This window comes from Ochlerotatus camptorhynchus, unplaced genomic scaffold (assembly GCF_037179485.1).
Source record: "Ochlerotatus camptorhynchus isolate MF236.1 unplaced genomic scaffold, CSIRO-AGI_Acam_v1.1 ptg000062l, whole genome shotgun sequence".
NCBI lineage: Eukaryota > Metazoa > Arthropoda > Insecta > Diptera > Culicidae > Ochlerotatus > Ochlerotatus camptorhynchus.
The window spans coordinates 922,821-994,909 of record NW_027040552.1 but is presented as its reverse complement, the minus strand read 5'-3'; the positions used below and the strand labels follow the sequence as shown (position 1 = coordinate 994,909).

Sequence of the window (72,089 nt, the reverse complement as noted above, 5' to 3'; positions counted from 1 at the left end):
TCTTCAGCCGACCGATCTCCTCCTCAACTTCTTGAAGATCAGGGGCCGGTAAGTTGTCGTCTTCTACGCGTGCTCCAAGGTCTGTTGTCGTGCCACCTTCGTTTTCTGCTGCATCACCGGTGAGGTGCTCGTCATAGTACTGCTTCCACCTCTCAATTACCTCACATTCGTTCGTGAGAAGGTTACCGTCCAGGTCCTTGCACATATCGGCTTGCGGCACGTAGCCTTTGCGCGAATTATGTTGCTTCTCGTGGAACTTCCGTGTGTCGTTTACGCGGTACAGATTTTACATCACCTCGCGATCTCGGTCTTCCTGCTGACGCTTCTTCCTTCGAAAAATCGAGTTTTGTCTGTATCGCTCCGCATTCAATCTCGTGCGGTGCTGCAGCATTGTAGCAACAATCAATACGAAACTAACGATTTTAAATAAGCTCACTACTTGACTAGCCTATTGGTCCCAAGCAAATAGATTAACGTACCCTATTCTAGTCAAAATTCTAGTACTACACAATGTTTGTTTTGATTCGCTATGAAAGTTTGACAGATAAAATAAGGGGTTATTGGATTTTCCTACGTTTCGAGGGGTGAATCGATTAGCTTGGAACCGAAGAGAGTACCAGAGCTGAGCCAAAAAGTTGAGCAAGTTATTTCGGGACCTTCTAGTCTTAGAGTTACCACTATGATTGTAGGCCGTGCTGCACTCTTCTCCTCTTCTAACAGTTTGCATTTGCCGTCAAACTAGTCAGTTCTTCGGTCCGGGATCGCAGTACCTAGTGCCGCTGCAGCAGTACCTATGGCGGAACGGATGTCCCTCCAGCCATCTTCAAGAGAAGCTGCGCCAAGCTGCTCTTCCGTGGGTAGTGCAACTTCCAGCTGTTGCTCAATGTTGGGTCGCAGCGTTCGACTTCGACGGGTGTTCGAGAGTTTTGAGCGTATGCATACTGCAACAAGGAGAATTTCCCGTCGATTAGAACGTGATCGATTTGGTTTTCTGTGTGTTGGTCAGGTGATCTCTAGATGGCTTTGTGGATATCCTTGCGATGGAAAAAGGTACTTCGGACTACCATACCCCGGGCTACCATGCGTGGTTGAAGTTCGTCATAGAATAACCTATCGAAACCCGGGAAGACAAGCGATTTGCAGGTCAATGTTTCGAGTTTCCAATCGTAGTCATTATTTCGTCTGTGCCGATTTAAAATCTCCTAAATAAAAGAAGAAAACAAAAAAGTCTGTGCCAATTGTTCCGGTCCTTATTTCTTTCTTCGGTATTTGCAACTTAATATTTTTTTCCAGGGCGGCTTGTTGGGCCTGCCCCAACCCCCTGTATCGCCAGGGGACCATTATGCACAGTTCTGTTTAGAGTCCCACGCTGGCACTAGGACCATAGAGGTAACTCTAAGACTAGAAGGTCCCGAAATAACGTGCTCAACTTTTTGGCTCAGTTCTGGTACTCTCTTCGGTCCCAAGCTAATCGATTCACCCCTCGAAACATAGGAAAATCCACTAACCCCTAATTTTATCTGTCAAACTTTCATAGTGTCAAACATTGTGTAGTACTAGAATTTCGACTAGAATGGGGTACGTTAATCGATTTGCTTGGGACCAATAGGCTAGTCAAGTAGTGAGCCAATTTAAAATCGTTAATTTCGTATTGATTGTTGCTAGGACGGTGATCATCCGCTCCTAACATGGAAAACAGGCACCGTTTTAAGCCACAAGGAGAACAGACGCTCGGGTTTGGTGAAGCATTTCCTCTATCACCGTACTATGGTTACCGCGCCAGTGTTCGCGTCGTACCTCTTCACTTTGTTATTGCCGGACTGGCAACATTGCCCAGGCTACGCCACCCAGCTATGTACATGTTTTAGCTGGTAGTCTTTTGTTATTATATGACTCAGGGAGGCGTGAGGTAGAAACTTGTGAGGACCAGAGCTAACTATTCCGCCCCTCCCAGGTTGTCAACTCACCATTTTGTAGCCAATGTAGCTTCATGAACAACAATGCTGAAAACAGCAACTTTGTATATAGCAAAGATCATGAGATGTCGAACCTGCATTTACACGAAATTCATAAGAACACTTGTGCTGCCTAGTGACAGAATTCGGAATTAATCTGTTCTTAATTCAAAAAGTCCTAACCTCATAAAATTGCAGAAAATAGCACCTTTCTAGATGTCGATCCTGCATGTACATGCAATTTATAAGGACACTAGTGCCACTTAGCGAGAGAATTCCGAACTAATTGTTTAGCATTTTTAAGAAATCCATAGAACAATATTGTTTAACTTTTGAGTTCTAGTTTCTCGACAGTAATAGAAAAAAAAAAAAAAAACATCAATAAATAGATCACTGGGCGTTAATGGGTTAAACTTCTGCAAAGATTTTTTCTTGCTACATTAAGAATTAGATTCCATTGTAATTAGAATCCATATTTCGTTGTAGTTCTCCTCCGAATTTTTTTAATTGCTTGATCAACATTTAAGAGATTTTCATCCGTGGGTGATCGTTTGGTGTAGTTTCAGGATTGTAGTCATATCATCATTAAGTTTGCCTCATGGTTAATTCAATTTGAATGCCCTTCCGAATCGCCTTGGAATGCTGCTTGAAATTCCTTCCGATTTGCTTTTGAGTTTGCTTGAATACTACTCATAATCTCCATAAAATTATCTTCAGACCTATCTTAGAAATCACCCTTACAATTTTTTATGAAATACTTCTCAAAATTACCTAAAGTTTTTATTCAAATTTCTCCTTCAAATTCCTAAAAAATCTTTTGACATTTTCATAATAATTCTCTATCTAATGCTGCGGAGTGCCTAAAGTGTTGTCCAACTCCTAAACGCATTTTTTAAATCGGAGATTTTTTTAAATTTATCATTTTTGAAGTCAGAAATCTCGCAAGGATCAAGAATGTAAAAATCTAACCTAGCCTAAAAATATTGAAAATTTTCTTATGTAATCTTCAAATCTAGTGCGAGAATTTCAATCTTATACCGTGGATCTTGTAAGCAACGGGTTACTCTTAATCCTGGGTCGGCTTCCCACGTACTTCAGGCAGACTCTTGGGGAACAAAGCGGACAACCAACCAAACCAATCACGACTAGAAGAGGACTCGCATGCAAACCTAAGGCTCTAGTATTCAAGAATAAACGTCACAAATTTATTTTAACATTTTATTTAGGACATGAGAGGTGAGGGAAGGAGGGAATTTTAAGGAGAGGGTATCGGTGCGGCCGTTCAGCTGCTGGTGGGGCCCTTCACATGCTTGAAGTGCGAGAGAGAGTGTGTTTCTGCTGACATACCTGATCCGGCTTGCTTGTTGGAGGGGTGCTTACGAAAGGGGGGGGGGGACACATCGGTTCCAAGCACTGGCAAGCGGGGGCGGACCCGTCGGTCCTCACCAGGCTGGTAACCTCCTTGGAGTCCGTTCCTGTGCTCCACGACCGTGTGTAGTCACCGAAATGGCGAAGGGGACTCGGCTGACTACCTGCACCTGGGGTTGAATCCGAACGGATGCCAGAACGGATCTATTCCCGGAAAAGGAGGCTTGCTTGACCTTAACCAAGGTCCTGTAGCCCGTCCGTCGATGGTGCGGCTCTTCGATGTTGGAGTTCCCACGTGGTCCACTCAATGGAACGTCAACGGTCCGACCAAGGGCAACCTTGATCTCGACTTCTCCGGTCGATCTGCTTTCCGTCTGGTAGATACGGTTTCGCCCGTTGGAGATGTCAACTGGGCTTTGCGTTTGCGCACGGTGGGTTGATTAGTAGTGTTTTTTTGGTTTAAAATTTAGTGCGGACTTTGCCGTCTTTTGTTTTTATTTACAGGGAGCACAAAGGACAAATGACGCAAGCGCGGTTTATGCTTGTCCAATGGCTTTATTTTTGTACTCAATGCTTATGACTACATGCAAAGACTTACAAATAATTATATACATTTGCTGGTCAACTAATTAACTGGGTTTAAATATTTATGTTAAACATAAATTAACAAACAAAAACAAGATAAACTGGCAAAAGGAATATAATACTAAACACAGAAACTTTACTAACCGATGAGCCTACCTTAAAGTTTTGAATTTATAACTAAACTAGCTACCTACAGTTAAATATCATATTCGCAAAAACTGTACATCGCCAATCGACTTCAAAGCCATTGTTGGCGGTGATTGACCGGTAACAATCTCATTTTTTTGTAAAACAATATGCTCAATTTATCAATACGGTCTAGTGTCGCTCGAATAATTTACATGTAATTCAGACAAACTCTGAGACATTTCAAATTTTCAGACTTTATAAAATCATCTAAATTATGCTAATTATGGAACCTATATAATTTTTGAAATTCGGGTAATTTAGTTTGTTTCTCAATAAAGAGTTTCTACGGTTTTCTACATTTAAAGGGTGATACGGTCAAAATTTGGTCAATATCAACTTGACGTATTTCTTTCAATTTTGCATTTAAAAAACCTGAACACCCCTCATTTTGAAGGTGTGTGTGTGTAGAATGTTGCTCCTATTTTGATTTTGGAATTCACTCTTCAGTTGTCAAAATGCCGTCCAAGCAAGAAGAGCAGCGTATCAAAATTTTGCTCGCGCATCGCGAAAATCCGAGCTACTCGCACGCAAAGTTGGCAAAATCGCTAAAAGTTGCCAAATCAACCGTTACAAATGTAATTAAAGTGTTTGGGGAACGTTTGTCGACAGCCAGGAAGTCTGGATCGGGGGGAAATCGAAAACCGGAAGCCGCTGAGACGACAAAGAGAGTTGCCGGTAGTTTCAAGCGAAACCCTAACCTCTCTCTCCGAGATGCCGCAAATAAGCTGGGTGTATCGTCTACAACCGTGCATCGAGCCAAAAAACGAGCCGGACTATCGACTTACAAGAAGGTAGTGACTCCAAATCGCGACAAAAATCCAAAATACGACGGCCAAAGCGCGATCCCGGAGGCTGTACACGACGATGCTGACCAAGTTTGACTGCGTGGTAATGGACGACGAAACCTACGTCAAAGCCGACTACAAGCAGCTTCCGGGACAGGAGTTTTATACGGCAAAAGGAAGGGGAAAGGTAGCAGATGTTTTTAAGCACATGAAACTGTCAAAGTTCGCAAAGAAATATCTGGTTTGGCAAGCCATCTGTACCTGTGGCTTGAAAAGCAGCATTTTCATAGCTTCCGGGACTGTCAACCAAGAAATTTACGTGAAAGAGTGTTTGCATAAACGTCTGCTGCCTTTCCTGAAGAAACACGGTTGTTCCGTACTGTTTTGGCCGGATTTGGCATCTTGCCATTACGGTAAAAAGGATATGGAGTGGTACGCCGCCAACAACGTGCAGGTGGTTCCCAAGGACAAGAACCCTCCCAACACGCCAGAGCTCCGCCCAATTGAGAAATACTGGGCTATTGTCAAGCGGAACCTAAAGAAGACCAAAAAACTGCTAAGGGCGAGCAGCAGTTCAAGGCAAACTGGCTTTCTGCGGCGAAGAAGGTGGACAAGGTGGCTGTACAAAATCTGATGGCAGGGGTCAAGCGTAAGGCCCGGCAATTCGGATTTGGAAAAGCGGAAGCCTAACTGAATATTTTTTGTGAATTTTATACTAATTGAACTTGAAAAAGAAATTTAATTTGATTTTTTAAATAAACGATTTCACCGATTTACACGCGTTTTCCCTTGACCAAATTTTGACCGTATCACCCTTTAAAATAAAATGCCGCTAATTTATTTTTTCAGTGACATAAATGGTGAAAATCATAATTGCATAATTCCGGTTTTCTACCACATTTAGCTGTTTATATGAAACCGGGAAAAATATGTTGGGTAACTGAGAATTTAATTTTCTAAATTCAGTGGCCACACTGAGTACATGCTTTTGTAAACAAACAGATCAATCGCCGATTTCTCGCAGATAAAAGCTCAATCTCATTTACGACGGATGGGATACGCCATAATTTTTTTGTAAAGGGTGTATTCTCTAAAAATGGGACACACAAATTTACTCACAAAAATGAAACCGATTTTCGGATTTTCTTAAATTTTTCAGGGAATGAAAAACTACTAATGAGTTATGATTTACAAAATTTGTTTTACTTAATTTCGTCTCCCATCTCGAATGGCCGCACCTTCCTTTTCACTCCACCTATCAAATTCTGTACAACCGATGTTCCCAGTGTTTTTGTTGATTTTACCCAAATTTTCTTCAACTCCAGCTCTGCTTCAATAGTTTTGGGCTGTTTGCGAAGTTTCGTCTTCAGAATTGCCCAGAATTTTTCAATTAGGCGAAATTCCGGTGAATTTGGTAGGTTCATATCTTTTGACACAACATTGACTCCGTTGGCTCGGTACCACTCCAACACGTTTAGAGTGTAGTGACAGGATGCTAGATCAGGCCAAAATAGAGTTGAACCTTTGTGTTTCCTTATGAATGGCAAGAGACGCTTCTTAAGGCACTCTCCGTGTAAATCACACCGTTGATTGTTCCGGAAGTGATGAACCCAAGTAACAATTCTGATTTTATGAGGGTTCTGTACACCATGATTTAGACTTGTAGAATGCTATAAAACCTCTATAAAACTTGCAATGTTACTTGGGAAGGGAGTACTTATTTCACCACAACCGCAAATCACCTACCAGATCAGGAACTTCTTTGCTAATTTCGATAATTTCGTCTTTCGAACATTCTCTGGAACATTGAACTTAGACTTGGCAACGAAATATTCTTGCCCAAGAAGTTGATGAAAGTCGGCCTTGACGTAAGTTTCGTCATCCATCACGATGCAACACGATTTGGTAAGCAACTTCGTGTAAAGTTTCCGGGCGTGGGTTTTCGCAGTGATATTTTGCTTTTCATTCCGGTTTGGGGCTTTTTGCACCATGTAAACATGTAACTCAGCACGCTTCATGGTTTTCTGGACAAAACCGACTGACACCTTGGACTTTTAAGCGGTATCTCGAAGTGACATGTTTGGACGGTTCTTGAACTGTTGCGCCAGTTTACTGTACATTGGACCATTTTTACGACCACTCCCTTCCTTCCTTCGGGCACTCAGACGCTCCTTGAAGGTTCTTATCATACGAGACACAGTTGTATTTGCTATTCCAAGCTTTTTCGCGATCCAGCGGTGGGACGCCTTTGGGGAACAATTTCTTGTTTCGACTTCATGACTGGAGCTACTGTATAAATAACTATGAAACTTGACAGATGTAAAAAAATACGCTATGTACAAGCTCAACAACTTAAATTTTCAGGTTTTTTACTCATACTGTTCAAAAGTTACAGAAGATTTTCGGTGTGCCATTTTTATCGAATACACCCTTTATGATGCGATTCGTCGTATCTGGGAATAAAGGTGAATATCACACAGTAATCGGTATAGAAACAGCAGTATTTTGTACGTTTTGAAGAACTATTTTAATTTATTGGAAATTTTGTGTCACTTAACGGTGCTACAGTCTAACGGTTGTACAACTTGTGTGTTACATAATCCATCCAATCGAGTTGCACCCGTGTGAATCTTACGTCGCAGAAATGCCTCCAATCGCTCCAATCAGCACCACATTTGGGAATAATCTATGCACAAACACATGAAACCTAAACGACAAACAGATCTAATCGGAGTGCTAGGTATCGTTTGTTGTACGTGGTTGTTAATTTTTATTATTCAAGCATTCTTCAGCGGTCTCTTCAGTTCGCGTAATCTCTAGAGAACTAGAGTTAACACAGTAGTAAAAAAAAAGAAAACTATAAACTGTATGTCTTTGAGAGAAATGGGGTTCATCGAACTCAAAATTCTTCAGTTTTTCAGCACCCGGTTCCGCACTCCGTTGTTGATCGACGACTGCACTATTTACATGTGGTTCTTGTCGAACAGGAACTCTCCCAGCTTGGGTGCGCTCTTCTTCATCTTGCTGAGGGTCGCAATCTTCTCTGCCAGTTCGCGCTGGCCCTTGTGCTGCTCGTCCAGGTACTCGCCGGTCAGGTAGTCGGCCAACTGTTTATTTTTAGGAACAAAAAGAAATTGAATGTTAATTGAGGTTTAATGAGGTTGATTGTCAAGGTTGGACTTACGTGGAAGTCGTTGGTGCCCTCTTCGCAGGCCTTGATGACTCCACGGATGCTGTGGGTGACTTCTTCCTCCTTCTTCAGAGCGAAACGCAGAGCAGTTTCGCCATCGGTTCCGGGTGGCACTTGGAAGCTCTGTAATCAAGGAAAAGGGCTCAGGTGAATTTATCTGCCAGACGTCTTAAGGCTTCTTGGGTAATTTACGTAGTCTAGGTTGAAGCTGGACTTGTCAACGGGCCCTTGTCCACGCATCAGGGCGTACTCGATCAGCTTGATGCCATGCTCGCGCTCCTCACCGGCGGCATTGAAGAAGAACTTTTCAAACCCGGGTAGGTTTATCTTTTCCTGGGCAAAGTGGGCGGCAATCTTCAGATAGACGATCGAGGCATCGAATTCTTTGTTGATCTGTTTGTGTAGTGCCGTGAGGCACTGATCGTCAATGTTGTTCCATTTGTATTCAGCGGTTCCTGGCAATTAAAGTCAGAGTTAACTCAGTTATCAACGAAATATGAACATCAACATCCGGAATCGTTTAATATTTAACTTATTGTACGTATCCTCAGAATTATACTCGACCCCAATCATATGGGCATTATTCAAAATTGGATAACAATGAATTAATTCCGCAGTTCACCGCACTGCTTTGACAGGCACTTTGTTTACGCACAATGCATGCTTTCGCTATCCGCAGAATACGCAGCAGGGGGCGTCTGGAGCAATTGCGATGCCGATTTTAGGTGCAAACCTTTCAATTAGCATCTACACCCCATTCGGTAACTCACGAGAAGGCTACAGAGACAAAGAGCTCTTTGTCACTACCCTGAATCTGTTCTATAGGGCAACATGGTGTAAGTGAGTGAGTGACTCAGTGCGAAGAAATCTCACTCGGCTCGATCGATTATGGTGACAAGCGATGAGGAAAAGGAAAAACAAACTATGCCAATGCAATGGTGGAAATGTACGTCGTAATTGCGGATTTTTCATTACATCGGCGATGATAATGGGTCAATTCTAGCGGAGATGAAGAGTATTTTAGCTCACCTGTCTGCTCCTCAGCTTGTGCCGTTTCCTGGTAGATGGACAGGAAGGCTACAGCGATGGCTACAACTCCAAAGAAGATCGACTTCATCATAGCTTGTTACGCACTGCGAATTTGTGTTCCTTACAAAGTTTATCTGCAAAAGATTTACACTATTTAGCCACGGAACACTTCCGAACGGAAATAGCCAACGACACTCACTAGACAGAACTAGAATATCCTAAACAGCTTCACTAGCTTTTGAACTATGTCAACCTTTATACACACTGGCACAGAAGGTGACTTGATGGCTGCGATGGAATAAAAGGATCTAAAACTCACGTTCGTGTTGCTTCCACCTCTTTCGGTGTCCGGTACTTGTCTGATTCGGGCTCGTCACTGTAGACGGGTCATATATCGACAGCACGGGCAACACTCACGGCAGAACTGCGCCTGTGTCGGTGCAGTGAGTTCAAGATAACCCACACGGCCATTCTCCTATAGATTGGTACACGCGGATACACGCGAATGGTTGAACCTCGCTCCTGGAAAAAAAAATATGGTTTTGCACACGAACCCACAACCATTTATCGCCCGGCACTACGACCAACCATGTTCTGGATGGTTGCGACAAAGCGATAATTGATGAGTAACCCCAATCGATCATTCTCCAACCATTTGGCGAACGACGGAAAATAATGGTTGACGCGTACTCACCCATACACGGCCGTAGGGACCGTTCTTTACGGGACGGCGTATATTTGTGACCACAAAAGCGTACGCGGCTGCAACGAGTACCCTCATAACCGATCAGATAGTCAAGTAAGTGAGACGTAGATTTCATCAGATCCGTCGGAAACGGATTGAAACCGAAAATATCGAGTGATATAAGCGCGTAGCTTTGCCTATTTCTATAAAAGTTTCAGCTCATCTGCTGATTTTGTCGAATTAAGAAGATTCACAAAATCGTAGGTAAGAGGAAAACGTCGTACGGAAGATTTTGTGCGATTAGAGCTAACAGTGTCACCCCATTGTCCACCTGATCTTGTAGTACCGAGTCAAAATGAAGTTCAACCTGGTTGCTGCCGTTCTCGTAGCCGGGCTCTGCATAGTCCGTGCTGTTGACTACAACTGTAAGTTTTTTTAATAATAATAATATCATAGTAAAACATCTATTCAGAGTTGCTGTCCTTGCAAATGCTTAGTCTAAGTGTAGTGCTAGGAAGTAAAACTGCGTCACTCATTTAGGGTAAAGGTACCACGATCACCATTGACTGTTGTTTACTCCCTCACACTAGCCTCCGACGTCAATCAGTTCACCGCCCAGTTTTCCTCCATCAACCACGTTCAGGATGATCTACAAACGTTCACCAATCAGCAGTTGGACAAATCGTATGACTTCCTGCTGCTGGCCTTCACGTTCGACAAGTACGATCTGGACCGTCCCGGATTCGAGAAGCTCTACCGTAAGATTTCCGACAAGGCCTGGGAAGATACGATTGCACTAGTCAAGTACCAGAGCAAACGTGGTTTGATTGTCAGTCTGGATGGAGTCCAATCGGGAGTCGGTAAGGCCTTAGCTAATTTGGCATACTTCAAACTCTTAGCATAAATGTTCAAATTTCCTTACCCAAACAGTTAACCAGTTGAACGAGGGCAAGGTCGGTAAAACCAGTCTGCTCGATAGCAACGAACTATCATCGCTGAAGGTCGCCCTGGGATACGAGAAGATCTTGGCCGACGAGAGTCACCGCATCCACAAGAAGATTTCCCATGCCCACGACAAGGGAGCCGCCTACGATCCAGACGTAGCTCACTACTTGGACGAGGAGATCATCGAGTACCAGAGCGGAACGATTCGCAAGCTGACCGGCTACATCCACAATCTGCACAGCATCATCGAGGAGTCCAACACCAAGGACATGGGTATTCATATGTTCGATGAGTACTTGAGTTCGGTGGAATAAGTACAGGAGGACATTCAACTCGTTTTAGTTGTGTAGAATACAGAAACATTCTTTCCACAGTTTTCCCCCCATCAGTTATTAGAATACAGTACAAGTTTTTCTAATCCTATTGTCTGATTGTATGAATAAAAGTCTGGCATAAGCGGAAACATACGTTCGTTGCTGTTAATTAATTCTGTGTTCGATTCGATGACTCATCCAGGTGGACTTTACTCTCATGCTTTGTAACGACCAGTGTGTTACAATTTCTCTTTCTCAGCGCAGTGGTTGTGAAATGGGAATTCTATCCTCTGTTTGTGGAAAAAGAAACAAAGTTGTCTAGCAACAGGACGCTTATCGGCTCTAGGATCTGGTCGGGGAGTAGTCGGTAATTGACACTCAAATTGAACGTGCGATAATGGTTTCACGTCTCGATGTTATCAATCGTACGTGCATATTTTGTTTATCAAAACCATATTTTGTTTGACAGATAATTCCATCGGCGGATGCTTATGGCTGTGTGAGAATGAAGGAGATTGCCGCCCGCTGTGTGCACGGAGCCGAACACGAATCTAATTGTTTACCGATGTGCTTGAACATCGTCGGTAAGTTTTATGTTTTGAACTCGAAACGCAGTTCTGGACGGTGGGAGGAATATCATTCACTTACTTTGAATGAGTTCGTCGTCTTCCTGTCTTGGACGCTGTTACACGAGCTTTGTGCCTGCTTTCAACCTTTTTGAAGCACTTTCACCTCTCTGTGCCAAGCAATGCATGATCGTGTGGCAAATGATACCCAGGGAAGTCGTAACCTGAAAGATTTTATAGACGGACCGGGAATCAAATCCGCCTCCTCCGGATAGGTAATATCGTGCTAGACTATCCTAATATACAAATACCATACACGAACTGTATCCCGGATGGGTAAACTATCCCACAAATGGTTTGGATGATACCCCGATCGAAGCTCTCTTTTACTATTATTTTTATTAAGGTATGCATTTAACCTAAATTAGCACACAGTTTTTGTGTTTCCATCATGTATCTTTTTTTTCGGTATAATCATGGGATTCTCACGAGGATCCACGGAACTGATCCTAAAGCTTCACTTTTTTTTAAATCATTTGAAACTGGAGGTTTTGACGTAGGAATACGTCTGTGATTTCTATATGGGGGTACACTTTGTGAAAACCAAAAATGGAAAATGTAACAAAATTAGGAAAGATTTTGAACGTTGATAACTCAGCTGCCCCTGGACCAATTTCAATAATTTTATCATCAATCGATCAAAAATATTTCTACGCATATGCTAAATCTAAGACTTTATAATTTTTCAAAATCTCACTCTTGAAAAATGCACGAACGTGCAACTGTTGATGTGATAGTTAAAACTGATTTCAAAGTTGAATTCCATCCGGTCTCACCAAACGGTGTATGTTCAATAACCGCGTGGTGAGTGGTGGTGTTCTCCAGTACACAACCAAAGGCTCCCCGCAAGCAGCTAGCTTTCAAAGCTGCCCTCGACTGCTGATCGGATTCAGCATCAATAGAAGGAAGAAGAAGCCGCACCGCTATTGATTGGAATCAGTAGCTCTTCTTGAGTCGCTGTGGGCCATCTATGCCAAGCGCGTCACCCTCATTCCAGCATTACTCAACCATCACGACAAAACGGTCATTTTCAGAACCAGCATAAATTTGTAATAGAGTTTTTTTTGACATTTGTCAAGGTCATCAATCGGATGTCGGTTCCCATATCAAGATAGAGCTGGAATTAGAGCGTAACAGCTTTTGTAAACAATGACTGCTTTCAATGATGTCTTGAAAGTCAAGGCTCGCCCACGCAAATCAACATCACCATCAGGTAGGGTAAGACTTCCCCTACCCGACGGTAATATTGGTTTGCGTGGGTGTGCCTTGAATTCCTAAAAATCATCGAGAGAAGTCATTGTTTACAAAAGTTGTTACACCTAATTCCAGCTCTATCTAGATAAGTTTAAATCTAACATACCATGTAATTTAAGGCAACATTTGGGGTGCAATTTCAAAAACCAATCGGTCGTAGCATGAAAGTGATCTGATGTTGATCCAAAGATGATGGATTTTAATACTTAATACGTCAATCGATAGGCTCCTGCTGCAGTTAACAAATAAGATTTATTATATAAGACCACGTAGTCCTACAACACCATTGCGTACAACCCCATAGGGCTGTCCCTTGTAGTTTTTTTTAAATCATCGGACAGGTTTGGGCCGAACATTCTCAGAATGTCATGAAATTTTGCCTACAGGTTTATTAAAACAAAATAATATACATAAAATGTGGGGTGGCTAATTTTTCAGGAAAACTGTAATTGAAGTTTCCGGATTATCTCGGGTGATGTACTTTGAAAATTCATAACTCATAAAACAAGCATCGTAGAACAAATGTTTAATAATGAAATGATTCAGTCCGGGAAAATCGGAAAAGATAAAATACAATATTCTGGGCTGTTGGTTTTTTGTTCATAGCTTAAAAATTGTAAGAGACGCCACTTTGAAATTTTCACCAGGAATAGATATTTTTGGTACCCCATGTCTGGCTTTTTCATTAGCATTTCGCTTAGTTCGAGATCAAGAGCACATTGCTCTCTAAACCTGCCATCCATTTGTTACAATTTGTTATCCCTAACCTCACGATAGCCGCGAGTAATCGGCCCCCGCTTTACTAACGTTAGTTTTTAAGTAATTTTGTGATCTAAACAATGGATATCGGCTCCGCAAAGCTACGGCAGATGAGCCTGGAAAAATAAACGCATTATGTAAAAAATAGCTATTCTTGTTCAAAATATTGTCATCATTCCATTTTATAATTTTTTTTTCCATCGAGGAAACATTTTTCAGCTTATATTTATATGGATTGCTGTCGTTATTTTCCTTATAACTTTACCATACACATTTTTGTTCTACTATGATTGGTTCATAAGTTAATAATTTTCAAGATACGTGAAAATCCAGTAGTTTCTAATGTTTTTGAAAAACTGCGGAGCTCTACACACCAAATTTAAATCGCTGGAACTCAGCAGAATTTTGCTGATTTTAGACTTGATGAAAGATCAGCAAACTTTCCAGCAATATATTGCTGCTGAATTTCCAGCAATTCCAACTTCTGTCAAAAGGACACAATTTTACTGATAATCAGCAAACATTTCAGCAATATTTCTTCACTGATTTTTCAGCAAAAAACAATTCTGACTTCTGACAGCATTTTGCTGAATAAACTCAGTAAATCGAATTTATTTTCACTTGGGGCTGGCAGCTTCTGTTAAAGATTGTTGATACAAATACACAAATAATAAAGACAAAATCACCAGGTTCCATGCATAATTTATTAAAATTTAATGTAACCAGTGTTCTTACCAACATAGTTTTATATATTTGTAGTTTTGTTTGCCTCCTCCTCCTCGGTGGTGTGTACGAATGCAAATACTTGCGACTGTGACGCTAAAAGTTTGACAGCTCTTCACTGGGTGTCCAGCAAACCGTTTATGTTAGCTGAATTTTTCGGTAAAAATATTGTTTGCTGTATTTCATTAAAACTTCTGTGTTGCTGATCATGATCCAGCAAACCGTTTTACTGATACATAATGAAAACTAAAATTTGGTGTGTAGCATCAGATTCACGGCTAGACCACTTTTATTGATGTTCCGGATCTTCCGGAGAACGGTCCCATAACCATTCGAGTCCATGTTTATGTCATGGTCCCAAATTCTTTCTTTCATGGATGGACAACTTTTACGGTTGTTCCTGATTTTTCAGTGGACGGCTTAGGCCATCTAGGTCCATGTTTATGTTACGACCCCAAAATCTTTCTTAAATCACGATTCCAAGTATTTAGGAAAGAACCACGCAGCTTTAGGACCAGTTTAAGGGATTTAACACTTTTACGGATGTTCCGGATCTTGCAGAGGATGGTTCCATGCCTATCCAAGTCCATTTTATGTCACGACCCCAAATTATTTTTTATATCGCAGTTCCTAATGTTTTCGAAAAAAAAAACCGTAAAGTTCTACGATGAGTTTAATGGATTGACCACTTTTATAGATGTTCCGGATCATCCGGAAGACGGCCCCGTGGCCATCCAGGTCCATGTTTATGTAACGACTTCAAATTCATTCTTATATCACAGTTTCTAATGTTTTTGAAAAAAGAAAAAAACTAACTGTGGAGCTCTAGGATTGACCATTTTTACGGATGTTCCGGATCTTCCAGTGAATGGTTCCATGACCATCTACGTCCATGTTTATATCAGGACCCCAATTTTTTTTATTATATCACAGTTACAAAGTGTTTTCGAAAAAAACCGTGGAGCTCTAGGATCAGTTTCATGGATTGACCATGTTTGGGGATGTTCTAGGTCCTCCGGAGGACGGTCCAATAGTTATCCAGGTTCATGTTTATGTCACGACCTCAAATTAATTCTTATATCACAGCCCCTAATGTTTTTGAAGATACTGCGTAGCTCTGTGATCAGTTTAATTGATTTATGGATCTTTCGGATCTTCCGGAGGACAGTCCCATGGTCCGGGACCATGTTTATATCACGACCCCAAATTCTATCTTTTATCACAGTTCCAAGTGTTTCGGAAGAAACCATGGAGCTCTAGGATCAGTTTAATGGATTTACCACTTTTTCTGATGTTTCGGATCTCCAAGAGGACGGTTACTTGACCATCAAGGTCCATGTTTATGTCATGACCACCAATTCATTGTTATAGCACTGTTGTAGGTGTTTTCGAAAAACTCTCCAGGATCAGTTTCGTGGATTGACCAATTTTACGGATGTACCAATTTTACGGATGTACCAACCGGTGGAAACTAACGATTTTAAATTGGTTCACTGCTTGACTAGCCTATTGGTCCCAAGCAAATCGATTAACGTATCCCATTCTAGTGGAAATTCTAGTACTACGCTATGTTTGTTTTGATTCGCTATGAAAGTTTGACAGATAAAACGAGAGGTTCGTGGATTTTCGTATGTTTCGAGGGGTGCATCGATTAGCTTGGGAACGAAGAGAGTACCAGAGTTGAGCCAAAAAGTTGAGCACGTTTCTTCGGGACCTTCTAGTCTTAGAGTTACCTCTATGGATGTACCGGATCTTCCGGAGGACCGTTCCGTTGCCATATATAGGAACCATGACTGTATTCTGACTAATTATGAACATTTATGCTGATTAATAAAAAAAATATAAATCTTATGTCACTTGCAAAACCCATAAGCACACGTTTTTAAAAAAGTGTAACGACTCTTTCCGCTTTTTGAAAAAAAAAATAGACTGCCCTATTTTTAATATTTTTGCAATCAAATAATCCACAGACCCTAGGAATTCTAGTGCTACCTACCACATTTTTTTTAAAATCATCAAGAAATGGCTAAGATTTGTCACGTTTTTCGGAGGCTTCGTTGTCGGCGTAAAGTTTTTTAACCCACCGAGTTCGGAGTGTTAATAGTATCCTGAGAATGCAATTCCGTTGAAAACATTTTCAAAATTTTAATAAAAGTTCTCCTTAGGAATTTATGAGAAACTAGACCTGAAAACGCTCCTCAGGAATCCTCCTGAGTCTTATTGTTTTGAAATTATACTCAAACACCCTCTAAATTCATTATATAAATCTCTTTGAATTCTCGCTTTTCGGAGGATTCCTGCATGCGGTATTTCGTTACAAATTTTTGGTAAGGTTCCTTGCAAAATTGTGATCAAAAAATAACTACAACATGTGTTTTCAAAGCATCGCTGATATACTTCTGGACAAACAATTACAATGAGTGCTTGAAATTCTATCATACGTGGGAGTATTTTCTAAACAATGATATCTATTGTAGTAAACATGTTATCGCTTTTATACCAATTTCACTTTTAGTGAACGTAATTGCGAAAGACTTACAGATTTCAAAAAATCTCAAATAACAATTGAGGAAAGAGTTGAGGGCAGCCACAGAATTCCAGTTGACTCGTAGCCAAGAAGAATTGTTAAAATATAATCCCTTAATTTTCAAATATTTCTTGCAACGAATCCAACCTCCTTATGCCTCAATCTTTCCCGCAGCTTTACCCTATCACTCACACTAACCCCAGGACCGCTGACCGTCCCTTTTCACCCCCCTTAACCTGAGTGAGCGCCTTCCGTGAACTCACCCACTTTACCAATACCAATCGCTCCTACCACTCAAATCTCTCGCTTGCACATTACCACTAACTCACCCACGACGACGGCGATAACCACTTTTCTACGACACTCTCTATCACCACCATACATACTCAACCAACCAGTTTTCTCGGCTGTGCATTCGGGTTCGGTTTGCACGTGTGTTGGTGGGATTTCTCAGCTGTTGTTTTGTTGTGTTATCAACCAGCTTGTTTTCTCGCTTTCGCTGCCCTACACACACACACACATTGCATGAATGCTCTTCGGGGAAGCACAACACTGAGCACAGAGTGGTTTTGTGTATGTTTTGCAGCCGTGCCCAACCATGAAACTTGCCTCTGCTTTGTCACTCAAAACCATCTCTTCGGATGGTTGGGAAATTTCCATGACGCGTTTGATGGCGCCGTCGTAGCTGCCGCCCAGACAAACCATGTTTTCTTCCCTTCACTCGAGTCGATTGGATTGAGTGGAAAAATATGGTTGGGGACAACAAGCGAACGTTTGAGTGGTTTGTTATTTCGGGAACCACTTTGTGGTTGGCTGTGGCGTAGAACGTAGTTGTGCTGAGGCACGATGACTTGGCTGTTTCGCTGAGGGTGGTGGCGTGATAGCGTCGAAGGGATTCAATCGATATTCATGGTTTTTCATGGTTGTTACAGAGGGATGATGAAATATTAGGTTATGGATCGAAATGGTTTTGATGATGCATAATTGAAGCTCTGTGTCAGCTATTTATATTATTTGTGACATTTACCATGCGTCCCCATAGGTAGACACAAATTTACTTTAAATTGCTCCTTTTTTAAAACATGTAAATGGTGTAAAAAGCACCAGCGGGGCATATATTATAATACGACTAACGGCAATTTTTCATAGACTTAACAAAGAAAATTTAGTGGTTTTTCATCCAGAACTGCTTGGTGATCTTTCATTTGGTAAAATATTCATATCAAGTGCTGCTTTAAAAGTGCAGTGCGAAATCATTATTTCCTGGTGGTTTTCCGTCCGTATTATTTTTCAGGATACTTGGACACCGTTAGTTCGCTGAAAAGGATACCATATCCGGTTAGCATTCGACCTGTCGAAGCTCAAGGATCTAGGAGTCCGGATAAAGGAATACGGTGCTTGAAAAAAGATCAATCATTATGGTCATATTACCCCATTGGTATATCTGAAAAAAAGAATGTTATAGAAATTAGTGAATTTATGTATATATCTGTACATTTAAAGCGATTTGTTTAAAGATCGAATGATATAAAAAGAAGTGAAATAATAAAATACAATGATATCACTATCCCACATTTCCATGTTCCTCGAAATAATGCATAGCATGTAAGTAAAACATTTTAAACATTGTATGTAGTCTACTTTGCTTGACGAAATAAATAAATAAATAAACAAGCACAGCTTATGACACTGGGTATTAAGATCCGATTATCATTGCTGTTCCTTCTTTTCATCTCTGGTCGTTCTTTCTTATAATCTTATAATCAATGGAATGATTGAATTCTACCTTTTGTTCATTCGACCTTTTGTTCTCTTTTGAACCATTCGACCATTTGTCTAGTTGACCTTTTTTCCCCCTTCGCATCATTCGACCTTTTGTATCCCTTCTCCAGGGTGTTGACTACCTGTTAAAACCTGGAAAATCAGGGAATCTCAGAGAATTCATTTTTTTGACCTGGAATCTCAGACAACTTTCATTAAATCCAGGGAAATATTTCTCAATCCTTATTCATAAATGCATTATAAACTATAATGATATCACCAATCATGTAGGAAAGTGAAATAATGATTTCTTTTAAGAAGGCTTAAATTTGAACAATTTAAATCCAGAAAAAAGTTCCTTGGGCTAAACACATTTTTAAGAGATCCAATACATGAATCATTTCTGCAAGGTTCTGGGACGTATTGAAATTTCAAGTTTTCGTTCTTATTTTTCTTATGCGACTGTCTTAACAGACAGCTAAGTCCAGTTTGGTCCATCTCACTTGGTTTCATACTTAGAAAAAATTTGAAGATTACGGACCAAGATTTAAACCATATGATTTTGAATCATTTGAGTTTCGACGAATTCACGATTTATTCATATTAGTAATATTCTAAACCAGAAAGATGTGCAAGGTTTCGTACTAATCATCTTTTTTATAATTTTAAATTTAGTTTTGCTTAAGACCCCAGTCTTATAATAAAAACCAAGGTTGCGGGTCAGTCCGCATCGTGCTCTCTTGCCGTGCGGATCTATTTGCTTTTTGCTTAAGGAAGTGTTACTACTACCTAAAGCTACAACAAATTTAAACAGCACTTTTCAGTGCTCAACCTGTAAAAATTTTCTACCTTGTTCAACTCCTCTTATTCCTCTTCGATCCTTGTTTGGACCCTACCCGAGGTAATCCTTCTTGGAAATCGATTTGGAAAATTCCTCTTCGATCCTTCAGATTCTTATAGTAATCTGCTTGGAAGTCGATTTGGATAAAAAATTTACTGCCGCCATGGCGCCTAAACGCAAAAGAAAGGGGCAAACTCTTGACCCCCCTTCTGAAGAAATTAATTTGAGTAATCAATTTGATTTGCTCACGGATGATGAGAATGATCCATCATCCAAGAAAAATTCTAGTAAACTTTCCCGGCTTAATGCCAAGAAGGAAAAGATTCCCCCTATTGTGATAACCACTACCGATTTCCATGCTCTTCGCATGGAACTTTTGAATTTCGTGAAAGTTAAGTTTTCACTACAAATTGGACGTCGGGGTGAATGCCGTGTATTGGCTGAAACCTTGGACGGATTTAAATGTCTTCTCAAGTATCTTACTGAGAAGAAGCACAAATTTTTTACTTACGACACCAAAACTGAACGTGTGTTCAAGGTTGTCATGAAAGGACTGCCCAGTGGTGAATCCCTGGATCAGATCAAAGATGAACTGGCAAAATTACTTGGAGTTGTGCCACTCCAAGTAATCAAAATGAAAATGAAATCCCGTCCTGGCGATTCGCGCAACGGGATTTCTAATGATTTTTATTTAGTTCACTTCAAGTCTAGTGAACTAAACAACCTTAAGGCCTTAGAAAAAGCTAGCCTAATGCTACATGTCCGAGTGAAGTGGGAACACTTCAGGAAGACTGGAGGAAATTTCCAAAACCTCACTCAGTGCCGTAAGTGCCAGGGATGGGGTCACGGAACTAAAAATTGCTACATGCCAGCTAAATGCATGAATTGTGGTGATTCCTCTCACGCAAAGGACGACTGTCCTGTGAAGGAAGATCCTAAGAAATTTAAATGTTCAAATTGTGGTGAAAACCACAAATCCAATTTTTGGGAATGTAAGACTCGCAAAGCGATCCTACAATCTCGTTCTAACCGCCAGGTAGGAAACGCTCCACGTTTCCGACCAGGTACAAATTCCTCTGCTGTTAACAACGGTCAGCGAGGAACAAATTCTACATTCGTACCCGTAGGTACAAATATCACCCCTGCTTCAAATGTTTCATCTGTACCTACTCCCCTCGCTGCTAACAATGTTCAGCGAGTTAATGGAGCTACCTATGCTGCTATTGCAGCGGGTAGAAATCAAAATACTAACCAACGTTCTAACGGAAATTTTGACAATTTTGACTTAGGAAGCATTACTGCCCCTAAAATGGAATTTTTACAGAATTCATTAATTGACATGATTTCTGATATGCTTAAATCTAACTCCATGTTTGATGCTATTCAAACTGGAGTAAAATTTGCTAATAATATTGTCATGACTTTAAAATTCAGTAATGGATTTTAAAGCATTAAACATTTTAAATTGGAATGCTCGATCTCTTAAAGATAATGAAGACGAGCTATTTAATTTTTTGAGAGTTCATAACGTGCATATTGCCGTTATAACTGAAACGTTCCTTAAACCTGACCATAAGGTTAAGAAGGACGCAAATTACTTGATTTATAGGAATGATCGTCTTGATGGACCCTGTGGTGGCGTTGCCATCATTATTCATAGACAAATCAAGCATAAAATTCTTTCTTCATTTGAAACCAAAGTTTTTGAAACTTTGGGAGTTTCTGTTGAAACAAAATTTGGACAACTTACGTTTATAGCTGCCTATTTGCCATTCCAATGCGTAGGCCAGCAAAAGAATTTTCTCAAGGGTGACCTCCAGAAACTTACCCGTCATAGGTCTAAATTCTTCATTATTGGTGATTTTAATGCAAAACACCGCTCATGGAATAATGCTCAAAGCAATTCCAATGGCAATATTCTGTTTGATGATTGTTCTGCAGGTTATTACACTATTCAATATCCAAACAGCCCAACATGCTTTTCTTCTGCAAGAAATCCCTCAACTATTGATTTGGTCTTAACTGATTCATGTCATCTTTGTAGCCAATTGGTTACCCATGCTGACTTCGGTTCTGATCACCTTCCAGTAACTTTTGAAATATCCCAAGAAATAATTTCTAATCCCAACAGCTTTACTTTCAATTACCATAGGGCTGATTGGGAGCAATATCGAACATTTATGGAATATAACTTCGATCCAAACATTCCTTTGCAAACCAAAGATGAAATTAATTATGCTCTTGAATCTCTGACTACTTCTATAGTTGAAGCAAGAGCTGCCTCAGTACCAAAATGCGAGGTTAAATTCGATTCAATTATAATAGACGATGATCTTCAGCTCTTGATCCGTCTTAAAAATGTCCGTAGGAGACAATTTCAAAGAACACGCGATCCTGCCATGAAAGTTATCTGGCGGGATTTGCAAAAACAAATTAAAAAGCGATTCTCTGCCCTGAGGAACAAAACTTTTGAAAATAATGTTTCTAAATTAGACCCGAGTTCCAAACCCTTTTGGAAACTCACAAAAAATTTGAAAAAACCTCAAAAGCCAATTCCAGCGCTTAAAGAAGGTGGTAAAATTTTGATCACAAACTTGGAAAAAGCTCAGAAACTTGCTAAGCAATTCGAGAGTTCCCATAATTTCAGTTTGGGTCTTACTAGTCCTATTGAGAATCAGGTTGCTCGGGATTTTCGGAATATTTTCTCTCGGGAAAATATTTTTGATGATTCCTGGGGGACTGATTTGGACGAAGTAAGGTCTATAACTAAAAAATTTCAAAATATGAAAGCTCCAGGTGATGATGGAATTTTCTATATCCTCATCAAAAAACTCCCAGAGAGTACCTTGTCTTTCCTGGGAAAATTATTTAACAGATGTTTCCATTTGGCATACTTTCCTGATAAATGGAAAAATGCAAAAGTTGTTCCAATTTTGAAGCCGGATAAAAATCCAGCTGAAGCTTCTAGCTACCGCCCAATAAGTTTGCTTTCTTCAATAAGTAAACTTTTTGAAAAGATAATTTTGAACAGAATGATGCTTCACATCAATACGAACTCAATTTTTGCAGATGAGCAGTTTGGATTTCGCCATGGGCATTCAACTACTCATCAACTCTTAAGAGTTAACAATTTAATTCGTTCAAACAAATCTGAAGGCCACTCAACTGGAGTTGCTCTTCTAGACATAGAAAAAGCATTCGACAGTGTTTGGCATGAAGGTTTGATTGCTAAATTGAAAAAGTTTAATTTTCCACTTTACATTATGAAATTAGTTCAAAATTATTTAACTGACAGAACTCTGCAGGTAAATTATCAAAATTCCAAATCTAATCGACTACCTGTTAGAGCAGGAGTTCCTCAGGGTAGCATTCTTGGGCCTATATTGTATAACATTTTCACTTCGGACCTCCCTGATTTGCCTCAGGGTTGCCACAAATCTTTGTTCGCTGATGACACAGGCATTTCCGCTAAAGGAAGAAGTCTTCGTGTTATTTGCAGCAGACTGCAGAAAAGTTTAGATATTTTCTCTTCTTATTTACAAAAATGGAAGATTTCTCCCAACGCTTCCAAAACTCAACTTATAATATTTCCACATAAGCCTAGAGCTTCGTTTTTGAAACCTAGTAGTAGTCACATAGTCACTATGAACGGAGTTCCAATTTCCTGGTCAAACCAAGTGAAATATCTTGGATTAATACTTGACCAAAAATTAACTTTTAAAGATCACATTGAGGGCATTCAAGCCAAATGTAACAAATATATTAAATGTTTGTATCCTCTTATAAACAGGAAATCCAAACTTTGCCTGACGAATAAACTTCTAATATTTAAACAAGTTTTTAGACCGGCCATGCTTTACGCTGTACCAATATGGTCTAGTTGCTGCACTACCAGGAAAAAAGCACTTCAAAGGATTCAGAACAAAATTCTGAAAATGATTTTGAAGTTGCCTCCCTGGTACAGTACAACCGAAGTACATAGAATTTCGAATGTTGAGACTTTAGCACAAATGTCCAACAAAATAATTAATAATTTCAGGCAAAAATCGTTGCAATCCTCAATTGCAACGATTAATTCCCTTTATACTTAGATAAGATTTAGTTTTAGTTTTTAGTTTTAAAATATCAATTGTTATACTGACATGCAGGTTAAAAAACCTGTTTAAAATACTGAATTGCCAAGACATGAACAATGTAAAAACACTTAGATATATATCATAACAATTAAGGCTGGTACGTTACTGCAGTAACTGGAGCACCTAGGTTAAAATGAAATGTAGTTTATTTTAAATTTGGAACAAATAAAGAGTTAAAAAAAAAAAAAAAAAATCACGCTTCCGAAAGTGGTATTGGTTTGCATGGGCGTATTTTGGTTCGCGTGTAAAGGGCCTTAGAAATTTAGTTTACAAATGCTTTTGTGCCGTTATCAAATGTTATGCCTGATTTGTTCAAAGGCCAGAAAAAACTGGGAATTTCAGTTCTCAAATCCAGTGGCCACCCTGTTAATACAAAGGTAGCGGTGTCGAGACTGGCTGCAAGAAATGTTTTTTTTTTAATTTTTCACCCATAATCGCATTATTTTTAATAATGAACTTATGACAATCTTTAACGAAAAGACAGTTGGTATGTATTTAACCTCCAGTTTCGTATGCATATAGCAAATCAATGCAGCTTATACAACTTATTTGATTCGAATATGACTGTGCATTAGAGTGTTTAAAAATAGGTCAATGGAATTTCAAACGCTACCCCCTGGAATGGTAGTTTGGGGGATCAGAAACACCCTGCCAAAATTTGAAGTCATTTGGTTCACGGGAACACCTCCCTCAAGGGGCTTGAAGTTTGTTTGGGAGAAAGTCGACAATGCCAATGACTAACTTGGTACACGAGCGAATTTCTTCGACTGAAATCCAGAAAGAGAGCCGCTCTTAAGAAATTCACCAAGCCCCGCAAACTATCCATTCAACGAAACGGTGATTTCTTCAGTATCGACGTGGATTGCAGAGAAAGCTTAAGTCATGTCCCAAGCAGTTTTGGAAGTTTGTCAACCAACAACGTCATAAAGCAGGGTCTACCGTTGTCTATGATACATAATGGTAACCTGGCCTCATCTACGTATAAGATATCTGTCAGCTGTTCTCTGACAAATTTGCCAGTGTCGTCACGGACGAGAGACTGAAGGCCGGCGCATAATGGATACGTTTTCAGGTTTTTTGACACCCGAAAACGTATGCATTGTGCGCCGGTCTTGAGTGACGACCATGCCCGACTGGCTTGGCTGCCAGATACGTACCACTCTCTTACCAAACCATGAGCAGAATTGACATCAATCCCGAGATGCTTTCCATGGGTTCCTCGAAATCAATTCGTCGTACAATCTGGGTCCTTACGGAATTCCATCGGCGTTCCTCAAAACGCACTTGGACAGTTTGCTGTCTCTACTGCTGTACGTTTTTCAACGGTCCGTGGACGTCGGCGTTTTCCCATCCTGTTGGAAGCTAGCGCACATGTTTCCAGTACACAAGAAGGGCAACAAACAGGACGTTGGCAACTACCGTGGCATCACTTCGCTTAGCACTGTTGGTAAACTGTTCGAACTTGCTGTTATGGAACCGTTCTCACTGTAAGCCGTATATTACTATCGACCAGCTTTCATGGCTGGTCGCTCCACTGCCTTCATGGCAGTCGGTTTCATGGCTGGTCGCTCCACTGCCACTAATTTGCTTCAACGACGTGAATCTGGTAATTGAGGGACCACGATGGACTTGTGTGTGTGTGTGTGTGTATTCCCGCTAATCCCCACTGGTCGGCAGTGTTATTATGGAAGAACTCTCTTTACAATGTCGCCTTTACGGTCATTAGAGTGATGCAAAATTTGAAATTTTCGCTCCACAATACTTAAATGATTCCAAATCGGATCCTAACTAACCTCTCAAAATTTGAACCCATTTGTTGAGAAACTGAGATGGCACAAACCATTTGAAGTTTGTATGGGAATTACTATGGTAAAACCAAGATTTTTGTTCATGTCTATCTAGTAATTCACCATATCGGTCTGCCTCAAAAACTTTCAACTGTACTTGTAGGAAATTTTCCCAGCTACAACTTTGCTCAAGACCACTTTTCAATTAAATGCAAGGATCGAAAGTTATCAATGGTTCAATTCGCTGATGTCTTATGATCATGCTCAATCAACTGCTCAGCAGGCAACATTGGTGTTTTTGGGGCGTTGAATAGACACAAAATCATGGCTACTATGTCACACTGTAAAATACAGTGTTGCCTACAGAGCAGCTGCTTGACCATGCCATAAGTTTACCAATCTCTTAAATAATTAATAACTTTTTTCTGTCTCGTTTTACATAGGAACGATCTTGAGCAAAGTTGTAGCTGAGAAAATTTTCTATAAGAATGGCTATCGAACTGTTTCGCAGCTCAATATAGAAAAAGACTAGAAGGCAATGAACAAAAAGTTGAGATTTCCCATAGTAATTTACATGTAAACTTCAAATGGCTTGTGCGAAGTCTGTTTCTAACCAAATGAGTTGTAACTTTGGGAGGCTAATCAGGACCCATTTTGAAACCATTTAAGCACTGTGGAACGAAAAAGTAAAATTTTGCATCAGTCTAATGGTCATTGTAGACAGCTTTAGTCCGGGAGTTAGAAGGTGATAGGGTAACCAACTTGAATTGGACCCCTACATATTTTGGACCCTTTTCATATATTTTCCTCGCTTACTGTCTAGTTTCTTCAAATTCATCTGGGTTGATGTTGTAATTACATTCTTTCAATTACTTGCTATGTCTCAAGATCATTAGTTCACCTCAAATTGCTTACAATTGCTCAATTTATGCAGTTTTAGAAAATTTTATCGAAAAAGTTTCATGTTTCGACGTTTGTCAAGAGGAATCGGCGTTAGTGTAATTGTTTTAAATTTGGTCTAAAATATACAATTCAATAATTTTTTTTATCAAATCAGTTTATCTGACTTTGGAAGATGTATTTCACGTGTTTATAAAGATTTCACCTTAAGATTTTACTTAAAAAGTATTAAATAAAAAGTGTCCAAAAAAGATCGTATAAAAATGTTACCAACTTATTTTGGACACTTATCAAATGAGAATCATCAAAAGAGCGACAAAAAAAAATTCCGGTTGGTCGATCGTGCTATTATCTCAGATTTCTGATTAAATTGGTAAGTAAATCAATCAAAATTATATGAATTCATTGTTTTTAAATATATTTCTTGTTTATCAGGCGATTCAAAATGGGAAAAAACGGCAAAACACGTAGAGTGGTCCACTCTGAGTTTTCCTAGTTTTCCACAAAAGTTTTCCTATCTCCCAAACGCATTTAACTAAGGGGCTGTTCATAAACTACGTAGACGCTTTAGGGGGGTCGGAGCGCTTGGCAGATGTCTACGGTCCATACAATTTTTTAAATTTTGTGTTTGAGACTGTCTTCTACGGAAGGGGGGGTTGAAATTTCTCAAAAACCGTCTACGTAGTTTATGAACAGCCCATACAAAAAATAATATGGACTGCAAGCATAGAGTCAGGTCTCCGTATTAAGATTTACTTCTGAATGATTTTTTTTATGGTATGATCAGTTATTTACTTATGTTATATTATATTTCCTCCGTTACTCGCGCCAACTTTTGTAACACGAGTACTTTGTACAACAGTGTGAGTTTTCCATTTCCATTTTGCAGCCGAGCTACCAATCGATCTGAAATCAACGAGTATTCCTCAAAAAACTTGCTTTTAACTAAACAAGCTAAATATTTATTACAGTTAACCCCCAAAATATGCGGATAATAGAGAAAATGTAAATGGAAACCGCGTAAATGGTGTCCATACTACGAGGGTTCTGACTTAATTGGTTACAACATGGAATATCTCGAGGTCCTGACCAGATAGAAAGTTACTGTCTTTGCCAAAGTAGTTCTAGAGATCATAACCTTTTTGATGGTGGACAGTAGTTCAAAATTTACTCACTACATAGCGCTAGTATACATGTGAAGTTCTCGCATGTGTTATATCTCGAAATCCTGACCAGATAGAAAGTTACTGTCTTCGAAAAAGTTGTTCAGGAGTTCAAAGCCTATAGTTCAGAATTTTTTCACTATATGGTGCTGGTATATACGTGAAATTCTCATATAAAGTATCTCGAAATCCTGATCATATAAAAAGTTACTGTCTTCGGCAAAGTTGTTCAGGAAGTCAAGGCCTTTTTGCTGGTGGACTTAAGTTCAGAGTTTTCTCAATTTGCAACGCTAGTATACATGAGGAATTCTCGCATATAAAATATCTCTAGATCCTGACCAGACAGAAAGTTACTGTCTTCGGCAAAGTTGTTCAGGATGTTAGGATCTTTTCGTTGGTGTACAGTAATTCAGAATTTTCCCTTTACGTGGCACTAGTATGCGGGTCATTCAGAGATATTTTATATGCAAGGATTTCACATGTCTTTCAACGTCACCTAGTGAGAAAATTATGTACTTTCCGCCAACGATAGGGTTTGATCTCCTGGACAACTTTGCCGATTGCAGTACATTTTTAGCAGGTCTTGAGATGTATCATATGCGAGAATTGCACGTATATACTAGTACCATGAAGTGAAATATTCTGAACTACCGTCCACTAGCCAAAAGGCCTTGATCCCCTGAACAACTTTGCCCAAGACAGTAACATTCTATCTTGTCATGCTCTCTAGATATTTTATATGAGAGAATTTAACGTGTATACTAGAACTACATAGTGAGAAAATTCTGAACTATTCTACACCAAGCAATAGGCTTTGACCTCCTGAACAACTTTTTCAAAGACAGTAACTTTCTATTTGGTCAGGATCTCGAGATATATCATATGCGAGAAGTGTATATGTATACAAACGCCACGTGGTGAGAAAATTCTGAACTACTGTCTACCAGTCGAAAAGTCTTGACCCCCTGAACAAGTTTGCCCAATACAGTAACTTTCTAGCTGGTCAAGAACTCGAGCTATTGTATATGCGAGAAATACACGTATATACTAGCGCCTCGTAGTGTGCAATTTCTGAACTACTCCACCAACGAAAAGAGCTTGACTTCCTGAACAACTTTGCTGAAGGCATTTACTTTCTATCTGGTCAGGATCTAGAGATATTTTATACACGAGAATTTCACATGTATACTAGCACCACGAAGTGAGATAATTCTGAACTATTGTACATTAAGAAATAGGCTTTGACCTCCTGAACAACTTTGCCGAAGACAGTAACTTTCTATCTGGTCAGGATCTCAAGATATTCCATGTTGTAACCAATTAAGTCAATCCCACGTAGTATGGACACCGTTTACGCGGTTTCCATTTACATTTTCTCTATTATCCGCATTTTGGGGGTTAATTGTAATCAAAGTTTAGCTTTTTTAGTTCAAAACAAGTTTTTTGAGGAATACAAGTTGGTTTCAGATCGATTGGCAGCAACAAAATGGCAATGGAAAACTCATATGTGTTGTACAAAGTACAACAGCGCGAGTAACGGGGGGTTAACTTTTATGCATACCGTAAAACGGGGTGTAATTGATCAGCGGGGCAAAATTGATCGCTGAAATTTCTCGTGATATTTTTTCATGTGTAACATGTTTTTCGTTACCAAGCGTACGAATGTATCTTTGTATACATTGTAAAAATATTATGCATAAGTACAATATTGGGTATACTCAGCGATCAAATTCACCCCGCTGATCAATTTCACCCCGTTTTACGGCACCTTCATTGAAAATTTTCCCACCTAGACGGACCTAACAAATGCGAGATAGGAAGAAGTGACCGTCGTAATTAATTTTAGGCTCATAGGTTGAAAGAACTTCAGCATGTCCAAATTATATTCATTCCCATTCAGTGTGTCCAAAATATATTATGGACACTGTCCAAAATCAAGTGGAAGGGTCCAAAATATATGAATATCATGATGTGAAAAGAATTATTTTTCGAGTATATATCAATAAATAAAACATCTAGTGACATTTTACATCCAAGATGAGTAGCTTTCGAACACATCCGCATGTAAATTGCATAATAATAATAAACAAATAATATTATTTTGACATAAACGTGATCTCACTTCCTCTAGGGGTCCAAAATCAGTTGGTTACCCTAGCTCTATTGCAGATCCAGCAACCCATTTCAGAATGTCTGCACGCCCATTCCAAGGTTACTTTCACTCACAATAAGCCCCGCATATATGCAACACCGTTATCAAATCGATATTGGTTATACATACACACTTCCAGGTTCGAAAATATTCTTTTCAACCCTGGCATGTATTTAGTTTAATTTTGATATTTAATTTGTAAACAAAAATTTGGACAGTTCTCACCATATTCTGCTCTTCCACCGCCGTTAATTGATTCCTTTGGAACCCCTTGGACTTTTTCTCTAACGCTTCGTATTTCATTCCGTGCTTCACCGGCAATTTGTTTCGGTAGATCGTCCTTGGTTGGTTCTAACATGACTCCGCCTTTTCCGGGTTTTTCTTGTTTTCCGAGGGAAATAAATCCGCACTAATTTCCGTTCCTGATTCGATGTTGACTCCTTCCTCGCTGGTTGGTGTGGTCGGTTATGAAACATGAGTCCACCATCTGTCACTGAATTGCCATGGTGACCTGGGACGAGGCTCACGTCCAAAGTCGCTGGTCCAACGAGCGCTTCGTGTGCGAAAAGAGAATGAAAGAAATACGAAAGGGATCAGTTTCAAGACGTGACAGTTTCATCAGATTCCCCAACTAACCATACTCAAGCAAAGTAAGAATATACTAGCTATATTGCGACCATATGGTTACTTCGGTACTCATATTGCCGTCAGAATGGTTCATCGGTTGCGAAGTGAAGTATTTCTGACAGTGATGCATTATATTTCTCAATGTTTTGATTTTATCCTAAACTTACAGACAACCAGACACAACACATTGAACATTTCTCATTGTAAACCCTACCGCCATATGTCGTATACACTGTGATAGGCAATACACTCAACAGATGGCTGTAGTGTGTAAACGTCAAACGCGAACATACCTTCACTATCGCAACTTCGGGTAATCAGCGAAAGTACTTGCATTTTTCTCAGGCACTTTTGATCTAAATGCAATCACTCTCTCATACTCGAAATGTGCCACGACCAAATTGGCACAACGACGCCCTATACGCTCTCTGACCGAAGCGCAGGGGACCACGAAGGACTTATGAACTTAAACTCTTCCTTCGAACTCACTCAATTGAAGACTGTTGCTTCCTCCAACGACAGCTGAATGCTTTTGGTGATTGGTGTATTCTGAATCGTATGGAGGTTAACCCGTCCAAACGCTCGGTTATCTCTTAATTCGCGCAAGAAAGAGACTACAGTGCCTTCCCGTTTTTGGCAACACATGATTTTTGTCTTCTTTAGTTTCTAGAAAATCCATCCAACGCCTAATTTAATTTCTGATATCACTAGACCCCTCTTTGGGGATCCTATCTACTTGAAATGTCATGAATTAATCCCCAGAAATTGCTAGCCCAAATTTGAAGAAATAACTACCGGGTCCAGCGCTCTTGTGAGAGCATCGCGACTAAGTTGCGTCGTACGGCTGCCAAATTAAGGACCTAGGTGTGATTCTGGATACACAACTCTCTTTCAACAGCACATCTCGTATATGCCGTCGACAAAGCTTTCAGAATTCTAGGGTTTATCTTCAGGATTTCCAAAGGGTTTATCTTCACGGATATCTACTGCCTTAAATCGTTGTACTGCTCCTTGTCTCGCTCCATATTAGAATACTGCTCGGTTGTCTGGACTCCTCACTACAACAACGGTGTCGTAAAAGTTGAGTCTGTTCAGCGACGGTTCCTGAGATATGTACTACGTACATCCACGGATCCCTCCCTTCCGATTGCCTACGCAGTTCGAAAAAGTAGTGGAAATTTCTGTTCAATATGATGTACATAAATGGATCGTCACATATCATATACGTTTACATTATATATCATGTAAAGTTCTGACACATTTCATGCAATGTAGCAACTATTGTATACAAAAGTCAATCGTTGTAAACAACATTGTTTGCAAGTTGCTCGGTTGCGTGAAATGCAATACAAGTTTACGTGATTGAATGTTTACATCACAATTAAAATTCCGAATTTTTATCTGTGGAGCTACGGAAGTCGTTTGCAACTGATCCATCTGGAGCCCCTGTCGGACCGAAGAAATACAGCAAGGGCATTGCTAATTGCGGATATTTAGCAAGGACGCACCGATTAGGGCAATCGTTGATATCAACTTGCTCAAGGAGAACAGGGCGTCCTTCTTTAGCAAGTTGACATCAATGTTCAACCCTGAGCCCTACGGAATAATTCAATGCTGCGCCTGCCCATACAGCGAACTAATTATAGCATGTTTAGCGCAATCGGTAATTTACAGAGACTCTTCAATAGGGTTTCCGCACTATTTGACTTGAACCTGGGCAAACCCTTTTTTTGAAGTCTACTCAATACGAAATGAGTGGCATTCGATTCCCCTGATATTTTTACAATGTGCCATGAGCCAATGAGAATAACTCAGAGAGAGAGGGAGTCACACACGACGGTGTGAATTAGTAAATAAACACTTGTTTTACTTTAATTAAAAAAAAAACGTAAAAGTTAGCTTATAGTGAAGGGACTAATCAGTGAATAAATATTAGTTTTTATTTCATCACCGATTAGAAGGAAACTTTGCTATTGTTTTGATACTATAATCGCTTTAACTAAACCAATGAAGATGATGATTTTCGTTATTCTAAAGTGCCATCGTTGGTAGACTGTAATAGTAGATTTATTTTACCACGATCAACTGCAGTCAACTTAACGGTCCATTGTTGCTATTAACTTACCTGCCATGACAGTAAATTCTTGACATAGCAAATATATGTGACAACAGAAATATTAAAGTATCAAGTAGAAAGTTCAGTCATTGAACGACGAAAATCACACCAAAAACCGTCCAAATTTCAACCAAAAGTTCAATTTAGCTCCGTTTAGTGGTATTTCCACTTAGAGTCAACTTAACACATTTGCTATTTACATTGTCTCTAGAAGATTATACAGATAATTGAAGCTATGGATACGTAATGCATGCATTTTCTATGGTTCTAATTTGCACATTTCGCAAGTCGTTTTGTCGCATTGACGTCAATACGAATAAGTTCGGGCATCAAAAAACCATGGAACTTTCTCTTTGTTCAGTCTTCAAATCCAACAGTGGATGGAATCATTCCCTCTCGCAACCAACTGCCAAGTGGTTCTCGATATAATAATCGTTTGTCCAAACATTTGCAGGATGCTCATCAAAAAACCATTAGCCACTGCCACACATTTTGCGAAAAACATTTGCTTGCGCGTGGACTTAATTATCCAGGTCCCTCAAACCATGTCCACGGCAAAGTACATTCTTTGTTTACCGCATAAGAATGATGTCACTGCAACCATTTTTTGTCCGATATCTTATTTTGTGTCGCATTGCAGAGCAAAATTAGCAAAACCATTTGTAATGTTATGGAAGCCGTGTGGTATCATGGTTGTACTGATAACGATGTCCGAGTCGTCGCGACGTTAGATTGGCGGCGGTGACCGCTTGTTACAGTCCAGCCACATGACGCTTGATAATTTTTATTTGATGACAAATTGATTTCATGGTTATTCCGATCTAGAGCAAACTACCAGCTTGAGAGATGAGTGCCAAACCAACACACTCATGGCTGCAACACATGCATTTGGGTTGCGTTTCGCGGACTGAGCAAAACCATTTTCGCACACTCCGTTGTGTAGTTTATTAGAGCTTAGCCGGAGCGATTCACCCAGCCACTTGAAGTGCTGGTTGCTGATTGTTGTACCAGTAGGTGTCGATCTCGTCTTATCAGTTTGATGGTGGGACAAAGAAATAAAACTGCCGCTGGATTTGAGGCGTCGAGTATGGTTTATTTCTTCTTGTTTTTTTCTTTCTTTTCTTTCATTTTCTTCCTATATAGTTGGTACAATATTTGTCTGTAACAGATAAAGACAGGTTGTACAACAAAACAATTGTTTGACACAAAACAGATCCTACGTGGTATTAGGAATAGTTGTACTATTTTGGGTTATTGCGTTTTAAATAGTGTGTGCGGGTGTGCTACTTTGGTAACAATGCACGGCCGATGTGAGCGACTCAAAATTGAGTGGTTTTTCATTCAAAATCATAAAAACCGTAGGTCACTCATAGGATGAGTAAAATTTGTCTCACTTTTCCTCGAATAAGAGGAAAAGCGACGAAAATTTTACTCAGTCTAGGAGTATACTGAAACCTCCTCATATTCGAAAAGTTTTGCCTCAGAGTGACCTACGTTTTTGCGAATTTGAGTGAACGGAACTCAAATATGAGTCAGATTCAACGGCTGTGTGTGGCAATAAGTTCAAATTATTCATCGCGATGAGTTTGCATTCGGTACCAGTGGGGTCATCTACCGGATAATCATGGACAGCAGCTGTGGTTGGTGTCTTGGGGAGTATGAGATAATGTGCCATATGTGGCTAGGAAATAACAAGAATTTTACGAATGAATGGAGAAAATTTCATGCAATGCTAAATAAGCGATGCCTGCAACAGTATGTCTGTTTTAGTGAGGCATATTATGCACCGCGAGTGAGCTGACAATAGTCACCTAACTAGTAACAGCGAGTCAACTTACCTCACTCGTGGCGCATAATAGGCCTCATTGGTTATCCGTTTTTTTTCTCATATATTGACCATACAATTGTATTTTAGTTATTGTTCTGGTATTGCTAGTGTTAGCGTCAAACTTCTGTAAGCAATGTCAACATATACGTTGCAAAATATGCCATTACAAGATTAAATTACACGTTTTAAAGCTTGCCTAAACAGTTTATGCCATTTACGAGTATCCAATGTGGTAGTATAAATAAGTGTATAATATAACTATATAAACTGCTCTAAGCATACATTTTTAATGATTCATTTATTCGAAGCTACACTGAGCGTTACTAGAATAGCCTCGCCTAATCGGTCGACGGTTCCTCCGGTTTTTGATGCTAATCGATGTGAAGGGATTGTTTAAGTCTGAATTGGGTTTAACGCAGGGTGGCCAATAAAAAACGGGAGGACTGTAAATTAACCGGGGATCGAAGACAATCGGGAAATAATCGGGAATTTGATTGGAACCTTAAAATATGTTTTATACTTATAGATATTTAACGACATTTCGAATATATCTCCTAGAGTCCTGAATATTTTTTTCCAAAATAATTCCAACGAGAATCCTAAAAAAATAATTCTAAGCCTCAGACACGTTTTTTGATAACCTCGCAATCTCCTAAGTTTTTCGATGTCCGATGTCCAGCATTTTGAATTCTATAACCATGAAACTTTACATGTCACAGAATCTAGAAAATTTACACATTTCAGGAATGTTTAGCCCCATAATCTTGAACAATTTTCTTAGAATCTGGAAATATTTCCTAAATCCTGGATCTTGAATTTCAGAAAAAAAAGATTTCCCAACATTACTTCAGAGCTACTTTCAGGATTCCCCCAAATAATATTTTGTATTTTCTTCGGTATTCCCTATTCTTGGAATTCAGTGCATAACAATTTTTTGGAATTTTCTCCAGAGAACTATTAAAATTAACTGTCATATTTGTGTTGTGTTGACGCAAAAACTTTCTGGAGAGAAATCCATGATTTTCTTTCAACCTTTTCTTGGAGTATTCCTCAGAAGTCTCTTGGTATGGCCTTTGGAATTTAGAAAGTACTCATCAAAGAATTTCATGCACATTTTGCTCAGAATTAATCATGGTAGGAAGCAGTCTTGTAAGCGGTCACGGTAGTCGACACATTTTCTGTGATAATTGACTGCCTTTGCCTCGGACACTTGCAAAGCAAGCTACCATAGTACAGTACCAAACTAAAATGCCGTATGACAGGCTCTGTCATACGACACTGTCGCCGATGACCGTCACGAATGTATGTATTTTAGTTTTTCTCATAATAAGAGCTGCTGATGGTGTGCTTGTGTGAATTATGAAAATAGCAAGCAATGATGTCCTAGTAATAATATTTCTGATCAGAAATGGGTTGATTTACACCAAATTGAGGAATTACAACGAAATCACACATGTCATATGATAGCTATTTTGATAATTTTCTTTTAGCTCGAATGTTATTCTACCGCTCGTGTTGTGTGAGAGAGACGACGGTAGAGCATGAGTGTTCGAATACAAACAGACTGTCGCGCACGACAACGAAGCGAGTGTAGTAAAAAACGTCAACTGTTTCAACCCCTGGTAGGAAGTAATGAACATCTCCATATAGAAATTGAGAGAAGTGGGAATAATTCGCTATCGATGCATATTCAGGTAAAAAAAGTGAACGACAGTCTAAAGAAATCATTCATGGACTTTGTCGTTCGATTATTTCCCGGAAATGATTGTTAAAGACGCTACAATTGGGTTCTTCAATTTTGACAAAATGTATCGTTTTTTATATATTATCTGAAAGAGCTTCGTTTTCTGAGCACAGCGATATTTTTTTCGAACCCACACACTTTCATCTCGATTTTTAAATCAAGATTTAAAGCAAAAAATAACTTCACTGTTTGGCACTTAACTGACCAACTGACAGCTCGCTCCCATACAAAGAGACACCGAGGGGCGCTAATAAGGTGATTTTTGCAAATGTAATCGTACTTATTTAAAATAGTTCCAGTGTACCAAAATTGATGAAATTTTGGGTTTGGGTTCCAATTTTTACTGCAGATTACGAATATGCATTTACCTCAATACCCTTAAAGAACCCAATTAAATAAAAATGTTTTTTTTCCCATGCAGTTTTACCCGTTTTACTACCACTCCCAGAGAGCCAAAAATTCAAATTTGATAGAGAATTTTTTTCTCTCACGAGCTCAATCTCTCAACATGCCATGTATTTTTTGGGCAGAATATGTAAAAAGGAGAGACTTCAGATGTTAATCTAAATGCATATATAGAGGTACCATACATGTTTTGACCGCACTGGCCTCTGTGAACAATTAAAGGAACTATGTGGACGCGTAATTTCTGCTAGATGGCACCATTAAGAACAGCAGTGACGTCTGAAGGAAAATCAATTTGTCAAAAAAGGCATTGAGAGAATCTCTTGAAATATTGTTGCAATTCTGTCTTAACTCTCCTTTGAATTCCCTTGGAAATTTTTTCCGAATCTTCTGGAACGTTACTCAGATTTGTTTTAATGTCCTCAAAATTACCTGAGAATCTGGAATCCTCTCGGAAATTCTTTGAAATGCCCTCAAAATTCGATTGAATTCTCTAATTCTCTCTATCTTGAATCTTTTTTCAAACTATCTTGAAATTCTGCATAGAATTTTTTGAGCTAACTAGAGAATTAGATTCCCTTGGAATTATCATTGATATTCTCTTGTAGCTCTACTCAGAACTCTCTTTGGTTATTTGATTGATTTGCATTTAAGAGATTTTCAGCCGTTGGTTATCATTAGTGGTAGGATAAAGGCACCAGTGTTGGCCATAGTTTCCTATTTTGGCCATACATCAGAAAAACGGTTGAATCACAATCTTCGTGCTTTTTGTGGGCGATATGTATGTGTACCCCGATGAATATGATTTGAATCAACAATCTTAACAGAATTTAACATCTCAACACTTGTAAAAAACGTTAAATATCGTCTAAACATGGCCAAAAACGCCGCATGGCCATGGTTGCTTTTCCCCTAGTAGCCATTGTAACTAAATTAGATTGAATCTGTAATTCCTTCAGATTTGTTTTAGAATTCTACTCATCATCCCTATAATTCTAGATAGAGCTGGAATTATGGCGTAACAGCTTTTGTAAACAATGACTTCTCTCGATGATTTCTAGAAATTCATGGCTCGCCCACTCAAATCAACATCGCCATCAGGCAGAAGAAGTTTTCCCCTTCCCGATGATTATGTCTATCTAGAATTGTCTCTTTAGAATTATCTTGGAATTCACCTTTAGTTCTCCAAACAACTTTCTTGAAATCCTTCTAAAAATTACCTGTAACTTCTAGTCAAAATCCTTTGACATTCTCCTCATCCTGCCTTTTAGGAATATCCTTAGAATTTTTCTACAATTCTCCTCAAAACTCATTTGGCATTCTCATTCAAATTATCTAGACAATAGTCAGAAATGAAATTTTGTCTTAGTTCAAGAGTTTTGTGATGTTTTAAAAATTTCGCTTTATTTGAAACTTTAAATATGTTTTGGAAGTCTGAAATCCCGTGAAAGTTCAAGAGGGTGTTTTAAGTGGTCTAGCCTCAAAATCCTAGTTCAAGAGTTTTATGATGTTTTAAAAAATTTGTTTTATTTGAAATTTTAAATATGTTTTGGAAGTCTGAAACTCCGTGAAAGTTCAAGAGGGTGTTTAAGTGGTCTAGCCTCAAAATCTGAAAAAAAGCTAGAGTTGAGCGATGCATACTCGGAAATCACAGCCTAGAAGGACATTCTTTGTGGATTCCTTCGTTGCTGTTCTTTTCTAAATGATTTTCGATGCATGACAGTCATTATTGTCATCGGATTTAAATTGTGATATTAGCTCACGATCAAGTGTTTGTAGTGGTCTTATTGATTTGTATGTAGTGATCCGAGGGGCTCGGTGGCCTAGTGGTGACCGGTTTGCTTACTGAATCTTAGGCTCCGTCACATCAAAGAGCAAGCTGCGATTTCATTCGATTAGCTTCATGTTGCTGGACGTAATGGTTTGTTGCGATCAGGGAATCAAAAATGTCTATGTCATGACAAAATGATATACGGCATACGAGCCAAATAATAATGGATTATGCTATAGCGTGATCGGAACGGTGTTATGACGTAACAAAAAATTTCCCATTGATCTACAAGTAACATCTACCGCGTGTGTTGCAAGCACACTTTTAAACAATTTTATATTTTACTTTCCACCGTTCCATTCCGATCAAGCTATGTTGCAGAGAGAGTCAAGGGGACACACATCTAAATCTAAATTTTAGATGCTCCAAAAATCTCACACTAGCGAATAAATCTTCGAAAAATCTTCTTTCATTTCTCGCATCTACTTGCATCCCGCATCATCTTTTTGCAGGAAATCTTCAAAATCGTGATAAATCTTCTTTCTATCTAATCAGCGTACGTGCAGCTAGCCACAGCAAAACACAATATTTACTGCATCGTAGATAGAGTCGTCTCCCTCGGAGAGAGTTCAAGTGCAAATTTTCATTACGTCGAAAGTAACAAAGGTAAACAAAGTCGAGCTATCAGTGTCAATCGATGCTCCTGCTATTACACTATATAAAGTCCGAATATCCCATTTTTAAATTTATTTACCAGTCAAATTGCTTTTTGACGTAATTACCTTCCTATCAAAATATTTTTCGATGTTACTTAAGTCACCCAATTTCTATGCGGCATCTCCATAGTCTTAAGGAACAGCGCAGAGAAACTCGTGAAAAGTGTACGTTCGTCGTTTCGCTTTCTCATTATTAAAGTGGATAAATCGATCTGTTTGTTGCTAAGATGATTTCGGTGGTCCTAAAATGATGTATGGGTTGCACGTAAGAAGACGTGATTGATAATTCTCCCGAATATTCTGATAAATACACTTTGACTTAAGCAACATTAGAGGCCACCAAACGACGTATAATAACTTTTCACTCAAAAACCAGTATTTCTTAGCATGAAAGCTAGCGATCTTCTTTGTATGATTAAAACCATGCTTAATATGTTAAAAATTGCTATCACTATGAGATACGAATACAAATAACTTTTCGGTCATCAAAACAAAACTTTATTTTTATCGGATTGGTGCGAATGTTACTTTCGACATAATGAAAATTTGGTCTTGAGTTTGTCATGACAATCGTCGCAAGCATTTTGTCTACAATGTTGCTTGATCTCAGTGCTTTGATTCTCTGGTTGTGATGTAAGGGGCTCGTTGGTTTAGTGACGATCGTTTACTGCTTACTGAGCAGAAGATCTTGTTTGAGTACTATTCCATTCGAATAGCTTCCTGACACCGGGCTTTCGTAATAATTTGTTCCGATACAAAGGGCTCGGTGGCCTAGAGGTGATCGTTTTTGTCCCTTTACATTTCTGAGTTGATAGATTTTTTTTTAATCTCAATATTTCTTCTCGTCGGGATTCTAAACTTTAACTAAGTGCGAGGTATCTTAAGGATTCTGACTCTTAAGACATGTTTTAAAGTATCAAAATGCTTAAAATTTACCAGTTAATTGATTTTTTTTAAGAAAGCAATTTTCAACACTTTGCTGGGCTTCGAAAAAATGTTGCGACTGAGAATCTTGAAAACTTTCTGTTTTTCAGAACCATTAAAATTTTTCCTTGTCTTTGTTGCTTATTATTTTTTTCCCTGTTCACCATCTCTAGTTTGAGATCTCACAAGTCTCAGTCTTAGAATGTCTGAAACTTGAGATTGTATCAAAATCTTAAAGATATTTTCACTTCGTAAACATCTTACTCGGTGAAAATTTCTCAACAATAATCATGGGTTTATCTCTGGTATTCCCTTGGGATTTCTTCCCATAACGCATAATGTAGTTCCTAAATACTGCCTTGATAACAATTGGAATTCACTCTTGCAAGAAGTTTTTTGATTTTTTCTCCACAATTGTATTCAATATTCTCTTGGGAAAACGGCACAAAACACATCGTTTCGAGTTCAAATACTATGCTAGAATTGTTACAAAAAGTTACGAAAGTCAGCTGGTGCGTTCTGCTCTGGGGGTGCGTTCTATACCACACAGAATTGACCTGAAATTCTTCTCAGAAATATCTTTTATTCTCCAGTAAATTTATCAGTATCCACTAAATAATTTTCCAAAATTTGGTTGGAAGTCTGCACAAAATTTCCTTGGAACGCTCCCGGAGATTTTCCAGAATTTACATTCTATTTAAAACTCGCTTGGAGCGAAGACAACATATCAAGAAGACTGGCAACTCTTACATTTTCTCAAACGACCGGTATGAGACAGGCACAATCGCGTCATCTGCCACTCAAAGGTAAATGCTCCGACAAATTGGATAGCAAAAGCTCCATCCTCAGACGAAAGGTTTCTGTATTTGCTCTTTTTTCTATGCGTTGATTCTACTTTCGCTCGAGCGCAGCGCGTATACTGTGGCTGTCGCTCAGATTCAGGCAAAGTCTTCTTCATATGTTGCCTTCGCTTGGAGTCCCTCTTGTAATACCCTGGAACCTATCCTCAGAATTGGATTTTGCTTAGATTTCCTTTGGAACTATTCTCAGATTCAAATTCCCTTTGTTGTGTCATTACTTGGAATTATTGTCTTGATGCCTTAGAAGTTTTGGGGATTTTCCTTGGATACTTTTTTTTAAATTATCATCACAACCACATTTCGGATTTGTTTTGACAAATTTCCTTTGGAATTATCCTGGAATCTCCATCAAATTCTCTTCAGAAGTTCTGAGACAGAACGATTTTCCAGAGCTTTTAAAATCATAGATTATTTGGTTTTAATTGCGTTGTTCGTCAAGTATAGCTTAAAATTACACGATGGTTATTATTTTAGCACTAGAGTCGCTGTAAGTACTTCGTCAAATATCCCAAGGTAGTTTTCCAGAACAATTTCTCTAAGAATCAGCTGGAAGTTCTCTGAATGAAAACACTCAGAGTGTTAGCAACTTCAACTATTCCTTTAAGATCTTCGAAAGTAGCTCTATTTTTCACCATGATTGAGATTTACTTGTCAGATATTTGACCTTCCTAGGGTAAGTTTGCCGATTAAGGCACTTGTGTTCCAGTTTTTGACCTTAGGGTCTAAATCAAATTTGTAATAAATTTACAAGATTGTTTTTATCTGGCAAAATATATGTTCTAACCATATATCGAAATAAATTTAGTAAAATAGGAAAAACTGTTAAATTTAAGATAGTACCAATTAGTGCACCACTAGGGCACTTACCCTATATCTATCACAGTAATAACCCCCATACATAACCTATTTCTTCCAGAAGTTCTCCAAACATTTACCTGAAAGAGTTTTCCACCCAAGTAACAAAGTTTTACCGAGGTTTTAATGCATTCTTCAAGCCTAAATCTACAAGAGCATGACAAAACCAAAAATGTTACTCGATAATCAGCGATATTTCACAAAACGTAGCGAGCCATTGGAATCCCTCCAATTTCCTCCCTAGAAGTTCTTGGTTCTTCTTACTATTTTCCGAAGGAAGTACGGGTTATGGATAGATTCTTGAAGAATATTATGCTGCAAGCCTAATGGATTTTCTAGAGAAGTCATGGGAACACTTGGGACTATTTGCAGAACTCTTATTGATTAAGCTGTTTGACTTTCGGAGATAGGAGAAAGCTTGGAGAACATTTCTGATAGTACGAAATATTCTTCCCAATTGCGTAGAAATTTAGAATGTTTCTACGGTAGATCTATGTAACTTTCAGACCAAAGTCAAGCCAATTTTTAGTTCATGATGGATTACTGGGAAAAGACAGATACTCAAGCTACCTCAGATTAAAAAAAATATATATATTACCTATTTAGAATCAACTTCACTACCTGTGGACGCATAATTATCCCATGTGCTATGGAGTTTCATACCAACATGGAACAATTGTCCACACGCATGTCCATGGATTCAAGTAGTTTTCAAGCAGTTCACAAATAATTCTGTAGAAGTTTTGTTTTTGTCCAGAGGTTCAATATATAAAATGAGATTTGGGAGATTTTAAAGAAAAACAAAATCCGGGAAGTGACGAAGTTTTGAGAATTTCTGCTAGTGAGTGGTAGTGAAATCCATTACCCATAATCGCATAACTATCCTATATCAAGAGGAAATAAAGCAGAAATGGGTCTAATATGCGATTACGGGCAGTCCAGATGGATATTCCTCTTCACTAAACTCATTCTGTATCCTAATCCACGTTCAACAAACGAGCATAACAGTCATAAAGTTATGCAGGAATTGTAATACCCATTAGCTTTTAGGATAGGAAAGAAACCTCCGACCTCCATTGCAGGCAGTATTTTAATAACGCTCAGTGTACACCGCTGCGCAGTATCGTATACTGCAATCTACTTCAAATGTGGTAAAAAATCGGTCGAAAATTGCTTCGCCTACCGATGAATACGTTTCAGAATCCTAGCGAAAGCTTCTTAGATAAGTCTATCGTCGACAGGTGCCTCTTTAGGTTAGAATCTTCCAATCGAACCGATTGTTATTGGTGTGGGTGATGGGATCGCACGGAGGTTCCACAAGTTTCCAGTCGCCGATACCGTCCTCCGACTCGATCACTGCCATACTGCAGTAAGGAACTTTTTGCATAATCCGGCTCATGTCGTTCGTCGAGCGTAGCTTCTCGCCCACGATGTGGCGCGTGCAAGTGTCCAGGGTAGTTGCGTGACCCACGATTAGAATGTTACCGTCTAAAACGATCGAAACACAATTTGTATTACACATTCAAAGTTGTTCCAAAATTGCCTCACTCACTTGTACTGTTGATCAAATGTTCCGTTATTGCCGAGTTTCGCTGGTAGAACTCCTCCAAACCTTCCTGCAATCGTAACTTGAGATCGTCAACCTTGGTCAAGGGATCGTAGTCCATCACAATGTTGTAGTCTGCCGCTACGAGTTCCTCGTTGGACATCCACTCCGGTAGTCCTTCCTGGTACCATGCCAACCACTCGAACAGTCCCGGTTCCACGTGAATCGGGTGACTGTCTTTCAGTCCAAGGCCTTCCAGTATTCCCGTGATCGTTTGAATGCATCGGAACGACGGTGAACTGTACACGTGATCGATCCGAACGCCGGCGTCCTTCATCGCATCGCCCGTCAGCCGAGCCTGATAGCAACCCATGTTGGTCAACGGTGAATCCCGCTTCCAGTGGGTACTTAATCTGCGAAACAAACACTTCAGTTACTTCTATCACCGCGCAGTGAAACCTCTTCAACTTACCTCTGAGGTAAAGACTTTGGCATATTTAGATCCTTCCTAATGTAGTTACCCGCTTGATCGAAACAGTACGGTATCCACGTTCCAAAAGTGAAATCGATTCGCTCGCCGTGTCGCAGAACGTAGATTCGTCTACCGGCAACGGCATCCTTGGCCACTGAAACATCTCTCGATTCTTCACCAGCGTTTCCGGCAATCACCGACATCGTCGTCCGCTTTTTCATCAACTCGTATAGCTTTTCCGCTGAGATAACATCCTCCTTCGATTTTCCGTCCACCTGCGCCATCTCTACCTGTTGTTGCACGTCACCGTGACCTACTGATACTGAATGTTTCGGTGGAAAATAGGGTAATCATGAGCGTGCACTTTTTTTTTTCGATCGTCTTATCTTATCGCACACTTCAGTGACATCATGACATAATTAACCCTGACACTTACCGGTTTCTTGCGATTCAACGTCATGGTCTTCCTGATCTGCGGTGTGGTTGCAACCGGCTACACCGTCGACCATATCCGCTGATGCTGGTTCTGCTTGGTCCGGGGTTATTGGATCGCACAGCTGTACGGTGCGGTGCATGGTCCAGGCGTCGGATTCGGCCGTCCGTTCGGTGTAGTTTTCCGGCAGATACCCGTTGGTGCCGGTGAGCCAGGAGATTCCCTCGACCCATCCGTCCGAGGAGTTTTGGATCGCTTCCGAGCTTAGGTAGATGTAGTCGCCGATCCGCAGCTCCAGTTCGTCCGGCTCACGAGGGGTGTGCGGGTAGAGCACTTTGTGGACCTGCAATGAAGGTGTTTCCTTGAGTGATTATTGCTTACTTTAATTGAGGGTGTTAGAAGGAAAGGGGTGTAAGTGACTTTGATCGATTCTCTTCATCGACTTTCTCTTTCGTTAATAATTCAGCTGCAAACACATTCCTTGATTCGTGTGCCATTTTGGATGCTAGATGAGAACCTCCTTTATCAAGCTATGTGGCAGAAAAAGCGCAAAATCTGTTTATAAGGCTGTGGCTATCAAAAGATAAAGTCGATGAAGAGAATCGATCAAAGTAACTTACACCCCTTTCCTTCTAACCCCCTCAATTGACAGTTCTGAGCTCGCCAGAGGTTGAAGTGACTTGTGGTAGTTTTTAAGAGGTAATGGAATTCCATTGGCGTAATTGATGAAAAATCCTAGGAGGGTCTAAATTTATGTTTTGAACTTCTCAATTATGCAATTAGAAGTTAGAATAAGGAAAACAAGTAATTGTTGTATTAATTCTAGAGGGGAATACATTAATCCTAGGGGCTAGCCCCCTCTTAGTTACGCCAATGCTGGAATCCTCTCTTAACCACTGTTGATTTAAAAGCGGCCTTTCTAATGTAGATTTGTGGAGGGTCTCTTGGACGTTCCAGGGAACTTCCGTGCAAGTCCGGTTAACATTTTGAGCGGATTCAAAGTCTTTCTGCGGTAGAGGCTTTGACAAAATCATATGAACATTTAGGGAGGACCCAAGATATTTCAGAGACGGTTTCAGGGTGTCTCTCACTTTCGCTCAACCGGGAGAACAGGTAATCAAAAACAACCGGAGAAAACCGTTGCATAACCGAGAATTTTATTGGATCTTTAACATATTTTTTTTTAAATAATCAAAGTCCAATATCACTTATAATATTGAATCACGCACCATAGATTACGGGCCATAAACTTGAACAGTTTTCTAATACCAGGATTTTGAAATTTGTTCTCAACCGATGAATCTGAAAACTGATAATTTATTGAATGTCTCACGGAGTTCAAAACTTAAGAGAATTATTTGTTTGGAGCTTGTCCTAGGATATTTTCGCAAATTTCTCATGGATTTTCTTAGGATAATTTCAAAGTGTCATCAGAATTACTTTTATTGTCAGGATTCCTTTCAATAATCTTATTATTTTGTCCAATATCGGGAAACCCAAGGGTGACCTACACCAATCGCACACCAATCTTGGGTCAGTGTGTCGCAAGTGTGCCGATTGTGCCGGTCATAGAACAAGCTGCGATTGTTTGTAAAATACCCATCCGGCAACCCGGTATTTCTGACACCTTGAATGTTTTGGTTTGAAATCGCAAGGATAAATAGGATTGACGATGACGCGGAAAGTGGCGGATGTGTGGGTTTTGTGTTCATAGGATAATAAAAGTACTGTGTTTTAGGGTTTTATAATGCCCTCAAAGGTAGATCAGAAACCTAGGGTTTTGTGTTCATAGGATAATAGAAGTCCTGTGTTTTAGGGTTTTATAATGCCCTCAAAGGTAGACCAGAAACCTAGCCTTTCGTGATGTGAAAAGCAACGGTCTATCAGCGGCCGGAAAGAGTTGGAAACGGTGGGGAACATTGTTGGAGACTTATTATAGAGGATGATGAATATGACTTCTGTAGTTTGTTTTGTGTGAGTTGCAGCATTATTTGAATTAAGGGTACTAATCGGGTCTGATTAACTGGCTCTTTCTCTTGATCCCACTATAGAACCTACATTTCGTGTTTAGATCTATAAGTGAACCGAAAAGCTGGTCTGAGTTCCTCTGGTATATAGAATTAGAGTTTGTTCCAAGGGGTAAGTCACTCAGCACATTGTGCCGAAATTAGATTCGGAACACCTTCGGCACAATCTCGTAGGCATTGGATTGTTGTAAATAGAATGGGACTGCTGGACAACTGTCATTAAAACTGTTCACAGCATTACGTGCTGTTTGACTGTATACTTTAATAAAATTGTTATGGTTATTTTGCCTAACGTCGTGCTTCGGAGGTCATCCAAACGATTTGTGGGATAGTTCTACGATATGGGTTATAGGTATTTTTTTATTAGAGTATTCAGGAACATCCTCTAATTGAATGTATCATAGGAACGCAGACCAGCAGTTCACTTTTGGATTCTCTTATAGATTTAAATCCAAAATGTAGGTTCTAGCGTGGGCTCGAGAGAAAGAGGCAGTTAATCAGACCCCATTAGTCTTAATTCAAATAATGCAACTCACACGAAACAAACTACAGAAGTCATATTCATCATCTTCTATATTCGGTCTCCAACAATGTTCCCCATCGGTTGCTTTTCACATCACGAAAGGCTAGGTTTCTGGTCTGCCTTTGAGAACTTTTATTATCCTATGAAAATTTCGTACACCCGCCACTTCCCGCGTCATCGTTTATCGGCTGGCGAACGAATACTATGAATTTGAGCATCATCTACAACCGATGTAGAAATTGCATTTCTCCTTAACGGCGCCGGTGGTGTAGTGGTAAGCGTGATTACCTCTCACCCCAGCAGGCCTGGGTTCAATCCCAGTCGGCGCCGCCGGGATGTTCTGAGGCATAACATCTCTGATCACGCCTTCCTTCGGATGGGAAGTAAAGCCGTTGGTCCCCGGTTCATGAGTTGATGGGTCGATAGGTAGGGTCCAGGTGTGAGAGCTGCCTTCCTGGCACGTCGGTAGCATTGGTGCTCAGCACGGAAAACAAGATCGACGGAAAAAAACAAACCAAAGGAAAAAAATGCATTTCTCCTTGGCTTGCCACTAGACCGATTTATCCTTGCGATTTCAAACCAAAACATTCAAGGTGTCAGAAATACTGGGTTGCCACGTGAGGTATTTTACAAACAACCGCAGTTTGCTCTATCACCGGTTCAACCGGCACACTTACGGCACACTGACAATTACAGCACAATTACGGCACACTGACAACTGGTATTATCCCAACAATTGCTTGGAGTTCAATTTACAATTTCAATTTTGATTTTATCGTAGTCTTGTAAGCCCTAATTTGGTCTTGAATAATCGTTTAAACCTTTATAAAACTTGCAAAGTTACTTTCAGTGTGGTAAATTATCATAAATCCTCAAAATTACAAAAACTCTATTCTTTTCTTCCACTCACAATCTGTTCGCGCACGGGGCTAACGGTGATTTTGCCGGTGTTCCTACCACTATAACTTACAGAGTAATTTTTTAGAATGTCATTTGATGTCATTGGTAGATTTAAAAAAAAAATTCTACAGTTTCCCGAGTGAAGTAGTTCTAGTATAAAGGCTGAACGAGACATGTCTTGTTACGAAGCTACTTGAAGATAGAGAAGCGGTCATGCTTGGTATGCAAATGTTCGACACCGGACATAATCAACGAACTAAAAAATCATGAGATGATTGGTGGGCATGAGCATGTGCTTAATTGACCGCCCGAGGATGCCAGATCAGCTGTAATAACATAGAGAACTAATAGTTGTTTCTTGGGACTAGCATTCATCCTAAATGTGTAAATACTGGTGATCTAAAATTAGGTTATACCAGTGCCGGCCACGTCCAAATGCTGGTCAAGCAAGGAATGGGTAGGAATGGGTAGGAATGAGTTAACGACATGCTCGCTTGAATGAATGCCGAGAACACTACTGCGCTTAAAAGGGTTAGAATTGCAGCAGGATTCGTTTTGGTAAACGATATGCTGAATTGATGTCCTAACGATATATTATCGTAAAGGAACTTGGGTTTGAACCCACGGTCTTTTGCTCAGTAAGCAAAATCGGTCACCACAAGGCCACCGAGCTCCTCATTTCATAAAACAATTACGACCAAGTTCCTGTTCAACTTGCTGTTACTGTTTTCGATCACGTCGGCGACTTCACCGACGACGATAACAACTACGATCAACACATCTTTGGTAAAACTCGAATATTATTTCTTTTCAGTACTCGTTTCTCAACCAAATTTCGGGTTATCTTATATTCAGAAACAAATCCGATTTAGCGTCAGCCTTGTTGTGGTATACTTCGTAGATTGGATACTAGTGGATAAAGCGACTTACTAGTGACTTGGAATTCTTATTCAGACTGCTTTCAGGAATAATGCTGTGGAGTAAACATTGATTCCAATTTAAACAAGGATACCAAAAGCATGACTGTCGTCACGCCCATCTTTACCGTAACTGGGGATAGGGAAGGAAATGTTGATGTAGTACGTACTTAACGAGAGGCCACCAACTTAGCGACACCCTCCCTCATAAGTGCTACGGAGTTGAAGAATTGGGTAGGGTATATATTAGGCCAGAATTCGCCTCAAGCTGGCGGTATGACCAAAAGCATATGTGTTGTGTAGGGTAGTTGTCTTCCAAATTTTTCCTGGAAGCCTTCTAGTCTTTTCATGAAGATCCTCTAGGTTTTTTCAAGTAGCTTTCTGGACTTATCCTAAGGGTCTTAATACCCCACATTTCTCCTAAGTCCACTTAACTGTTCTAGAATCAATTAGATTCCTGTAGCCTTGAGTTGTGCTGCCATTATACGCATAAGAATCCCAAGGCGCATAAGTATCGCGTAGAACATGCGACAGATATGCGTTGAATTGCAATGTGGGACCTACGCAATTAACTCGTAGTTTAGCTGTACCCAAACTTATGAAGTTTTGCTACGTTGATTTTCAAAACAATCTCTACGTATCGCTTAAAAAATCCAGCATTCGATTCGAACCTGAGAAATGGTTCGTAAGAGAGTATCCCTACCTGTTTGGTCGCCAGTCGCGAGTCCCTCGAGTATAGCCGCAGCTCCCAGTTGGCGCCGGTGCAGGTGCTATCCAAATTCTCCACCAACTGCTTCAGCGCGTTGAACTGATTTGGCGGGAACTGGTACGCTAGCGTCAAGTGCAGCGACTTGACATGCGGCTCCAACGAAATCGCTGAAAATGTAAATCAGTTACATAACTGAGTCGCCAAACAACCGTGCGCTGCTGCATGCAAAATTTCGGTATTATTATGATTAAAGTCGAATGTGGTTAAAAAGCACCAATTTTCAGAGCAAAACTAGTTCTACTAAACGTATCATACAGACATTAAAATGAAGGAAACTAAAATTATACTAACAGAATGCAGTTTTTTTTTATGTCTGCGTAGTGAGACTAATAGTTCGAGGGGTAGAGCTCTATAGGGAGTGAAGGCGAAATCATATTCCTATAAAAAGAAAAACATGAAATTTATGGCTCCATCACCAGGCTACCGGCGACTGTCGATCGCCGGTCAATGCTTACATCGGCTGCTACGCGGTATACAACGGGCTGATGTTACTCCCCCGCACCATGGAAAACAGGTAACTAGCGCGTCTAACTGTTCGTATGTGTCGCTGATTACTGAGAGCGATAAAATGAGGGAAAAAGGAGAGAGAACAGTAGAAATGATATGCACAAGGCCGTAGACACAGTAGAATTACACTTGTCAATTCTAGTGCACCCATATGGTTTCAATCTAATGGATTAGTCTACCGTGATCCTGATCGGGGACTGAGAGAAAATCGGTACTCACTCGAATGGGATACTTCCTTGACATACTGAAGCGCCAATCGCTTCAGATAGTTGGCATCGTCTTCGACTACGAAGAAGCCCATAAAGTTCGGGCTCGTGTACAGTTCCAAGGTGATGGGCCGATCAATGTGTGCCCCCGGCAGAGTCATCAACTCTTTCAAGGCTTTCGAAAGCTGTGGAGCACACTCGTCCGGTGCCTTGAAGAACGACACCAGCGTGATGTGAGGCGTAAAGTTGTGTGCCCCATTCCACCCGCACAGCTCACGAGATTGGGTCCAAAAGTTCTCCAACTGCTGCAGAAATGGCCCAGTCGGGCAGGCGTACAGGATGTACTCCCGTGGTGAACATTCGTCCAGCGATGGATCGTTGACGTGTGCCAACAGCCAATCGGAGGCCAGCTGTACACCACGATTTCCGGTTGCAGCCAAAGCCTTTTCACTGAAAAGAGGTCAAATGGTTTGTTTTACTTTCACTTCAAGCCTTCGGGACGCAAGGCACCACCCGCTCCACTGGGAGGTGGGGCCGCTGCAATTGATAATCACTCACGCCCTATGCTTCGGAAATCCCATCTGAAGCAGTATCTGCAACGGAGTTAAGTGCTGCTTGGAGATTTTCGTTGGCGTAGGATTTTTACGCGGTGGCAGAGCCGCCATTTCCGCTCCAGACACACACGAAACCAGACGGCGACGACGATGAAATTTGAGCCGAGAGTCTACTAGGCGATGGTCGGTTGCATTCGCTGATGCAACCTACTAGCACTCTTTGGTGATATTCTACATTGGATTGCAGGTGGCACTTAGTTGTAGTTTCGGATATGGGATGAAAATTTAAACGAACCGTGAAATCTGCGTATTTATAATCGTCTTACTGCACCGATTCTGCCTGGTTCGTTTATAGGTAGTTTTTATTTTTGTTTTTGACGTTTGACACGCATACAAAATATATATGATCGAGAAAGTGGTTGTGTTGGTTTTTGTTGTGCTTTGCACATTCAGCCCGGTGTGCACTGAACATGTGCTCGCGCGGTTGTTGTTGAGTTTGAGTGGGATCTAGGTAAGTAGATGCGGGTAGCATAAATCGAGGCAGTTTCGCTTATTTTCAACTGACCCGTATGAACTTTTTGCAGTTCAGTAAATATCTATTACTCGTTACAGTTGCATTGTGAGATTAAACGATTTTAAAAGTTTTTAATTCATACTGGCGACAACGCTCTGACAGCGAACCCCAATCTCTTACGTCAATCTATCCAGCGGGACAAACTTAACGAATTTTAAAGTTGATACGTGTTTTGGAATGTACCAATAGCGTACCTTCAAGGATTTTGAACGTACCTCAAAGCTTCCCGGAAAACCCGTGTCCCGCTGGATAGATATACGATTTCAGCAATGACCAAGTCGATCGACCAGATTTCTACGGAAATGTGACGTACCAAATGCGTACTTTACGAATCTGTAATTCATTTTATACGTACCTCTTATTTTCACTTAACTGCTTATACTAAAAATTTTAAATAGGTTTATATATAAATTCTGGGCACGGAATTGGATTCCTTAAGTGCATTCTAGCCAATTTGAGGACGTAAACAAACATGTCATGTCATTACGTATCTTGCTCGACGAAAAGTACGTTTTATTGAGCTATATTTCGCGTCTGTTATGACTCATATTTATGTCAAAATTGACGCTCGTATATGTCGCTCTCAGAGCACCTAAATTTACATTAATTTCTCTAAGTGTATGTGCATTGGCAAGCCTTTTCGTGGCCAATTGTCAGGTTCAGCGCTGCGACTCAACGCTGAAACGAATGATGGAACTGATGATGGGACGAATGATGGGATGCCTCATGGAGTTTCTACTTGTCTTCGGAACAGCTTCTTAGCGGGAAATAACAGGGAGGTAGAACTAGATACAATGAGATGCAGCTCTCGCAGGACTTCTTCTGTCTAAATTAACTCGCTGACAAACTAGGCATCGTCTCCTGGGCCTGGTTTTGACCAGACCAGCAACCGATTATAGATAAAAAAAAACTCCACGAAAAAAAACAAACGTTACGTTCGATCACACGCACAGTCTACTCCTTCTCAAACCGTGGGCACATGGTCAACCTCAAACAAGGATTCACGGAAACAAAGTACAAATTGACGAAAAACGATAAAAAAGAACGATCTCACCAAGTCTGCAACAAGACGCTATGCCACTTTTCAGCGTAGCAATCCCAAATTGTAGATGATCCACTTTTTGACAGGAACCAACATACACCATTCCGATTCATCTGTCTGCAATTCCCCGAGTAATGTTCTCCTCTGATAGGTTCAGCGATCCGCCACACCTCCATCAAAATTTCGAGAAGTCACGAGTTCGTTTGAGGCTACACCTTGGTTTCAAAGCCACTTGCCCGGGGCTCAGAAGCAGCCATTGCAGTACAGTCCTCATGAAGACGAACCACAAAGGAAATGTGATACCAGCCTAGACAAAAATCACAGCAGATCCATCCAATTTGAGTATCACTGCTCAGACTTCATGGTTCAGATCTCTATTTGCTTGACTTCTAGTTGTAAAGTCAAAATCTTGATATCCTAAAAAAAATCACTCGAGCAGTCTGATATTTCGAGAATTCTATGATTGATCCGAAAACTTCAGAAAAGTCAAGGAATTATGAATACATATGTCAGAAAATTTTCCAGAACATGAAATTAATTTATAGAGCTTCAGGGATGTCCAGATAAGTTCTGGGAAATTAATGATTCAATGCCAAGTTCCGTCTGCGTTTATAAAGTTTATAAAACTTAAGGAAAACGTTAAGGAAATTCAGAAATCTTTCAGATAGTTTTCATACCATCAGAAAAGTGTAGACTGTTGAAGAAGTTATGAAATAGTGTCGATAATTTAAGGACAGTTTCATGAACTTCAGTGACAATCATAGAACCCTGTTAATTATGTCGTTTCAATTCCAAGAAAATTGCGGGACCTAAAGAAGTTCCAGAAATTTCAGAAAATCTTTAAAAAACTTCACAGAAGTGATTTTCAGAAACATTTCGGGGACTTCATAGAAGTCTATGGAACTTAAGGGAAATTCTGATAACTATAGGAACATTCATGAACATTAGCAACATGCGGGACCATTCCAAAGAAGTTTAGTAAGCTCCAGAACTATGTGGAATTTCAGGAGGAGTTCAGTTCCATTCGTTGCAGAAAATTAACGGGAAATTTTGAGAAGTTTCCAGGTTTTCAGAATTCTTCAAAGATGTTAATTTTTTTTTTATTGAGGTCATAAGTTCAGAAGTTCATGAAAGCTTAAACATTTTAGGATAGTTCAATTAAATTCAGAGCAATTCAACAAGCTTCACACATTTTTTAAAGAGAAGTTTCTAGAACTCCAGGAAAGAACAGAGAACCTCAGAGTATTTTCGATAAGTTAGAAAAATTACACACATTTTAAAGAAGTTTGGAGAACTTCAGTGAATTATTAAAATTTTAGAGAAGATCCATGATGGTTAGGAAACTTTAGAAATATATTTTAAAAATTTGATGAGAAGTATTCTCGGCATCAGGTGATTTTCTCAAACTACAAAAGAACTTCAAGGCAGGTCCGAGCTTTTCACTAACGGTCATTTCCGCAACATCGTCAGCCGGGACAGCGCGCAGAGCTCTTTAATACCGGAAGCCGTCGATTCGATGAAGGCGGACATTGATAAATTGAATTCGGCAGTGGCCGCCCTAGCGGCCAAAGTAGACTCGAAACTACCATCCGCTTCGACATCGACATTGTCTTGGCCTAGATCGGATCGTCTCAACTCTAATCGTAACACCCCAAAGCGTCGTCGGACCTCGATTAACTCGAACGATAAACCGATTCTCAGCGGCACGAAACCACCCAGTGAGTCGATTAAAACAGTTAACCAAAATGCGGATAAGGTGTGGGTATATTTATCGGTGTTTCACCCCAGTACCACGAACGAAGATATTGCGTCACTCGTTCGTGACTGTCTGGCACTGGACCCTAGTGAAACACCAATGGTGGCCAAACTGGTACCCAAAGGTAGAGATCCAACAACGCTGAACTTCGTATCGTTCAAAATTGGCGTCAAGAAAGAACTGCGTGACCTGGCACTTTCTTGCGACTCTTGGCCTGAGAGTATCCAGTTCCGTGAGTTCGAAGATTCACGAAGCTTGAAAATCACCCAATTGACGAATGCTGCCCCTATGGAGTGACAGCTTATACTTCCAGAAATTCAACCGAACGCACCGTAGAAAGCCTGATGGAAGCTCCCAATCGCCCCAACCCAGTCCGGCATATCGCAGCCTCCGTTCATCACAGCCGTCTCGGTGCTGTGGTTGGTGGTGGAAAGGGAGTCTTCCACCATGCTTGCACAGGCAAGTACTGTTTTGATTCGAGCTTTTCGTTGCGTGACGAGTTTTCCCGCACCCAGGTTATCATTAGCTGTCCGGACCATGATGAAGTGAATCCTGTTGCTGCTGCACTTCGGACAAATAGACGCATCGCAGGAACGAACGATGAGTATTTTCAACCGGGACGCACCGTAGAAAGCACTTGGGAAGTCCTCGGTTCCTCTAACTCAGTCGTGCCGATTCCTGCCAGCGTACATCAATGTCGTCCCGGCCCTGAGCTTAGATGTGGATCGAGGGTCTTCCAACTTGCTATGTCAGGCAAGTACAAATATTATTCTGAACATTCACTGCCTGATGCCGAGTCGAATTTCAGCACTCTGGATGTCACCGATCGAGGAAATGCTTCTACTCCTATTAATTGGAACCTGGGACGCGCTGTAGAAAGCATTGTGGAAGCCCCCAATCCCTCTGACCCAGTCCTGCCATCTGCCGCCTCCGATCTTCATAGTCGTTCCGGGCCTGTGGTTGGATGTGGAGAGGGGGTCTTCCAACCTACTCACTACGGCGAGTATCCACTTGAGATTGTTCATGTCCATTCGCCACCTGATATTTCCATGACTTCCAGGGAAAACGCCTTACCTCGTGCGACCACCGACCGTAGTAAACACGACGTCATTTTCTACTACCAAAACGTAGGCGGAATGAATTCTGGTGTTCTTGACTACCACCTAGCTGTATCGGACCTGTGCTACGATGTCATCATTTTTGTCGAGACTTGGCTCGATTCTCGAACGCTTTCCATCCAGGTGTTCGGATCCGAATACGAGGTTTTCCGCTGTGACAGAAATCCGAAAAACAGTCGGAAATCTACTGGAGGTGGTGTTCTCGTGGCAGTTCGTTCCGGGTTAAAGGCGAGAGCTATTGAAAACGTCTTGTGGAACTGTGTGGAACAAGTTTGGGTGGCCGTAGAACTGAGCGATCGCACACTGTACCTATGTGCGGTGTATATTGCACCTGACCGGGTTCGTGACAACGAACTTATCGATACCCATTGCCGGTCCGTTTTCACCATAATGGAGAGTGCGACACCAACTGATGAGATAATCGTTCTGGGCGACTTCAATCTACCCGGTGTTTCCTGGAAACCATCTTACAGCGGCTTTCTCTACCCAGACCCTGTACACTCTGTATTTCATACAGGATCAGTTAGCCTTCTCGACTGCTATAGTACAGCAACACTATCTCAAATAAACCACGTAGTCAACGAAAACAACCGTAGCCTGGACCTCTGCTTCGTTAGCGTTCAGGACACCGCTCCTTTCATCTCCACGGCACCTTCTCCACTAGTAAAGCAAGTACATCATCACCCTCCCTTGGTTGTCACTGTTGCTGACAATCACGATCGGGTCTTTGACGACATTTCCACGACCGTGTCATACGATTTCCGGAAAACCGATCACCGTAGTATCGTCAACGCCGTGCTATCTAGTATAGATTGGGAGAGCATCCTAGATCCTGATAATGTTGAAACCGCTGCGCAAACATTTTCACATGTCTTGGCTTATGTCATTGACAGGCACGTTCCGAAAAGAGTTCACCGTAAAATTTCTCATCCTCCCTGGCAGACGAGTGAACTGCGTAGGTGGAAGTCGACCAAGAGAGCCGCATTAAGAAAATTCACTAAGTATCGTACGCTTTCGCTGAAACGTCACTACGTTAGGCTCAATTATGAGTTCAAGCGAGTTAGCCGTCGATGCTATTCGCGATATCAACGAGGGATTCAGAGGAAACTCAAGTCGCACCCGAAGTCATTCTGGAGTTACGTAAATGAGCAGCGCAAGGAATCCGGCCTACCTTCTTCAATGGTGTTGAATGGAGCAGTTGCATCCACTCCTCAGCAGATCTGTCGCTTGTTTTCTGAGAAGTTCGCCAGTGTTTTCACGAATGAGAGATTAACTGACGAACACGTTACCCTAGCAGCTAGTAATGTTCCACTGTACGGTCAAACACTGGGTGCGATGGATGTCAACGTCGAGATGATTTCCACTGCCGCATCACAACTCAAGTCGTCCTTCAATCCAGGATGGCGTTCCATCCGTATTCCTGAAAAAGCATATCGCCAGCTTGCTGATGCCCATGCTTCACCTATTTCGATTGTCCATCTCGAGTTGTACATTTCCATCTTGTTGGAAATTCGCACATATGTTTCCTATCCACAAAAAGGGCAGCAAACGGGATGTGGACAATTATCGTGGAATTACGTCGTTGAGCGCAGTTTCGAAGTTATTCGAGTTAGTCATCATGGAGCCTCTACTCTCTCATTGTAAGCAGTATCTAAGTGGTGATCAACACGGCTTCACTTCCGGTCGTTCTACTTCCACAAATCTGCTGTGTTTGACATCGTATCTTACGGAAAGCATGGCAGAGAGGACTCAAACAGACGTCATATACACCGACTTGTCAGCTGCCTTCGATAAGCTAAACCATGCCATCGCGATTGCCAAGTTGCATAGACTTGGGGTCAGCGGCAACCTCTTGCGATGGTTTCGTTCATATCTCACTGATCGGCTACTGATGGTTGCCATTGGTGACAACCGGTCCAATATCTATCTAGCTACGTCAGGAATACCTCAAGGAAGTCACCTGGGACCTTTGATTTTCTTACTCTATTTCAATGACGTGAACTTGGTCATCGAAGGCCCACGACTATCGTATGCAGACGATCTTAAAATCTACCTACGAATCCACTCGATTGATGACTGTCACTTCCTTCAACGTCAGTTCGAAGCCTTTGCCAGCTGGTGTAATTTGAACCGAATGGTGGTTAACCCCACTAAGTGTTCAGTGATCACTTTTACTCGGAAGAAAGAACCAATCACATTTGAATACAAACTTATCGGCACTGTAATCGACCGTGTGAACCATGTGAAAGATCTGGGTGTTATTCTGGATTCTCAACTTACGTACAAGCAGCACATCTCGTACGTTGTCGACAAGGCGTCTAGGACATTGGGATTTATCTTCAGGATAGCAAAGAATTTCTCCGATATCTACTGTTTGATGTCACTGTACTGTTCCTTGGTGCAATCCATTCTGGAATATTGTTCTGTGGTCTGGAGTCCAAACTACAACAATGGTGCTGAGAGATTTGAGTCCGTTCAACGCCGTTTTCTTCGATTCGCTCTGCGGAAGCTGCCTTGGAGAGACCCATTTCATCTGCCCAGCTATGAAAGTCGTTGCCAGCTGATTGATCTGGAGCCTCTCCGAACTAGAAGAGACACCTCTAGGGCCCTGTTCATTGCGGACACTTTACAAGGTAGAATTGATTGCAGTGCAATCTTGGGGCAAGTCAACATTAACGTCCAACCCCGTGCGCTACGTAACAACGTTATGCTGAGATTGCCACTTCAGCGCACAAACTATGGCATGAACGGTGCAATAGGTGGGCTGCAACGAGTGTTCAATCGAGTCTCGGGCATCTTCGATTTCCATATGCCTCGACAGCTGTGTCGAAGATACTTCTCATCGTTCTTTTCTGGCACAGTTAACCGTGAATGATTTGTGTTTTATTTATGTATTTTATTCTTAGTTTTTATTTTTTGATTTGATTTTTACCTATATAAGTTACTTAAATCATCATTGGGGCTTTACACAGCCTGTTGATGCAGACAAATAAATAAATAAATAAATAAATAAATAAATAAATTAACTTCAGGAAAATTTTGGGAACTTTAAAGTAGTTCTGAAGACCTCAGAATAGCTCCATATCCAACGGAGATTTTTCATGAAAATTCACTTGGAGTTCTCCTCAGCACTCGCTTTGTATTCTCCCGAAACTCTAATGGAATTAGTCTAGAAGTTCACTCTTCTCTAAGTTCTCTAAAAAAATGTTTACCAGAACATATTTAGAATACTTCCTCAAAATTTCCTTTGTACAATCCTCCAAATTCAGTTTTCTTTTAATTTTCCTCGCAATTACCTTTACACTCTACTCCAGTTCGAAAGATTCTCAGAATTTTCATTGATTTCATTTCAGATTTCTTTTGAATCTCACTCCTTCCCTTGGAATTCCACTCACATTGAAAGTATCATACAAATTCATTTCCTCTCACCCCAGCAGGTCTGGGATCAATCCCAGTCGGCGCTGCCGGGATGTTCTGAGGCATAAGATCTCTGATCACGACTTCCTTCGGAAGGGAAGTAAAGCCGTTGGTCCCCGGTTCATGAGTTGATGGGTCGATAGGTAGTGTCCAGGTGAGGGAGCTGCCTCTCTGGCGTCGGTAGCATTGGTGCTCAGGACGGAAAACAAGATCGACGGAAAACAAATCAAGGAAAAAAAAACCATTTGCATTTCTCCTCATAATTTGTTTGGAAAACTTTCCTGGAATTCGGTTCATGGAACTATTTTCAGAATACCCTTGTAATTTTTCTCTGAAGATCACAGGATCAACTCACTGCCTCTTACCCCATGGGCTTGGGTCGGGATTTTCTAAGGCATAAAGACTCTGATCACGCCTTCCTTCGGAATGGAAGTAAAGCCGTTGGTCCCCGGTCCATTTGTCCAAGTGTTTAAAACAAACGCGTAGCTATAGGATCAGTCTAACGGATTGACCACTTTTACGGGTGTTCCGGATCTTCTGGAGGACGATCTGATGGCAATCTGGGTCCATGATTATGCCACGACCACAAATTCATACTCATATCACAGCAGTTCCTAATGTTTTCGAAAAAAAAACTGCGGGGCTCTAGGATCAGATTCATGGCTTGGTCACTTTTACGGATGTTCCAGATCTTCCAAAGCACGATCCCATAGCCTTCTGAGTCCACGTTTATGCCATGACTCCAAATTATTTCTTATACCACAGTTCCAAGTGTTTTCGAAATAACCGTGGATCTCTAGGATCAGTTTCATGGATTGACCACTTCAACGGATGTTCCTGATCTTCCGGAAGACAGTCCCATAATGATCCAGGTCCATGTTTATGTCACAACCCCAAATTATTTCTTATGTCATAGTTCCAATGTAACTTTTTTACGACTAATATTGAGAGTAAAGGCCCAAACCGAGGGGGATGAAAGTCCCAGATTTATTCAAATGTTGCCAAAGCTAACTCTAAAGTTCGATGAATCGATTCATAGTCGGACAAATCCATTTTATCGATTATATTCAGATTTAGCTTAAATCTCTAAAAACGGATAATATCTGTTTGCATCGTTCACATCTCTGTTATCGGATCACATCACTATAATTATCATGACAAGTAACGGTGACAAACAGACTTTTGTAATCAAATGTCTTTAATGCTCTTTCCTCGTGAACCGAAGCTTGCCTTGCCAAACGAACAACACCACCAGGTAGAGGAAATTCTCTGCTATTCGATAGTGGTGTTAGATTGGTTCGGTGAGCTTCGGTTTGTGAGATAAGGAAATTACAATTTGTTTGATCCGCCCTTCTGTATTGTTGGTCGAGCACGAAAATCTTTGCTCTAAAACAAATCTATAGATAGAGCTGGAAGTAGTGCGTAACAGCTTTTGTAAACAATGACTTCTCTTGATCATTACTAGGAAATCAAGGCACGCTCACACAAACCAACATAACCATCATGTAAAGGAGCCTTATATAAATATTAAAAAAGGAACTGCATTCATCTTTGCCTTGGGTATAGTCGCTTCGAGATCACGGACTACGATTTGGACAACCCTGGCATCCGGTGAACATAACCATCGACACGGCATCTATGGTTTTTTCACGTTTGGCCATCAATGCCGGTAGGCAATTAGGTCACCAACCCTCCGTGCAGATATTTTCGTTGCTTCCAGAGTTAGAACTTTAAGCTTGAAGGGTTTGAAACAATCACAAAAGCTGGTGCTCAGGAAGTGACAGTTCACATCACGCTACACACTAAAAATAATATCAGCATAATGCTCGATAATTCTAATACATTTAAGATTATCGGTGAACAGATTACTTTCGTCCCCCTCGGCCCGAACGCAATAGTAAGGGAAAGCGGAACGGCAGTGGCAGCGGTAGAGTCCGATCTGAGTAAGCCTACTTGTCGGGTAGGAAACTAGTTAAAACTAAAGAGCCTGAATTTATAAAGAGACGACATGTCAAAATTGGAACAATCGATGTCGTGCCTTTATAAATTCAGGCTCTTTAGTTAAAACCAAATTGACTTGATTAGACATCTTGTTCATTTGTGACAACTGTCAAACCTTGCCGCTGCCGGTTTGCTTTCGCCCACAAGGGACGTCATTAATTTTCAAAAATTCAACAGTTTCTTCGTTCACAATGAAGATTTCGTTCATGAAAATGTGTTGATTGCAATGACATTGACTCCTATGAAAGAGAAGCAGATATATGGTTGCATGCTCAGTAAGCATTGAAGATGACGACGATTTTGCAGCTCTTTACTCTTATGGTAAAATCAATCTGCGCATGGAATCGAGCAAACTTTGTCTTATCTCTTCACTCCACCATGGTACCAGTAAGGCGCCGTCTCTTCACGCAAAGCTTGAGAGTATCGTATGGGATTTCTATAGGAGTGACAGGGTAAGGATATTGCACCCATCAACACATGGGCCGGGACCAACGGCTTTTCTTTCCTTCCGGAGGAAAACATGATCGGAAATTTTAATGCCTCAGAAAAATCCCAAAGACTTCGGCTTCTCTTGATCAAGGCAACCTCTGAGTATCGCAGTCAACATTTGTTTTTCTTCATTCGTGGCTGGATGTTCATTATCGCCTGTGTTGTTGTCAATATTAATATTCGTTTTCATCTTGGTAGGGATGATTTTTATGATCCAATGCAATATGATTATTTTCATTTTACACAAATATAGCGCTGAAGAACTTGTCGTGTTAGTTTTTACGCACAGATCGATAGAAAATTATTGCGTTACGTTGGTTTGATGATAATATCGAGGTTTTAGGCTTTGGGGTCTCAATGAATTTGAATATTTTGCTTTTGAGGATCGCTTCTGATTTTGACAATTTTGGGTTGAATAATCAAGCAGTGGTGAATACCAACAAACGAGTTTTCGTTGATGTATAATGAACTCATTTGTTCATTTCGCTCGTATGTGATAGCGAAGATTTTCAAAACAAACGCAATTCATTTACAGCGTTTGTTGAAGCGCTACTCCTTGCGTGTGATGGTAAATGATAAAAACAGAAACTGATACAAACTGCTAGTCCTGGTCTTGCTTTTCCATTCACATGATGTAAAATAATTTCTCCCGAGTTATACGTTAATACATGCAGCATTGATTCTTCTGACTTGAACATGATGAACAGTGCTTTCTCTTCACCAATCCGGTATGGTTGCTTCGATCGGGATTCACTTCCAGTGCTTTCACAAAAATTACAATTTCGCCCATCATGGGTTTCGCGCTTCCGTTGGAGAAGCTAAATTTGATTACGGGCTGTGCAATTAATTGAGCTGAGATTAATTGCTTCTTGAGGAATACAATATAGCTTACATTGCTAAACCGACTTATTCAGTTCATTGATCATCAAATATTTGTGTTTCCTTTTGAATGATACATACTCTTCTTAATTGAATCTTAATTGGAGTTTTCATTGGGGAGTCAATTTCCAAAATAAGAAAACTAGATGCAATTATAGTCTTGATTTATGATCACTGGGACGCAATTTTCTGAACTTCAAACGGTTATTTCTTGATTACATCGAATTTCTAAGGAGTTTTTTTCAGCATTTTACCAATTCTGTAATAAGTCTACAATTAACTTCATATTTAATGCATATAATTCAGATAAGATAAAGCGTCCAACACAACAACTGCAAATCAGTAAAATTTTATTAACGTTCCACGTTAGTCGATACATAGTTCTGAGGATCACATTGGTTATTCATAGAAATACAAATGAAATACTAAATGGTAGGTGGTACAGTCCCAAGGCATGTTTGCTATTTTCTTCTAAGCACTCGGCGGTTCAGTCGGTGGTGTCTCGGCCGACGTGCCACTAACCGCAGAGACCTCCGAAGCCATCGATTTTTCATCACCCGCCATAGCATCGTTGCATCCCAATGATGGGAAGCGCCGGATCAGGGCAGCCCGGTACTTTGGATGGCTGATACCGTACACGATCGGATTGTAGACGGAACTGCACTTGGCAAACACCGAACCCCAGATTGTGGCCAGTGGCGTTAGGTTCGCCAACTGGAATATACCGGTATAGTTGATGACAGTATATGGAGTCCAGGCCATGAACCACAGCGAGATAGTTACCAGTGCAATCTTGGCCAGTTTCATCTCGGCTGCCTTGCCGACGTCTCCCGAGCGAAGCGATTGAATGTTCATGCGTTTGGCTTGCTCCCGCATGTTCTTCTCGTGCACAGAAACGGTCTGTTGGACAATGTTTGTTCAGATTCTTTGGAAGTTTTGAATATTTGCGCTAACCTACCTTGACGATATACACGTAGCAATAGACGATGATGAACAGTGGAATGTAGTATACAAAGAACGAATAACACAAGATGTAGGATTTGTGAAGCCAATCGGTAGTCAGATAGTCGGTACCGCAAGCAGTCATATTGCCCTCGGGAACGTAGCGGTTCCAGCCCAGCATCGGAAGGCTTCCCCACAGGACTCCAATCAACCAGCAGATGAGAATTCGGATAATAGCTCCAGTGTTCGTCAGCGGTTTGCCTGACAAGCCCTTTACAATAACATTGTATCGATCCATGGCGATCATAGTCATACTCCAGATCGAGCAGCATCCAAACAGGGAACCGGTAAAGGCATACAGATCGCACATCAGCACACCGAGCGACCAGGTTTCGAACCAACAGTTGTACACCATGGTGAAGGCGTTGGTGCCCATCATCAGGAAGTCAGACACGGCGAGATTCACCACGAACAGGTTGGACGGTGTGCGTAGGGACTTTGCCGTTGAGAAGATGTAAATCACCACTCCATTGCCAATGGTAGAGATTAAACCGAGCATGAAGATGGCGAAACCGATGATCGAATGCCACAGTGGGTTCATCGGTGGAAATTGATACCAGTGAGGGTCCACTAAGTGCATGATCTCCGGTGGCACCTTATCGACGACGGTTATGTTGGTTATGGGATGACCCCACATGCTGGGCGGTGGACCGTAATAAGTCATCTCGATTGAAACTGAGTAGATATTCAATCAACTGACACTATTTGCAGGCGTGGTTCTAAGACACTTATTCACTACCGCCCGCTTTCGACTGTGTGTTGATTCCGATACGTCCCGAACAGAACTTGTCCAAAGGAAGCTTCTAGCAAAGATATTTATGCCGGTGCCGGATAATCCAATTAGATGCTTGGGAAAAGGACAGCCCAAAATATTAACCGCTCCCATTGTTGCATAGATAATGCGTTACCTGGTTGACTAGGTTAGTTAGGGTATTAGTGTGTGTGAGTGTGTATTTGTTTATACAGCCTAATCCGCTTTCCCTGTGGAGCTTTGATAATTTATCGTAGTCATAAGGGGGATTTGTTTCCACGTTCTGTGAAAATGGTGCCGTAATTGAAGATAAGGGAACGGTTCGTACGGGGGGTGGAGCGAATTATGAATGCGGATAAGTATGATGACGCTGGTTGCATATTTCAATGTTTTGAGTAGAGTCGGAGTATGAACTTGTTCGGCAATTCTGTTTGTCAATATATGGTTTAGGGCTTTAACTCGTGTTCAGCATTGGCATTGTTGCCTGGGGCACGGCTCCTTTCAGAATCTCGGTTTCCAACATCGTATATTTAAGATCCTAAATATTTGAATCCATCTATTTTTTTTTAACCTCCGCTCTACATTGCGGTTTTGTCAGAGCGGTCCAGAAACAGGATCCATAATCTCAGCGTCCAAGGTTCGGTTCCAGTCTACACCGTTTTACTATTATTTGTTGACTTCATTTTTCATAACCTGGAGGCGAACCAGTCCCAGGCTGAAAGCCTCCTTAATAAAGAGAACCTATCCTAACCTATTTTTCTTAAGGCAAATGAAATGCATACCTATTTCTTGTGGCTAAAATTCATAAGTGGTCCTTATGGAATTCTTACGTTCTTTTGCCGCAGTGTAGTACTACTTGAGGACAATGTCATCCGCTCAAGATATCCAGGAGCGAGGTCTCGGGTTGTTTTTACATTTGCATTTTATTTGTTTTGGACTCCCATAGAACCCTATTGAATTTTATCCCGATCGTACATTTGGTTCTGTAAATATGATCAAAATTGTGAAATTTCGGTATAATTGCAACTGTGTTACTCACTCACTTTTGTGAAAATAGCTGGGTCGATTTTAGTGAAACTGCCTACAATATTTTTAAGATTGATTTGCAAAGAACCCCAGTAAATTTTATCACGATCGTCCTTTTATGGCGGTAAGCTTCAGCGAGGATAATACGACATTCTCGAATTATCCTCTATTTTGCTAAGCATCATGTCGTATTATCCTTGATTTCAATCTCAGAAATATTATTAGAATAAATGCTTCTTGAATCTAAAGTCCTCAAAAAAATCCAGGGGACTTCGCTGAAAATTTCGATTAGCAGATGATCTTTTGAATTCCTGATCATTATTCTGTCTCGGGAGAATATCTGAAAGAAAAGATTTTACATTCTGAAAAGTTGGAGGTCTTTAAAATAATACTTGAAAAATATCCAGAGAACTTTGATCAGCTTGTTATCTTTGAATATTTCTGGATCATTCTGCTATATTGAAATAATCTATGCGGAAACGTCCTTTGAATTTTTGAACAATTGAAAATCAATATAAAGGCTGACTAAAAGTAAATTGATACGCACAAAAAGACCTGTAATTCGTGATTCAATAAGTCTAAAAAGTCCATTAATGGTTGCTTTACAGTACTTTTATTAAAACTTCAAAATTACAGCATTATATGGTTACATTTCTCCAGTTCGAACAAAATCTCAAACCTTCCTCTTGATGGAGCCCATCAGCGCCCGCACAGTGGAAACGGACCCGGAATCAGCGTAGTTGTTCCATTTTGCTCGCATTTGCTGGATGTCCTTGACTGCCCCGCCGCTTCGTCGAAGGCGCTGCTTTGAAATTGCCCAGTATTTTTTTCGTTTGGTCTAAATTCCGGGCAATTAGGAGGATTCATTAGCTTGGAGACAAAATCGATCTTGTTGGCAGCATACCACTGCAGAACCACATTTTAATAGTGGCAGCTGGCCAAATCGGTCTTTGCGCCCATACTTGCGGATGAACGGCAATACACGCTTTTTCAGGCATTCTTCGATGTAAACTGGGGATATCATCGTGGATGATGTGACTAATGGTTCCTTTTTCAGGCCACAACTGCAAATCGCTTGCCAAATCATGGCCTTCTTCGCGAACTTGTCGGCAAACGCGAACTTGAATCTTCCCGGCACATCCCGACGTCCAGTCGCGATGTAAAATTTTGAACCGGGAAGCTGCTTAAAATCGAGTTTGACGTATGTTTCGTCAAAACACTGCTTCATGTGCCGGTTCGGATGTTTACTGGTTTTTTATGACTTGTATCCTTCCCTGGAAAGGATGTTCCGCAATGTTTGAAAGTTGGCGTTGTACCTTCTGGCCACATCTCGGATCGAAAGACCGGTGTTGGCTTTAACGCACCTCAACAGCTTGCTGCGCAACTGACGATCCCTGGTTCCAGTTTTTTCGTAGGCCCTCTGATTCCTTTCCACACTCAGGGTTTCCTTGTAGGTTTTTAGCACTCGACAAACTGTTGTTTTCGGCATCCTCAGCACTTTAGCCAGCTTAGAATCGGACCACTCCGGATTTTCCAGGTGTTTGCGCACAATATTTTTTCTTCTTTCGAGTTCTATTTGACGTTATTTCTGAACGCGATCGACTACTTTGATCAAACTTGCACCAGCTGTTCTCCATAGAAGTGTAAACAAACCACTGTCAAAGATTTTCGATTCCCAACACTAGAGGCGTGCTAGCGGCGCGCGAGGGGCGTACCAATTTACTTTTAGTCAGTCTTGAATGCTTAATCAATATCCAGAGGACTTTTATGAAATATCCGATCAACTGGATATTTTTTTTAATAAACTCTTTCTCAGTATAGGGTAATCCAAACGGTCAGTTCAAGGGTAAAACAGTCTACCGTTTGTCGATACTGTTTTACCCTCGAAAAAGGGACTTTTTTTGAAATCTCCGATCAGCTGGAGATCTTTTGAATTACCGATCATTTTGCTGTCTTGGGAAAATATTCTAGAAATCTTTTGAATATTTCCAGATCAGTTTGCTGTCATTTTAATGTTGAAACAGTTGAAGATAGTCAGGATCAAATTGCTCGTATATTATGTTTTCGTCGCGGTTTTCCAATTTTATCTGAAGATGATTTGCCAGTTTTGAAAATCGATAAGTTTTTTGAAGAATAGTTTTTCTTTTTATGGCCGAAAGAAGGTGTTTTTTTTTCCAAGTGCATTTATGACCGGTATTCCGATTATAAGTAGAGTCAGATTCGAAAAACAAATTAGAATCCAATTTTGTGCAAGATTAGCTTGTGAGACCTCCGAAGTTCCGCTTTTTTCAACCAGTTTTACCACTATTTGATCCGAAAAACAACCAGCAAAATTGAGTGGCTGTTCGGTAAGAAAATGTCTCCGGACGAGATGATGCGCAAGAACCAGCGGGCTCTGAATAAAGCGATGCGGGATTTGGATCGGGAGAAGATGAAAATGGAACAGCAGGAAATGAAGATCATCGCCGACATCAAAAAGCTGGCCAAAGAAAATCAGCTGGATGCGGTCAAGATTATGGCTAAGGATCTGGTCCGGACGCATCCCAAACCCCATGATAAACAAAAATCATTACCAACATAGAAGAAAATTCGGTAAGATCCTTCCATTGCATTATTTTATGATTCTTCAATATTGTACAAATATTAACACATTACACACAACTACACATAGTAACTCGGAGCGTTTTGTACGGTATGTCCACGCATCCTTCCATCCCTGTAGATTCAAGAAATGTTCCCATTCATTTCCAAGAATCATCTTTGCGGTAAATACAACGTAGTAGGCCTGGCCGTATTGATGTTTATATCATAACTCAGATATGCTGTAAACATCAATTAGACAAGAAAAATGATTAGACGTCATCTAACCTAATCATTTTCCAGGATGCTTTCTCGTACTAGCTGCGTTTGTATTAGATTATATTAGATTAGATTAGATTAGATTAGATTAGATTAGATTAGATTAGATTAGATTAGATTAGATTAGATTAGATTAGATTAGATTAGATTAGATTAGATTAGATTAGATTAGATTAGATTAGATTAGATTAGATTAGATTAGATTAGATTAGATTAGATTAGATTAGATTAGATTAGAAACAGTTGAAGATATCCAGAATAATAATTGATCATTATGAAGATTTGAAAAAAAAATGTCCAGATGATGTGACTAAAATCATCGATCCGTCTCGAGAGAATATTCGAGAGATATCATTTGTATTTTCGAAAGATTTAAGATCTTTAGCATAATAACTACTTGACCAATCCGAAGTCCTAAAAAATATCCAGAGGACTTTTCGCAGAATTTTATAGAACCTTATGGAATATTTGGCAAACTAATATAAGTTCGTGGAGTTTCTAAGAAGTTCAAAGAACTTACGGAGGTTGCGAGAACTTCATGAAGCTTCCGAGAAGTACACGAAACTTCTGAAATGTTCTCGGATCTTCTGAAATGTTCACGGAACTTCAGAGAAGTGTACGAAATTACGAAGAATCACGCGGATTTTCATATGGAAGTGCACGGATCTCCCAGATGTTCACGGATCTTCATAGAATTCTAAACGACTCTTCCGAGAAGTTCACGGAAGGATCCGAGAGGTTTACGGATTGATTTTTTTGCAAAATTAGAAGGAGTTTCTAGAGCTTCCGAGAGGTTTACGGGTTTCGAGATAACCTTATAGAATGTACGGCAACATAAAATAATTTCCACTACTTTAAGGAAGTTTGCAAAACTTTCAATAAACTCTGAAGTTTACCGAACTTCTGAGAAGGATTCCTATGCTAATTCATCTACGAAACCCAGAAAAAAAACAAATCCAACAATAAGCCCGGGCGGCACGCTGGGAGGATTTTTACAGAAAAGTTGATGGAACTCCTTGTGCTATATTAGAATATCTAGAATCCAGGATGATTTGTTCTGGAATTTCAGAAGAATTTCTCCATGAACATTTCTACAGAAGTTCTAATATAATTCCTCCAGGACTCTCTGGATTCCTCGAAAATCGTAGCAGGCAGAAAGGACTCTCAATCCTCAAGAAATCCCGAAATATTACCTACTGAAATCCTAGGCTAAATTCAGTCGATTCTAGATGGGTATCCCTTTGTGCAGCAGGTTATGGCGTCGGCATGTGTGTAATGTAACACTTTTCTCGGCTGACAACACAAACCCGGATTGAGACGCCCATCTATGGACCGAGGAGACTGCGATCTGTACCTTTCTGCGGAGAGCCTTTAGGGTGAGACCTTCTGCCAAGAGTACAATGTCATCGGCATAGACAAAGATAAATATCTCTTTTGATGGTGGTGATGACCGCAATTACAGAGCCCCAGTTTCTTCCATGCGAGTCGATGACCGATGGTTGTCTAATATTATCTGAAAGGTTCGGCCCCGGAGAACGTTCCTGATAAAAAATATGATGCTACCTACTAGTCCCCATTCCGCCAGCTGTTGGATGACCCGGTTGTAAGCCTTAGCAAGGTCCTGAGATCCGACTTCTACGTCGGAACTATTGTTTATTGCATCTTGAAGGACATCGCCGAGCCCGGTGAAATAGGTCCCGGTCCTATGACCTGGTCTGAATACATGACCCAAATGTGGATTGTCCTCTAGGAATCTTATTAGATGGCGGTTCATCATCCGCTCAAGAATCTTGCATAGACAGCAATACAGTGAGATGGGGCGGAAGTCCTTTGGAGTTGGACTGGTAACAGCATTTTTTTGAGATGAGTACTACCAGACAATGTGTCCAGTCCGAGGGAATATTGTTGAGGATCCTCAACGCAATGTTTTTTCCTTAGGGGGTAGGTTCTTAATCATGGGGTAACCGATCTCGTGAGTACCTGCAGATTTACCGGTGCATCGCTTGAGCGTTAGGTCGAGTTCGGCAGCTAGGAATGGGGCGTTAATCGATGGCATGGGCAAGGTATCTGGGATGGTCAAGGCTTTTTCGAGGTACTTTGTTCCTAAGTACGAAGCATTCGTCGTGGCGGGCAAGGGCAGATAGTACCTTGAAGTGATCGCCAAGCACCTCTGCGATCGTTTGTGGGTCTCGTTTAAAACCGTTGGGCAGATGGACGCCAAGGCCTTTGGCTTTCCGCTTGCCGCTGAGGGCGTTGACACGACGCCATAGTTCAGTGGCCGTTTGGTTAGCGTTGATTCAAGGAATTCTTCCCAGCAGTTTTTCTTGGCGTTTCAAAGCCTGAAGGGCTTTTCATCTGGCCTTCAGATCAGGGCCCAACCAAGTCACTTTCAATCGAAAATCGTCAAGCGACGACAAAACTATCAACCATCACTTTCAATTGAAAGTCATTATGTCTTCTGTTCGAGAAGATCCCCTTCCAACATCAACAGAACCACTTCCGATCAGTTTTCATGCTGATTGTTTTGGCATGACTCGTGTTCATTTGGTCTTTCATTGTCAAATGAACTTACTTTCGCATTGAAGCGTAGCTGTTAGATCCGAATTCACGCATTTTTTCTGACTTTTGTTGATTGTCCACTCGGTTTATTTTAATCGCGATGACGTCTAGAGGCCAAAAATCGACATCCGACGCCATTTTTAAATTCAAGATTGGGGGCACCCGATTTCAGAAAAAGTGGAAAATACTGACGCCGACCCATCAATATGGGTATTTTTATAATCTGGATAACGTATAGAGATCGAAAATCAATATGCGACGCCATTTAAATTCCAAGATGATGGTTTCCGATTCAAGAAAAAGTGGGAAATACTGTCAAATACCCATCACTATAGGTATTTTTGGAATCGGGATGATGTCTAGAGGCTAAAATTGATATCCGATGTCATTTTGAATTCCAAGATGGCAGGTTACGATTTCAGCAATAGTGGAAAATACTGTCAAATACCCATCAATATATACATCGTGATGACGTCTAGAGGTCAAAAATCGATGACCGACGCCATTTTGAAATCCAATATGGTGGGCTCCGGTTTAAGAAAAGTGGGAAATACTGTCAAACACCCATAAATATGGGTAGTTTTGGAATCAGGGTGTCGTCTAGAGAATGAAAGTCGGTATCAGACACCATTGGACTTCAAAAGTGGGAAGTTCTATCATAATATGTTTAATATAAATATGTTTTTTTTTTATAGAATTGGGGTAACTTCTAGAAGCCGGAAATCGATATCTTACGCTATTTGGAAATCTAAGAAGATTTCTAATCTATGATTTCAGAAAACGTGTCAAATGTCCTAAAATATGAGTATTATCGGAACAGGGATGACACCTGGATGCCGAAAATCGATAACAGACGCCATCTTGAAATCCAAGATGGCGGCTTCTGGTTTCAGAAAAAATGTGAAATACTGTCAAATACCTATCAATATGGGTATTTCCGAAATACCCAGTAACGTTTAGAGACCCGAAACCGATGTCCGATGCCATTTTATAATCTAAGATGGCGGCTTTGGTTCAGAAATTGTGTGAAACTGTTAAATACCGATCAATGTGGGTATTTTTGGAATCGGGGTGACATCTAGAAGCCGAAGATCGATGTCCGACGCCATCTTCAAATTTAAGATGGTGGCTTCCGATTTCAGAAGAAGTGTCAAATACCCTATAAATGACGTCGAATACCGACATCGATTTTCTTCACCTTCGCGTCGTCTCAATTCCGAAAATACCCTTATTGTAAGGTGTTTGATACTGTTCCAGAGCCCGATGGCCGCCATCTTGGACTCCAGAATGGCCTCGTTAATGTAATTTTCGTTTAATATAAAATAACAATTTATTACTACATATAATTCGGATGCCATCCCTATCGGCAACCAATATTGTGCGGATACTCTCCGGATACTAATTTTGATACCGGACGATGAGACGCGGGACAAGTCGAATGAGCCCCGAATTGAAGTGAAAGTGGAAAACACGAAGGCAGCAGTTTTTGAGTCATTCATTACGTCAATTGAAACAAGTCTTTGCTTCAAATGAAATGAACTGATGAACTTGACGAACGAAACAAGCGATAGCCAAGTCATGTTTGACAGGAGAAATGTTCATCGCGACTCGATAACAAGGAACACAATGGATAACACGAAAATTATATTGCTCGAAATTAAGCGATTCTGCGGAGAGTTCATTTTCTTTTCTTTGTTTCGAAAATGCAGAACCCTGCTTCAGGGGACCACCAATGAAGGGGTCTACGCCCAAGGTTTAGTCTGGACTTCGGTATCGACGAGCTGGCGGCCTCAAGGATAGAGTTCATCAGGCTTTCAAGATCTGACGGCTCTGCAGCGCTAAGACCCTTTTGAAAATTGTTGTTGAAAGCAGGTCCAGTCGACTTGTTCGCCAAAGTGGCCTGCGGGATGCCTCTGGGAGTCTGCAATCGATTCTGATTTCGATAGGGTGGTGGTCACTGTCCACCGGATCTTCCTTTGTGCTCCATAGGGAACGGTGGGCGATGTTTGGACTAGTAAGAGAGATATCAATGGCAGATTATCTCTTTCCGTTGGTTTATGTGGATTGTGGGTGAGCCGTCGTTTAGGAGAGTGACCAGAATATAAAATGATGCTATTAAATTTTATTCGAGATTGGCACTTGTCACCGGTAGGTAGATTAATCAGGGTTTTAGTGTGTGTTATAGTCACTTAGCCTTAAACCAGGATTAACTATATGGATAAAACTGGTTTAAAATTTGAGC

General features: G+C 40.5%; 3 protein-coding genes and 1 pseudogene across 6 annotated transcripts; 1 reads left to right on the top strand and 3 right to left on the bottom strand.

Moving 5' to 3' along the window:
• Nucleotides 1–7,385: 7,385 nt before the first annotated feature.
• On the bottom strand, nt 7,386–9,526 carry LOC135696872 (ferritin heavy chain-like). Of its 2 annotated transcripts, none has more exons than XM_065216414.1 (5): nt 9,421–9,526; nt 9,102–9,235; nt 8,265–8,527; nt 8,067–8,195; nt 7,386–7,989 (listed from the first exon to the last, which is right to left on the bottom strand). In XM_065216414.1, the coding sequence occupies exons 2-5, from the start codon at nt 9,190–9,192 to the stop codon at nt 7,846–7,848; spliced, it is 627 nt and encodes a 208-aa protein (XP_065072486.1). In that variant the 5' UTR covers nt 9,193–9,235; nt 9,421–9,526; the 3' UTR covers nt 7,386–7,845. The 2 variants fall into 2 exon arrangements, with proteins under 2 accessions (XP_065072486.1, XP_065072485.1); XM_065216413.1 differs by having other exon boundaries at nt 9,301–9,477.
• A 338-nt stretch (nt 9,527–9,864) lies between these two features.
• Nucleotides 9,865–11,198, top strand: LOC135696871 (ferritin light chain-like). Of its 2 annotated transcripts, XM_065216412.1 has the most exons (4): nt 9,865–10,050; nt 10,130–10,211; nt 10,377–10,646; nt 10,717–11,198. In XM_065216412.1, the coding sequence occupies exons 2-4, from the start codon at nt 10,142–10,144 to the stop codon at nt 11,043–11,045; spliced, it is 669 nt and encodes a 222-aa protein (XP_065072484.1). In that variant the 5' UTR covers nt 9,865–10,050; nt 10,130–10,141; the 3' UTR covers nt 11,046–11,198. The 2 variants fall into 2 exon arrangements, with proteins under 2 accessions (XP_065072484.1, XP_065072483.1); XM_065216411.1 differs by having other exon boundaries at nt 9,865–10,211.
• Nucleotides 11,199–41,577: 30,379 nt separating this feature from the next.
• Nucleotides 41,578–50,709, bottom strand: Epp (Ecdysteroid phosphate phosphatase). Of its 2 annotated transcripts, XM_065239830.1 has the most exons (8): nt 50,379–50,709; nt 49,834–50,270; nt 49,563–49,661; nt 49,042–49,214; nt 43,975–44,314; nt 43,539–43,860; nt 43,073–43,479; nt 41,579–43,008 (listed from the first exon to the last, which is right to left on the bottom strand). In XM_065239830.1, exons 1-8 carry the CDS (start codon nt 50,483–50,485, stop codon nt 42,770–42,772), a joined length of 2,124 nt encoding a protein of 707 aa, XP_065095902.1. In that variant the 5' UTR covers nt 50,486–50,709; the 3' UTR covers nt 41,579–42,769. The 2 variants fall into 2 exon arrangements, with proteins under 2 accessions (XP_065095903.1, XP_065095902.1); XM_065239831.1 differs by lacking the exon at nt 49,563–49,661 and having other exon boundaries at nt 41,578–43,008.
• Nucleotides 50,710–62,169: 11,460 nt separating this feature from the next.
• LOC135717622 (rhodopsin-like) lies at nt 62,170–63,416 on the bottom strand (annotated as a pseudogene).
• Between the last annotated feature and the right edge of the window lie 8,673 nt (nt 63,417–72,089).

Coding starts and splice junctions, on each gene's coding strand:
- LOC135696872 (XM_065216414.1), bottom strand. CDS start 9,192: ATGATGAAGTCGATCTTCTTTGGAGTTGTAGCCATCGCTGTAGCCTTC. Junction 8,528..9,101: donor ACAAGCTGAGGAGCAGACAG/GTGAGCTAAAAT, acceptor TTTAATTGCCAG/GAACCGCTGAATACAAATGG. Junction 8,196..8,264: donor CCAGCTTCAACCTAGACTAC/GTAAATTACCCA, acceptor CCTTGATTACAG/AGCTTCCAAGTGCCACCCGG.
- LOC135696871 (XM_065216412.1), top strand. CDS start 10,142: ATGAAGTTCAACCTGGTTGCTGCCGTTCTCGTAGCCGGGCTCTGCATA. Junction 10,212..10,376: donor CCGTGCTGTTGACTACAACT/GTAAGTTTTTTT, acceptor CCCTCACACTAG/CCTCCGACGTCAATCAGTTC. Junction 10,647..10,716: donor TGGAGTCCAATCGGGAGTCG/GTAAGGCCTTAG, acceptor TTACCCAAACAG/TTAACCAGTTGAACGAGGGC.
- Epp (XM_065239830.1), bottom strand. CDS start 50,485: ATGGCGGCTCTGCCACCGCGTAAAAATCCTACGCCAACGAAAATCTCC. Junction 49,662..49,833: donor CAAGGAAGTATCCCATTCGA/GTGAGTACCGAT, acceptor TATCGCTCTCAG/TAATCAGCGACACATACGAA. Junction 43,480..43,538: donor CCAAAGTCTTTACCTCAGAG/GTAAGTTGAAGA, acceptor TTTGTTTCGCAG/ATTAAGTACCCACTGGAAGC.